The 65886-nt window shown below is 39.5% G+C and overlaps 1 protein-coding gene across 4 annotated transcripts; it reads left to right on the top strand.

Annotated features, from left to right (window-relative positions):
* The first annotated feature begins 8909 nt into the window (after nucleotides 1-8909).
* MTDH (metadherin) lies at nucleotides 8910-48517 on the top strand. Of its 4 annotated transcripts, none has more exons than XM_074885047.1 (13): nucleotides 8912-9607; nucleotides 15863-15967; nucleotides 20237-20318; nucleotides 20786-20965; nucleotides 22425-22493; nucleotides 25027-25278; nucleotides 27425-27511; nucleotides 29446-29544; nucleotides 31811-31935; nucleotides 32492-32611; nucleotides 35064-35183; nucleotides 44920-45076; nucleotides 46679-48517. In XM_074885047.1, exons 1-13 carry the CDS (start codon nucleotides 9203-9205, stop codon nucleotides 46747-46749), a joined length of 1872 nt encoding a protein of 623 aa, XP_074741148.1. In that variant the 5' UTR covers nucleotides 8912-9202; the 3' UTR covers nucleotides 46750-48517. The 4 variants fall into 4 exon arrangements, with proteins under 4 accessions (XP_074741174.1, XP_074741167.1, XP_074741148.1 ...); XM_074885056.1 differs by having other exon boundaries at nucleotides 8913-9607; nucleotides 25036-25278; XM_074885073.1 differs by lacking the exon at nucleotides 35064-35183 and having other exon boundaries at nucleotides 8910-9607.
* Nucleotides 48518-65886: the final 17369 nt, after the last annotated feature.

Here is a 65886-nt window from a genome sequence, read left to right on the forward strand (position 1 = left end):
AGAGAAGGCTCCAGGGAGACCTTATAGAGGCCTTCCAGTACTTAAAGGGGGCTACAGGAAAGATGGGGAGGGACTCTTTGTCAGGGAGTGTAGTGACAGGATGAGGGGTCATGGTTTTAAACTGAAAGAAGGTTGATTTAGATTAGATATTAGCAGGAAATTCTTCACTGTGAGGGTGGTGAGGCACTGGAACAGGTTGCCCAGAGAAGCTGTGGCTGCCCCCTCCCTGGCAGTGTTCAAGGCCAGGTTGGACAGGGCTTTGAGCAACCTGGTCTCGTGGAAGGTGTCCCTGCCCATGGCGGGGTCCTTTCCAACCCAAACTATTCCATGATTCTATGATTTATCCCAGAGCACTTTGGGAAAAATGGACACCATAAATAGAAATACTCTAAAAGATAATCCAGACATCAGCATTAGGAATTGCATGTAACCATTGGAGGCACTTTTGCATCTGCATAATTGTATCACCTGGATTTAATAGGAGTCCATTCTCTTGTAAAGATTTTTAAGTATGTTATTTCTTCCCTAATGCAGATGGACTGCTGATATCCTGAGAGTATTTTCTTATTATTGTTCAGTATAATTCCCCAAAGAATATCCCACACTTCATGAGAGGATTTGAGAGTATGATTTTAATGCAGGAAATAGAATGTCTATTTTAGACACAGTAAAAATGGAGCAGCAATTGTTGAATAGTCTCCAATTAACGACACATAATAAACCTAAGTATCATAAAAGTTAGTCCTTAGGTTAGAAGGTTAGAAGACTGCTTTTCTTTTTTTTTTTTTTTTTTTTTAATTCAAAGAGACTTTACAAATAAAATGGAAAAAAGACAGGGGACATGCAGAATTTTCTTAAAGTCAAAGGCCATAGGCCAGTAAGATGTGCTGATAGAACAGAGACAGCACAGCAGCAGGTAGAAAGCTGGGTTGCTGCTCAGGAAATACGGTGTGTAGTTTGCAGTGTTTGCATCATACTGGTTCATGATCATGAACATGCTTTGAAAAATATGTGGAATTAAACACCTGTGACTTTTTAGGTCTTCATTTTTTTAATGAAACATTTAGGCCTCTTCCCCTTTTGGAAGTTATAAAATGCTTCTTAAAGTCAAAAAATAAGGTAAAATGGAACTAAAGGGAAGTGTTCATGAATTTGAGTCAAACTGCTGACTAGCAGTTTTAGCTAGAAGACAGGGTGGAAAATCCATATAGGTTGAAATAGTTTAACATCTCTGCAATAAAGTATTTCTGTTCAGAAATGCCAAAAGCTTTAAAAGACAAACTTTTGTTTCAAAAGATCATTTTTTCATTTTAAAAATAGCCTGAGTTAAAAGAGAAAAAAGACTAAGCAAAAGAAATAACTCTAAATGAAACAGGAAAAAAGACATGGTTCACATTTTGATTTACCAAAATTGTTTCTGCCTTTTCAGAAATGAATTTTTGCCATTGTCCTCATTGTTCTGGTTTAGCTTTCAGTCCAAAATATGTTTACTTCCCAGCTTTCTTTCTATTTAGATACTGATTTTCAGGCTCTGTAATGTATTTTCTCAGTGTAAACTTCACTGTTTTCTCAGTATTTTTTCAATACTTAGAAGGCTGGAGCATATGACATAGAAGGAGAGTTGGTTTTGATAGCCTGGTGAAGAGAAGGCTAAGCGGAAATTAATTGTTGTCTTCAGCTGACTAAAGAAGAGTTAAAGAGAAAACAGGCCGAGACTCTTCTCAGATGTGTACACCAAAAAGACAAGAGGCAACGGCTACAAGCCACATCACAGGAAATTCCAGTTGGATATAAAAATAGTATTTTTCACAACAAGAGTGTGGACAAGCACTGAAACTTGAAACTAGAGAACCTGAAAAATCTCCATTCTTGGAGACTTTAAAAAACCTGACTCTACAAGGCTGAGCACCCTGATCAAACTTCAAAGTTAGCCCTGCTTTGTGCACGGGATGGGAATAGATGGGTCACTCCAACCTAAGTTACTCAGTAATTCTAAATGTGAAAGTTTTGCATAGTAGTGCTCTGGTTTAGATCAAAACCATACACGGAATGATTAAGTAACAACTACATGATTACCAGAGAGCATTGGTCTGGTAGCTAATGCACAAAACTTCCTATAAATCTAGGTGGTCTTTCAAGCTCTACTTTAGACTTTCAGGTTGAGCTTGCATAATGCCTAGGAGGAAATTTTCAAAAGCAAACACTTCTTTTCAGTACCTAAGTTAAACATTTTATATAAATCTATTTATGTAAATAAAAGAGGAGAAAGTAAATCTGAATCACTTACTTGGATCATTCACAGTCCTTAACCATTACTTTGCATCCTGGGTTTGTTTTGGACCACTCCGGCTAACTTTCCAACCAAAATTCAGGCAGAGTGCTCAGGATAGTTTACTGTAAGCACTGTTGACAAGGTTTGGCTTTGTCTGACCTCAGAGTCTTCGTGTGTTGAAACATTGTCACAGATCCTTATGGTGTACAGTAAAGCATACACCCCTCAATTTCATTCTATACAAACCTCACTCTGGCAAGCTGCAACACAGCCCTCACCGAAATAAAAAAAAAAAAAAAACACACTAAAAAAAAAATAGTAGCTATCTCTTAGAGTCATAGGAACATCACATGGCACCCAAATGAAACCCAGAGGCACAACCTATTCAGTACAGACACAGCCCATCAGCTATAGGAGAGTCTTAAGCAGCATGAGTAGGAGCTGGTGTGGGCCACCCCAGGGCCAGGGACTGAAACAATCTCTGGGATTATTTTAATGAGCACTATAGACATACATACTATAGACAGTGTGATCTTTCAGGGAGTCAGATTTCAACAAGTTTTAAATAAGACTCAGGTTTTTACTCTGTATAGGAATAATTTCAGTCTGAAGTAGATTTTAAAATCACAAAAACTTTTTTTCTTATTTGATCTTCTAAAAAGTCTAATTGGTATGTAAATTCTCACATTAACAATAACTAAGAATGCCAAATCAAGTACCCAAAAGTTAGGAAATTCCATCTCCAGTATTGATGGTGCAGACTGAATTCACATATGTTCTATGTATTATTCATACTTTCATGCCTGACTGGTTGGGGTTTTTTTTCTTCTCTCATGGGACTATACAGCTTTCTGTCTACTAAAAAATGGACTGAAAACCCATGATATGCTAGCTCAGGCAATGGTTTGGGTTTTCTGAGTTTCCAAGAGTATGGCTGCCTAGAACAGGTCTTCTCTGTGGTAGACCTCACAGCCAAGGCTTCACAATACCCTGCTCTATGAGTTATCAAGAGAACAGGCCCAGATTTGTCTGCCTGTGGGAGCCCCAGGTGTGCTGCACCAAAAGCTCAATGAAACGGAGACATTTCCCTCCATAACTGTCATTTCCCTGGAGTTTTCAGATAACTTGTGGTATTTAGGAATATTCCCACCTACCTCTAGGTCAGAATGACAGAAACCAGTCCAAGTCTGTAACAACATCATTTAGAGTAGAACATATAGAAACAACTAAAAGAGCCTGAATACACACATGCTGATGTCCCTGTTGCTTCTGCCACTAGCTAGCTCAGGTACTGACAGCATGGGAGAGTCAGCAATGTAGAGAGCAGTGCAAAAGGCTAAATGCATAAATGAGCCTGCACACGTGGATTCTGTAATTGTATTGTTAATAAATGAACCACATGGTTTCAAGTTCACTCGGTGCCATCTGTATGAACAGCAACCACCTCTTGATTAAAATGCTGTATTAGGAAAACTGCCTTGCCTATAAAATAAAGCAATGAAAACTCTCCAAAGATAAATGTTAGAAGACATATTACAGGAGATATTTAACATACACTTGAAAAAATACAGAAAACATTTTCGTATAACCAGTGATATGAGCTAATAGGCGTATAATTTGGTGTCTGCTCTCCGTTAATTCAAAGGGATTTTTTTCTCAGCTGGGTAGAAAATTCTTGCATATTTATTTTTCTCAGTGCTTAGGGTTGATAGAAATTTGAACGTGAACAGTCTGCCAAAGTGTTCTTCACCTCCCAAGACACTCATGAGATCTATCAGCCATAACAACAATTTAGCTTTGATGACTAAACACTATTTATGTCAAATAAACAGTGCTTAATAGTTTAATGAGAACAGACTGATCCTTCGTACAGGGAATTAAGTTTATGATTTTTGTCAGAATGTTTCTATACTTGAATTGATATGGTTAAGCACAAGAATGTGAACTATAATGAAAAATAATGTAAATTTTAAAAATATTTTCAACAACACTGTACTCCTTAAAAGTGAATTTTGATTTAGGATTCTGTGTCAGCTCAAAAATCTGATTGTGTCAACAGGAAAAACATAAGGTAGACTTCCAAGGTCAAAGTGGGACATGGATCACTGATCTAACTGAATTGTCCTCTTCCTCTCCCCTTAATTGGGAAAGAAAACCTTCCTGAAGCACTGCATCAGAAAAACTGAAATTGTTCAAAGACTTGCTGAAATCATTCTACTCTGAGAACACGCAGTCACTGAGTGTTAGCCCAGGTCCTCCAGACATAACCCAGATGAACAAGGTTTTTTTGCAACCTACACCTTCCATCACCAACCCCCTTCGAGCCTCTCTCCAAATGGAGCTCTGTGCTTTGTCTCCCTCCCAACCCCAAATTTATGTGTTGGAGACTTAGCCCCCAATACCCCAAATGTGTTGGATGAGATTTAAAATACCCTAGCCATGATTCAGATAAATATGTCCTCATGTCAGCTGAAGCCCAGCACAAGATCTCAGCCATGACCCAGGTAGAAAAGATCTCAGAATCCTTTTGACACTCCATTCTTTCCTTTGGCAGCCCCTTTCCAGACCACTAAACTGGAGCTCCCACTCTTTGTGTCTCTTCTAACCGTTACCCCAAACCTAGGTGTCAGGTGAGCTCTAGCCCAATATCCCCAGCCATAGCCCAGGTGAACATGTCCTTATCAGACAATTATTTTTGTCCCCTGTTCCTTCCTTTGGCAATCCCTTTCCAATTCCAGTCTAAAGGGAGCTCTAGGCTTTCTCTCTTCTTCAAAATCCGAACATAACTGGACCCCTAACTGTAGGTTTGGGCCGAGACTTAGTCCAAAATTCCCAACCAACAACCGGATGAGAAACTTCTCAGAGGGTAATTCTTTTTGCAACCCCTTTTCTGCCCCACTCTAAATGGGAATCCAAACTTTGTCTGTTCCTTGTCCCTAAGTCTAACTGCAGCATCAACTCTAGCACCTGGTATCGACAGAGACTAGCCCAAGACCCCAGGTCATAGCCACGATGATCAAGTTATCAGAAAATAATTCCTTCTTCAATGCTTTCTCAAGTTGACTCAAAGTGGAGCTCTAGGCTCTGCCTTGTTAAAACTCTAACTTAGTTTGAATGCAAAGTATGGGTTGAGCCTTAGCTCCAGACCCTGAGCTAACACCCAGGTTAAAAAGATCTCAGGGTACAATTACTTTTGCAGCCTACCCCTTACTCTGGTTGCTCCTTTTCTGCCCTACACCAACTATAGGTCTAGGCTTTATCTCTCTCCCAACCATGTAGGTAACAATAACACTAACCCTAACTCCAGACATCAGCTGAGCCTCCACCAACACGCCCAGCCAAGGCCTGGATGAAAAATGTCTCAGGGAAGAACTCTTTTCATGTCCTATCCCTCTTTGGTCACCCTTGGTAGCTCCACTCCAAGTGTATCTCTAGATGTGATGGCTCTCCTGCTCCTGACCCAATCCTTAATTCTAAGCTCAGTCCTTAGCCTGGGCTGAGTCTTAGCCCAAGCCACCCAGCCATGACCCAGATGAGTAATTTCTCAAGGAAAACTCTGTCTGCAAACTACTCATCCCTTTCCTGGGTATTTGTTAACATTGCCAAGGATGTTGATTGTTGGGTCAGGGATTTTTTGTTGTTGTTCCCTCCTTCAGGAGGGAGTAAAGAGATACATAAAGAGTATCTGTCTTAGTACTTTTAATGAATTATGTACTGAGTTCACCTTAAAGCAATCTGCAGTCATGATCTACGTGAGATAGCATAATTGCCTATTCAAGATTTTTTCAACTTCCTGACACACGAGAAACCTTGAATATGTTTTGTTGAGATTCTGATCTAAATGCTGAGAGGCTTAATTTGCTTCTGCTCTATCCATCTGACTTCCAGTCTAAAGAGTATCTAGAGCTACAAGACATATGGCTTCAATACTGTTTGAGACAACCATAACAAACGCATGGAACAGGTATTTTGAGATCTATGAAGCAATAGTTACTTTTTCCTCATGTCATGTCAAATGGCAGGTGCTGAGTTTTATATATGGTTGTGGAAAGCTATTATATAGGGTATATCTAAGAGCAGCTGTGGTAAAATAAGGAAAGTTTGCAGGGAGAGATTACATTAAAAAAAAAAAAAATAAGCTTTGTCTTCCTTCCTTTTGGTGGTGTTGTCATTATTTTCTCTTTTGGAATGTGTCTTTCAGCTTTCTGCTGTGATCCTTAGGACAATGACGTAAGAAAGATGTTTTATATTCAGGACTGTCAGAAAGAGTCCTTGGGGTAGCTGTGATCAAATCTATTAAGACCTTTGAAGCTTAATACTAGACTAAGTTAGTATGAAATAGAACATTTGCTTCGTTTGATGAGTACTGTCAGAGTAGCATGTTTGTTCCCACCATTTTTAAAGAGTCACACAAACTTTCTTCAAAATATTTCAATTTGGTACAAATTGTATCTCGATTTATGGCTATATCTCATTAGTTCGGAATAAAAAGATATTTAGTACGTTCAGCTTAATTTGCTTCACCAGCCAAATCAAACCGAAAGTGGCTACTTTCAAGAGAGGATCTTTTTTTTTTTTTTTTCCACATAAATCTGTTTCCTACGGCTGCTCGGCTATTCACGACACTGCCACTCGGTGGTGCCACGGTGCTGCATTTAGAAAGCTTCAACGGGTCTTAAACTCAATCACTTGTATTGTGGAATTCAACCCCACCAAGTTCCTCATGTTTTCTTTAAAATGAACAATATCTACTGTTCTATGGCCTCGGTTTAAAGAAAAAAAAAAAAAAAAAAAAACAACCAAACAAAAAACCCCACAACATCCACTGTAGCTGAATCATGCTTTCAAATGCGTTAGGCATATTTTTTCAGCTAATGTATTTAGAACCGAAACAATGTGACCACTGTTCCATCACCTCTATCTATATAGGGCAATATCTTAAACAAAGAAACTACTTACAGAATAATTTATTTGGCATGTTAGGGTGGCTGAATTGTGCAACAACCAGTACAATGATACTTAATATTTTCCAATAAATGTGTATGGTCTATGCTAAAGCACAAAACGCTTAAAAAAAAAAGAAAGTATTATGACTTTGAATTAAAAAAAAAAAAATCCTCTAAAAGCATATAAATGTCTACCAGTAAAATGCTCTGCCTGAGATGTTGCTACCACTACTTCCAGCAATATCCTTTGTTCCAACTGAAGTCAATTAGAAAAGCAGGATTTGACTGCCTGTTGGCATCATAAAAAACAATTTGGACTTAGAAGCAATTTGTGAGTACTTTACTAAAAAACTTTGAAAGCAGTAAAAACATAAAAATACTTGTATGTGATATATTGACTTTACAAAACAAAGTTATGCGCATATGAAGGCCATGTAAGCTACCACTGTGCTGTTTAGACAAATTTTATTTTACTACAATTTAAATTTCAAGTGTCCCATGCAGATTTCAATGCACTGAACCCAGATATTTTTCTATCAGGCTATGAGAGGGGTACATTTTTTGTAAGTAGAATTGCAAATTGAAAGAATGGGATTTCCAGCAACACACCACTGCAGAAGACTATAGTCAGTGTAAAGTCACTCGACATTGCCAGCTCTGAGGTTCTGACAGTTCAAATTCTGCAGAAACTCTGGATGCCATGAGACTGATTTCCGAAAAATTATTATGTATATTTGGGATCAAAATTTTAGGGCTTATTGTGGGGAAATGCAGTTTTGGAGTTCCTAATGACAAAACAATTCCCACTGTTATATACACAGCTGTATTTTTCACAAAGTTAATTTGATGCATTAAAGCCAGTTTGTGGGAGTTAAGATCTCAGAAAACATGGCTCGTTAAAAATATCTATGTTGTTATACTGCCTAGTATTTTTAGAAAGAACTAAAAGCACACTTTCTTGTTGTCGCAACATTTTGAAAGGCCTTCTCTGCAGGAGAGATGGCCTCTGCGGGGCCCTGATCCCGGCCTCTGAGGCCTGACAGGAAGGCGCCTCCACCTGCAAGTCCCAGAGGCCTCTGGCATGGCCCCAGGGCTGATCCTGGACTTACACCGGGGGTAACAGCACCCACAAACCGGCAGTTAACGCATCCGCACCGGAGCCGCGCCACCTCCTTGGGGCAACCGCAAACTAAAATAGAGCTGACCGGCGACCGATACGTGGAAATGCACCCACGTTGCCGCGGGTCTGGGAAGGCCCGGCCGGGGCTGGGACACGAGGGGGCGGCCCGCTCCGCGCAGCGCCGCACGTCCTGCAGCACGGGCATGTTTCTGTGGGGGGTGCCCACAGGGGAAGAGGCGCGGCCCGCCGAAGCGGCGGGAGAGACCGACAAGTGGCCGCTCCTCAGGCCGCCGTCCCCGGGCGCAGCCGCCCGCCCGCCCCACCATGGTGCGAGGAGCCGCGGGGTCTCCCGCCCCGGCCGCAGAGGCGGCGCCAAGCCGCCCCTCGGCCCCCCCGGCCCCCGCCCCTCTCGCTGGCTGCCACGTCGAGGTTGCTCCCCGCACCGCCCCTCGCCTTCCCTGCGGCCGGCACCGCCCTGGGCAGGGCGGGGCGGAGGAGGAGGAGGAGGAGGACGCGAACGCCAGGCGGCCGCTGAGGAGGCGGGAGAGCTCCGCCCAGCGCGCGGCGGTGATGGCGGCGGCGCGCTGCGGCAGCGGCGGGCGCTCGGCGGGGCGGTGACGTTTGCGCGTGAGGCGGAGGGCGGGGAGGAAGAGGAGGAGACCCGGGCGCCTCCGGGGCTGAGGCGGCTGCGTCCCGCCGAGGCTCCGCTCGTGTCCCGTCCTCCCCTCACCCCCCCCCCCCCCCACCCCCGGCGGTTCCGGCTCGGTCAGGCGAGCGCGGCTCTCCTGAGGCCGCGATGCGCTCGGCCTGAGCGCTCCCTCGCCGCCCCGCCCGGTCTGGGCCTCTGCGGGGCAGGGGGCCGCGATGGCTGCGGGGAGCTGGCAGGAGGCGGCGGCCCAGCAGGCCGAGGAGGCGGCGGCCCGGGTGCGGGACGTCCTGTCGGGCGGCCTGGGCCTGCTGCGCGCCGAGCTGGGCCTCGAGCTGGGCCTCGACCCGCAGGGCCTGCCCACCTGGCTCGCCCTGGTGGTCCCGGCCGCGCTGGGGCTGGGGCTGCTGGGGCTGCTGCTGGCCGTGGTCTGCGGAGGCGGCCTCCGTAAGAAGCCAACGCGGGGCGCGGCGGAGAGGAAGGGCGACGAGGCGGCCGGCGCGGGCCTGACAGCCGGCGGGGGCCAGGGCAAGGCGGCGGGCCCGGGCCCTGGGCAGCTGCACCTGAAAGGCGACGAGCAGAAGAAACGAAACAAGAAGAAGCTGCCGGAGAAAACGGCGCGGGTGAGAGGGGCTGCGAGGGCCGCGCCGCTCGGGAGGGGAAGGGGTGAGGACACGGTGGGGCGGCGGAGGCGGCTGGGCCCGGGCGGGGGAGGGGGGATGAAAGGCTCCTTGACAGCCTCTCGACGGGGACGGCGGCGGGGTTTGCAGTGGCACCCGGCCGGGCGCGGCGAGTCCCCTGCGGGAAGGTGCGGGGGGGCAGGTCGCGTCTGGCCAGCGGCCCCGAGCGCGGCTGCTTGTCCCCGGTGCCCCCCGCTCGGTGAAACGGCTGCCGGTCAGATAGGCACCGGTGAGAAGGGGGAGGACCGGCCGCAAGGCTCGGGGGCCATAGAGCTCCCCCCGGGCCGCCGTGCGATTCACCTGGGTGATACTTGCCTGTGGCAGGGACGCGGGCGTCCTGACTGTCTGCTCTGGAGCTGTCTCGTGTCGTCTGGGTTAGTCGGTTGCTTTGAAAACCTGGAGGAGCAGCGCGCACACACGGAAATTACACGTTTAGTAGTCCTGAGTGATGAGGAAAACGCTCGTTTCTTTTTAGAAGCTTTTTAATGGAAGCAAGAATTACAGGAAAGCGTTATTTTTTTATTATTTGAATGCTTGCAGGGTTAGGAAGCAGTAGTTGAGACTTAAAATTTCAAGCCATGGGTTGCAGTCCAGGCAGGTATAGACTGTTGGAAGCAGCATTGTAAGCCCCATAAATGCTGTGATGATTCAAACTTGAGTAAGGCTTTTTGTGTTGTTTTTTTGACAGAACATGTTAACTGCTCATGTGGTGAGCTTGCCTCAGTAGGAATATGTCTGATTTATTTGTTACAGTAAGGATCATCTCCTTTAGTAAGGAAATCTGTATCTTAGCAGCCCCTGAAAAACAGATCATTCCTGTCGTCTTTTTTTTTTTTTTTTTTAAATCCTCAGGATGTGGTGTGGGAACCTTCCATCTTCGACAGTATGCATGCACTTCATGAGAATATTAGTAGAATGCAGAAACTATCAACTGTCCTTTTAAAGCTTCCAGTTATCGTAGTTTTGGGGCTTGAAGGGATTGCTTCTATAGCTTTGATATTGTTAGTATGTTTGTAATCCTATTTATGTCCAAAAGGATTATAGGAATGAAAGTGAAGCAGATGTCCCCTGCCTGTTACAACTGTGTCTTTTAATTAAATCTTGATCTATAGTATCCTGAATTGTTTACCTAATGACCAGAAAAGGAGAGGAAAATGGGTTTGTACCTTCATTTGAGTCTGGCAGTACTGACTTGAGAAGTTTGGGTTGTTTGTTTGTTTTGTGGTTTGTTTGTTTGTTTGTTTTATGAGAAGTTAAGGCTAGAATATCTTAAAGGAAAAAAAAAAAAAAGTCTGCATATACCACCAACCTGTCTTTGAGCAGTGAACTACTGAAGTTGATTCTGGAAGTTGCAAGAGACTGAATGCTGAGCACCAAGAAGAGGAAGCATTGTGATTCAGAATCTTTCCAGTGTAGCTAGGTCTCCATTTTGGAGAAGACATGTTAAAGATGCTTTTTTTTTTTTGTCATCTTAAACAGCAAATCCTTCAAGATGTAGTAGATCTGTTATGCCTTCTTGAAAACAAAGACTAATCCTAGAAATAATTTAGGTTTTTCTTGGTTTATTTTCTTTAAACTCCAGTATAAAAACAAAGCATAAACTCTTGCAAGTCATCATTGAAGACATTAAAAAATGTCTCAACAGAAGATACAGTGAAGAGGTTAGATACACTGTTAACTTGACAAAGATCTGTAGTGCAGGGCTTCATAAAAGCAACTTTGTATTCATTTTATGTAAAAACTAACTGATATTTTTGGTGAATATAAATACTTGCACTGTTTCAAGCTTGGTTCACTCAGGCACAAAATAAAGTTAAGGCTATGTCAGAGCAAATATTTTCACAATTAAGAGTAAAATAGTTTTTCAGCTGTCATTCTGTATTGTTAAGATTTTTGAAGATTTTTTGTTATAGTACTTTGTATTCATTATTTCCAAGCAGAGGTGGAAGAAGAACCCTACCTTTTCCAAAAAGAAAATGCACAAACTGAAGCATTAACTGTAGTGCAAATAAGTTTATACCAGTGGCAAAGTTTAATACGCCTGCCTCATGCTCATTTTCCAAGATAAGCTCATAGAGACCTGTATTAGCATGTCCCAATATTTTCTGACTTTCACATGAAAAATTCTCAAAATAACATTGGAAATTTAAAGATGCAACAAAAATGTTTACTGTTTGCTGCCTAGTCATTTTTGTCTTGTGTTTTTGTACGCTGGGATACTAATGCTGAGGTCTGTGAAGGGAAAAGAGTAAGCCTATTACCAGTAGATTTACTACAGGATTTGCTGTGCCAGAGTCTAGATTTCCATTGCGGGCATTTCAGAAAGCTTAGAGCAACTGGTCTGTAGCATTAAAGAGCATGCTACAGATGTCTAATTAAAAGCTGTAGGGTTACTTTAATACAGAGTTACTGAGCTCATTGTATGGCAGATGATGCATAGCTCTCATCAGTCGGGATCAGAAACGTTCTTCACTGTACCCTTTCTGAGGAAGAGTAGTATTGCTTTGTTTCTTGCACATGGCTTTACTCAGTTCCTGTATATGTAGCGTACAACTTACCCGATATTTTTAGTAAAATAAGTTTAGTTGAATAGCACTGCATTGACTGGATACAGTAGCAACTATGACATTCTGTTTGTCTACTTGCTATGGGCAGACTGAGGAAAAAAAAATAAAGCTGAAACGATACAGCATTCATTAACACTATAGTTGACAGAGCCAGTTCTGGCTTTCTCCAGCTGCTTGGAGCAAGGTAGTATCATGGTATCCTTACTTTAGATTCTGTGCAGTAAACCTGAAGCCCTTTCTCCCATTTTTTTTTTTTTTCTTTTTTCCTTTTGTTTTTTAGCTCCTGGCAGGGGCAGAGCTCTTTGTCTCCTGTCAGAGTGTTCTTTGGCCCCTGTTAAGAATTTTTTTTCTTTCCAAAAATCTCTTGATCTTTAATTCCTTTCCCTTTTGAATAATCGTTGTGCCTCTCTTCTACTTCTTAAACCTTCAGCAGAAAAAGGTGAAACAGTTCTTATGTGGTTTCTCTACAATCTGCAAAACACTGTAGAAGTTTGAGAGTAATCATCCTCTACTCTGCTACAGTTTTAGAAAGCAATTCATACCATCTATTTGTAGATGCAGAAAATACCAAATTGACTATGTACTTCCTGTTGTTTGAAGTACACCTGGACAGTAAACTCTACACGTTTTAGTAAAAGCATTTGCATTCATTTGAGAGGGTTTCCTACTTGGTCCGCTTGAAAGAACTTTTCAGGCTATGGCTGTTTTATGCATATTGCACTTAGAGATAGATTGCATAAAGACTTTTTCATACTTTCAGCATACGTGTGTTTGTGTATATATCAATTGTCAAACTGCAGGAGAAGCAGGGCTGTAGGATTCTCCAGTGCTCAAAGAAAAAATTGCTTAGTTTCTTTCTTAAGAGAAACTTACAGAAAATAATATCAATAAACAGATTCTTTCATTGGGCAAAGATATTCTAAGTAGGCATATCTTTTATAATGTATAACTAAGGACTTTGGCTAATACAGCCCTGTAAGACTCAAATGACAGCAATTTCATTACTGCCATTTGAAGTGTGAAACTGAGTTATCTGTTGCACTGTACCATATTTAAAGAACAGTATTTTTCATTTTAAGTTTCAGCAAAACCTTTATTCTACTTTTGGATTATCTTAACGTTCTCAAATGACTGTGTGTGAAAAAGGTTTACTTAAATATTGGGATTTTAGGGTCAGCAGGCAAGAAATGCATTCAGAAGTCAGTAGTGTTATTGACAGTGCTATTTCTGCCTTGTTGCATCTTTCCTGTAGCTTTAGCTTTTAGCATGAGGGGAAAAAAAAGATGGCAAGTAATAAATTGCACAATTTGAATTAATTAATATTGTCAGTGGATGTTTAATATGTTACCATAAAGTTTTAAACTTGCTCTTTTTGGCTGTAGTTGTCTTTTAAAAGAAACACTTCTGAATACTATAGAAAAGCTTTTTTCTTTCCCGCGTCTGTTACTATCTTTGGTATATCCAAAAATGGTCACATGAATTTTGGTTAAAATTCTATGATTCATCTGTGGGCACAAAATAAATGTGGAAAGCTTCCACTAAAAAGGAGACTATTACAATTCAGCAATACATTCTGGGAGAAATGTATCAAAGTACAAGTTTTTAAACAGATTTCTAATGGCTGTTGTTTACATGATCAGATGATCAGACAGCATTTTAAACAGTCATGTGGATGAATTTTTCCAGAGGGTTCTTAATGGATATGAATTAGTTTATTCAGAGAAACAACTCGGGTTTTTTTTGAAGCTAAAGATAAAAGTTTTAGTGTATTGAATTTTTGAGGGATTAAGCAAGTGGCTTTCAATTGAAGGTATATATGCAATAGCAAAGAAGCAAAGCAAGGTACAGAATTTAAAAACTTAGCTGGCTGTAAACATTTTTGACACAAATCCAATACTAGATGCAGAAATCTGTTATCTAACTCTAGTACTAAATAACTTAGAAATAGGGATTTTTTTCTTCCAGTGTAAGATCCTAAACGTCATGAGTACTAACATGGATTGAAAGCCATCACACCACTAATAACATGGCTATACAGAATCTGGAGAAAATAGCAGGGTTCAAGAACTGATTTTTGGCAATGGGTTATTTTCAAGATTGAATATCAGGACTTCGGTATCCCTGTGGAATCAAGTACTGGGAGCTTTGTTGAGAGGGACTTTGAGAGAGTTTTGAGACAGAGATCTGTAAAATATACTTTATTTTCAGAATGCTGAGGGAAATGTACTACACTTCAGATATGAAAAGTCTAGTTTAAAGCTCGTTGTTTCAGGAGAAGAGGAGTTAGGTGACCTGATCTTTCAATTTCTATTAATAGTTACAAAATAAGAAGTTGGCATGCTGGCTAACTACAGTAAGCAATACTATGTTATGCACTGGTGAAATCATGCCAAGGGTGATTTGTAAGTATAATATAACATGGTGAGACTTAAAAACCTGAACCAGTTAAATTGAGGATCGGATCTGATATTTGAAGGAATGGGTCACAAGAAACTTGTAATGTGGCCTTTGTTTTACATTAAAGCAGTCAGGTTCATGTGATGCAGTGTTAAAATAGCCTTTGTTTTTTTTTAATAACAAGAATAAAAAAAGATAACATAGTTTGAACTTTACTTAAAAAGAAATTGTTGAAATTAGAGCAACTATGAAGTACTTATTTATGCTTAATGTCTTATTTAATTTTCAGTCTTTAATTTTGAATGTGAATAAGTATGAAATTTGTATGGACTCAGTATCAATTACTACTCTTGACAATTGTTTTCCACTCAATGAAATGAATGGCTAACAGTAGTATAATGCTTTGCTTATTTTCATCTTTTCTGCAGTTAAGCACAGCAACTTCAGTCACAGCTTTTTGTTAACAATAAGCAGGACTTTAAAAATGCATTTTTGCATAGGGAATATATAGGCTAAAGTGTATGCCTTTGACAGCAAAGGTAATGATAGAGACTAATTTAATGACTGTTCAGAGTTTTAACTTTATATGTTAATTAATATATGCAAATTTTCTTTCCTTTATTATTTGAGGGGGAAATGGTAGACTAATGTAATGCCTATAATCAAGTCTGTCTGAAAAGAACAATGAGATGTCATGCTTAGTCATGCTTAGTCATGCTTTGACTTCTAATTTCTCTTCTACTATGAAGTTTAACTTGTGAAGGAAATAAGCTGTGAGGGGTATGCATAGGTAGAAGTTGCAGAAATTTGGTCAAGGTGGAAATTATTTTAAAAATTCAGCCAGTTGCTGAGCTGCTACAAAGTGGTAAATTTAACTAGATAATTTATGGCACATACAACTGTATGTTCCGAACTGGTTTTCAGAACAGCAGCAGAGAACTGTAGCTGTTCTGAAAGGTAGTAATTTTCAGAAATTTACCTTTTGATAAGCAATTCCTGTATTGAGTAGGATTGAGATGAAATGGAGACCTGTTTTCTTTCCTTTCTTATTTCTGTGTTTGTTAAATACAGAATTGCAGTAGATATTTTGAGCACCAATCCACAATTCTGTCTGCTTAATCTTGTGAGCATTCTTCAGTCAACAAATAGTTGCATTTCAGTAATAGTGTAATTTGAGCTTTGCTTCATCTACTTTCTCCAAATTTTTTAGTATTCACCCTTATTGTTTACACAGCCTAATGGACGGTCTTTCCTTGATGTATCTGAGGATGAAGTAGTACAAACTGTTCGTAAAGAAAATATAAAGCAGCCTGTGGACACAGAAAAGAAGAATGAAAAGGTCAGTTATGGATACGAAATTACAATGTCAAAATTTAGTGCACATTATTTCAATATCTAATAACTCTATTTGTGATTTGAAATCCTGTTACTTACATGAGTGAAGAAGCACATTTCTTACTATGAAAAGTACTAATCTAATTTGGTGTTGGAAAGAGCTAAAGTAGTATTTTTTTAACTTCTAAGATCATGCCTTATCATGGAATGTCTGCATCTAGCAAATCTCCCTCCCTGGCCCGCACCCCACCCCCGCCCCAAACACTGATACTTCTGTTCACCACGTGAAAATGTTAAGCCTACAGAAGTTAAGTTTGTGTTTGATCTTTGCTGGCTTCTTTGGAGATGCAACATAATGATAGTATTGTTAAGTGGCCTGTAAATGGTCTTATCAATTGGGGGACTACAATTCAAAGGGTTAAGATGATGTGCCTGCTTACTTTTGTCAGATGTATCCGTTAGTGATTAGAGTTCTTAATTTCTGATGACAAATATGGGCTTTGAAGTTTGGTGTGAGCTTTTTGTTGTGCAAATTGAACATTAAGACTTATTTTTAAAACTTGGTCTGTAGCTTTATTTAAAAGGTAACCATACTCATGTCAGTGTTATTTCTTGCACTGTGAGGTCTAATATCTTCTAGTCTTATTGTAAATGCGAATTGTAGGCAAATGCATTTGTAGGCAAAATGGATATATTTATGATAGGCCTTTGATGATAAATTTTGGCTTGGTTCTTTTGCTAACACTGTGCATGAAATTTTCCTGCTGTCATGGATTTCTGATTTGTTTTCTTCAACAAAATGCGTTTGTTCTAACTATACTGAGGAGTATTGGAAAAATAAATGATTATGCATAAACAGTCAGAAACCAGTATGATTATTGTAATTTAGCTTGTTCAAGCTTTAATTAACTTTACCATCCTCTTAACTACTTATTTTGCAGTTAGTATGTTGACTAAAAGATTGTATCCTGTTAATTGGCTTTAGAGCTCTGAAAGTTTTTAGCATTGGCAAATAGAAAAACTTTTCTGTGAAATGGACTTGCCTTAAGATTTCATGCTGCGTACTTCTTCCTCTTCTCCATGTGTCGTGTATCAGATTGACTCTGTGGTTGTTTTCAAGAACATAATAAAATTTGATCCTGAAGGAATAACTGTTTTTCTTCTCAACTTTCACTTTATCTCAAGCAGGTTTCCAAGTAGGTACTGTGTTTAAATGCTAAACTCGAGCTTTACCTTAAAATTGCAAACCTAGTGATCTGAATTTTAAAATCTTAATTTGAAACTGCAGCTCCAGGAAATCAGTACCACTATACAGATATGGATGCTTATTCAACTAATTATGTTTTTCTATCACTTTGGGGAACCCTGGGCAAAGCATGATTGCCTCAGGAGTTGATTGTTACCCTTCAATTAAAAACATACCCAAGAACTTTCTTGAAACTACAGGTAACTTTACAGGCATCTAATTATTTGGTTAAACCTCTCAGGGTATCTATTATATTTGTAATGTTATAAATCTGCTAAGAAGATTTCAGAGATCCCATGTATGTGTGTCTGTATAGCTTTGGATGGGTGGTATAAGTCAATGAATGGGTGGGATTTAAGTAGTATGTGCATGTGTGTAGATACATGAATATATATAATCTATGACCTGAAGGGTATGATTTTTTTTATGCTTGAATATATACTTTCAGTGAAAATCACACTATTTTGTGTTTCTGTATTTCTTAGCTGCTCCAGGGTTGTGAATTTCATGTGTGTTTTTTCAGGATAGTCATTTAAGTTATATCCTCTTGTTCCGCTTTGTGTGATGTCTGGATTGTGGCTGTTCATAGGGTTTATGACTTGCTTGACACTTTGAATAGTTTCCTCCGTGTTTTTCCATTTTAGTGACTTGCACAGTACAGGGGTTTTTTAGTTTTTAGTGTAAGGGACTGTGTCTAAGAAGAGACTCTGTGGATGAGATTGTAGGATGTTAAAACTTCATTGCCTGTTCTGTTTGCAAAAACACAACTGCTTTGTCTTGAATAGTAGAAATAAACAGACCATTAGGGATGAAGAAGAAAGGTTTGTTTTTCTATTATTCTTGCATGGGGGACAGGGCATCTTAAAGACTAAAAAATTTTGGCAGGTGCAGCTGCTGAATTCCTCATGTGCTCTTTGGCTGGTGGCAGAGCCAAACTGGCAGCTTTCGATGTTGCAGAAGGTGACACTTTGAATCAATAGTCTTCTGCAAAGCTAGCTTGCTCAGTAACTTTCAACATCTCTTGCTGTTCCAGTCAGTTTGTTACTGAGATAGTGACTGTTACAGCACTGTTTGACAGGTGGTAAATTGGATACCTAATTACGGTTCTGGTTTCTCAGATCAGGTTCTAGTAACTCAGGTTAGGAAAGTAAATCTATTTTCAAGATTTGAATTCTTGATCTTTTTAAAAACAATGTTTGTTAGTAGCAAACTTATTTTTAAAACTGTTAGACTTTGGTGTTATCATGAGAAGTGTAAAATTTAATGTTGATATCGCTGTAGGAGCTAGTTATTTAAGAAACCAGAGTTACAACTTGGAGCAGTCATCTTAAACTGCTGTCTGGAAGACTTCTGAAGTCATTTCATGTGTTTTCTTAGTGCCAGAGGACAGTCGGGTAGTTACAGCTTTGTGGGTGTGACATTCTAAGACCTCAACTTCCATTCTCAATGTAGCTGAAAATGAGAGATGTAGGTACAAAATTACTAATCATTCTCTGCTTGAACTCCAAGAAGCAATTCATAACTGTTTTTTCATGCTGTCTTTCACTTTTTAATTCTTTCCTTATAAGGGGCTCTGGCAAATAATTTTCCTTGTTCATATTTTTAGACCCAGTTCTCCTCAGGTTGCTTTTGAAACCAGCCCTTCTCTTTTGGAGACTTTTCAAGAAAAGTTAGCTAGCTGGTATGCAGCAAATAAGAGATAATTCAGTTTGGTGCATCTGTATTGTGGGTCCCCTAGTGCAGTAAACCATGAGTTAACTGTTCAAGTCAGTTCTCTAAGTGCTATAAGTGTGTTGGCATAGCATTGCCAGTGAAATTTTTATTCTTTCTGGTGCTGCACTAACAAGCTATAATGCCTTCAGTACCTATAGTGAGGTTACATGATACTTTTTGGGCATGCTAACTGAAAGGCATGTGAACTGCATGTCATTGTGGGCCCGTAGGATATCTGCTGCATCTGTGGTGATAATTTAGCTGTTACTAATTCTGAATGCTAGAGAGATTGTTACACTCTTCTTGGACATCTAAGACTAGAAAATCATATAGTTTGAACTCGGGTATAAAGCTAGCAATTACTAGTCTTACTCTGGCAGAATCATGTATTCCAGAAAGACATTCAGCATTCTTAGAATATCCTTATTCGAATGTTCCAGAGACAGTGAATCGGTGAATAGTTCCCCTTATGATATTTGAGTGGATAACCATCTTTCTTTAAAAAGTCTGGGGTTTTTTACATTCAGGTTTATCTGGTAGTTCTTACACCTTTCTTCACTAGATCATAAAAGCTTTTCAGTACTGTATTTTCTTTCTAAGAAGGTAGTCAAGTCAATTTGCCATCACTTCAGCTTATCAAAAGATTTAACTCCAAGGCTTTCTGCAGTATACTTTCTCCCAATATCTTGGGTCATTTTTCATCTTTTTTTTTTTTCCTCAATACTATCTTTTTAATGCTTTATGTTGCTACCTTTTGCACCAAAGCTGCTTGCAGAAGTAGTCATCAGTTTCTCTTTGTTTATCTCTACCTGTATATCCAAGAAGCCATAACTGGTGAAACCTTGGGGACTCTAATCATAGTTCCTGTTTTGATGTCATTTTCTAAGCTGGAATTCTCTTACACTTTTTAAAGGAGTCACTGGCATTATTTATTTCTCCATGTATAACTTTATACTTGCTTCTGCACAAAACAGATTTTGCCAGAGTGAGTTTCGCTTGCCAAGTGTTTCATTACTCCTCTGACTGTGATGCCATCAGCATAGCTTCTTCCACCAGGCTTTGTGCTCTGTAGCATAAGTAATCATCCCCCCCACCTGCCATTTGTCTACTGTATAAGACTACTGAAGTAACATGAAAGACTTATGTTTAGAAGTTGATATTGTTTAGTACTCTATTCAAGGGACTGTCCATACAGAAGGTTGTTCAGGAAAATGTTTCAAATTTTGTCCTGTATTTTGCAGGGGGAAAATTCTAAATCGCTATGACAAGTGATCACTAAGTAATTATTATGATAATGTTTTATTTTTGTTCTAGTCAAAGAAAAAAAAGAAATCAAAGGGAGATGCTAAAACAGTTCAGGATGTGTCACGTCTAGATGGAAAGGAAGCTGATGAAGGTACTGAACACAAACGCATACAAAATTTGCAATTAGACATATTTTGGCTTAAATGCCATTTAAGATTTACTTGTTTGTGCTTCATAGAGAAACATAAGAAACTCATTCTATCATAACTCCACATACTATATCTGGAAATCTGATCTTTGAAACAACGGTATTTAATAACTTCAACTGATTTTTTTTTTGAAGTTAAACATACAAAAACTGAGAAGTCATGACTAGTAGGGCCATTATATTGTTCATGTTTTGCTCTGTGAAGCAAAGTATTAGCACAGTGCATCCAGAAAAACTTAACTTTGGCCAGTTGTTTGTGTTTTCAAACTAATGTTGAAGCTGACTGCCGTGTCTGTGGTTTTTAAACTGAACCTGTACTTGGACTTCAGCTTGATGTGAAATAAGCTAAAACTCTTTCCTTTTTGTGCTCTAACTTATTTAGTGATGTTTTCGTTTGGGGTATGTTTTAGGAACCTGGGAAACAAAAATCAGTAACAGAGAGAAGCGACAGCAGCGTAAGCGAGACAAGGGGTTGACCGATGGTGGCTCAGGAGAATCAAATCTCCAAGGGGTGGAAAATACAGTTACTGTATCCATTGAACAACTGATGCCTACACAATCACTCCCTGTTGGTCTCAGAAAAAATAAAGGTATGTTGGTCTATAGGCTTGTGAACATTTTGTAGAAAGATAACTTGAATTCTTAAATAGTGACTTTGTTTTGGATGTATGATAGGTATATTTGGAGGTGTAACTCTTGAGGAAATTATTTCAAGCTCTGTAAAGGTACTTTTCATTGTGCAAAACTCCCCTTTTTTTTGAGCCACACTTTTGGGGAAGCTCAGGGGAGAATGTTCTGGAGTAACTGGCTGAGACACTGGCCTCCACACTGGTGCTCTGTCAGTAGCTGCACAGCTGCATAGGCGTATGTTACCATTCCTTCACTTGTGCTCTGCTGACTCTGCCCTTTATGTTTCTGGAAGCTTCGAAGTCACCCTCAGCACTGCTGCTGGCAGCACCAACTCCTCAAGTTGAACGTTTCCTTGTGGAAAGGTTATGCCCATGAGTTTTCTTTACGTACAGACATTTTTTCCAACATAGATTTAGTAGTACCTGTACAAAAGCTGTTCATAATGGTGGGGCCCATGTGGCTGAGATTTAGTAATTAATTATTATAGCTAAGGATTTGATAAGGAAATTCAGGCTTTAGCTTCTATGCCTGCTACTGTTTCAGAAAAAGTTGCATGGGCTGGTTTAAACTGTGTGTAGGCACAGGAATTCATATTTGGCTGCAACTGAGAAATGGTTTAAGCTAAAAGAATCTGAAGACACACACAGTTTAGCTTTCTAACATACTTCCACTGATAGGTGCTTTAATTAGATGAAACTTCACGTTCTAGCAAAGTGACAAAAAGACTGAGCCTAGCAACTGTCTAGTACCTTGTAACAATTTATTGAATTTTACATGCCTTACCCTGTGTTTTTATTGACGCTTGTTTGCATCTTGACTGAGTGCATGATTCTTGTCAGTGAGGATTAGATCACTTGTTCCCTGTTTTCTGTTCGTTTACACACAAACAGCTTTAAGAAATTTTAATTCCAACTGTCCATATACTCTGTATAGCCATAACTACTATAGCCAGAGTCCTTTATGAAGTGTATGTTCTTATGTACCACCTTGTACCAGACTAATCTGAAGAGAATTCAGCTGTACCTAGTGTTTTCATGGTAAGGTAGAAGTTAGAAATAGCTATGTATTTCTGAAATTCTTAGAGCTGCTCCCTGCTTGAAAATGACAGCCTCTGTTTCAGATTTCTGCTCTCCATTCTTGGGGAAACTAGATAGAGTTCTTTGAAATCTGCAGTTACTTGGTTTATAGGCCCAAATCAGTTTTGTGTTCATTCTGTCTGCAAAAGAAATGCCAATAATAAAAAATAGAGCATTTGAATTTTATTCTTAAGTTTTCTGGAAATGTCTTCATTTACTTTGAGGTATTGATTTATTTTTTTTCTTAAATTATCAGTAATGGATACTCCTTTAGAAGACTTTTTTCAAATAGCAACACCTGTAAAACTTACTCTAGCTCTGTTTCCTCTTGCTTCTTAATCAGGTGATGCACTTCTGAATGCACAAGTTAGCAGCTCTAAACCTGCAAAGGGGGAGTCATCAATTCCACAAGGTAAAAGACTTTCATTAGTAGGCATCCTGAGTAATTAGAAAAGTGGTTTAGGGAAGTGAAAACACAAATTGACAGTGCAGGATTTTGTGCAGTTACTGATCTGGAACTTTATTATGCAGCTGGCTTTTTTGGCTATGCAAATGTTATACTTCTGAGATGCAGTTACTTTTTAACAGGTTGAGAACAGTCTCTGTTAGGTGTAGAAAGGATTCAGTACCTAGAACTTTCAGAGAGATTACCTACTATACAAATAGTTACTTACAGAACAGGTAAAGCTTATTCTCAAGCTTCGCTTAAAAATTCTTTATGCTAGCTTTTCAAACTTACTCACTTTTTTGTGTTAATGAATTGATTATTTGCTCAAAGAAAAACTTAATATAGATAACTGCAAAGAGCTCAAAGGTACCAGTCCTGATTATTGCAAAGTTTGCACTTGTTTCAGATTGTATACTTATAAGTTACTCAGTTCTTTATATACTCCTTAGAAGCATACTTTAAATGCATTCATTTTGGAAGTACTTAAATACAAAATGTATGTTCATAAATAAATATACATGACACTGTCATACACATAGTTGTTAAAATTTGGCTATATTTAGACTGTGATCAACTAGTGAATCTTAGCAGTTTTCTAATAAGGCACACTGCTGTAGTAATACATGAAGTGAATTAGTTTGGCATAATGAAATCAAATGGTTGTTTCTTACTCATAGCAAACATTAGTGGTGTTGCTTTAACGAAAAGTAGTTAGTGTAATTAAGCAAGTCAACAGATGAGTTATTAAAAGCACCCAGATCCAGAACGTGAATCACTTCCTGCTAGTTTTTGAGAGCTTTGCTTTACATGCAAGCTTCCTGGACCATGGCACAGAAGGAAGGAGCTGTATTCTTCAGAGATGCATAATGGGACAACAGGGGGCAATAATCAGGTTGCAGCAAGGGACGTTCTGACAGGCCATGAGGAAGAAAGCTCTTCATAAGATTGCCCAGAGATGCTTTGAACTATCAGCCTTTATGATTTCCAGAACTTGAATAATGTGCTATAATTTTGAAGTTAGCTGTGCTTTGAGCAGAAGGTGGAAACTAGGTGACTTCCAATCCTAAGTTTTTGGTGATTCTGTGAAAACTTGCTGGTCATATAGAAGGTAAGTGTTTGTGGCAGGATAATAGCATGATAAATACAGAATAATAAAGCTCCTGCTTCAGGACTTCAGCTGTCTTTTTTGTAAGGTTGCAAGAGAGGTTTTTCTGCCAACTACAGTTTGGTTTCTCTCTCTGCTATTTTTGTGGTTGCCTTCTCTTAACATGTTGTATTACCCTTAGAGGATGTTGACTGGTAGAAACAATGTTAGTGCTGTGGAGAACAGTCAGTGTTTTTATGTACACTAGTGGTGACCTTACACATGTCTGTGTTTGGAAGTGATTTGTCTGAGAAAATCTAGGCATATCTCACCTAATTAATTCCTTGCCAGTGGGGCCACCTTGAATGTGGCATGTTCATGCTGCCTGAGCTATGAATTCATTTGAGGAATAAAATATTTGGTCTGCAGGTGTTGACATACAGTTTTGGCTGACTATTTAAGTGTTACGCTTGTGATATGCAGATATTTTGTAACTGTTTGTAAATCAGCAGTATTCCTGTTGTTTACACTGCATCTATAAAAAGAGAGAGAGAGGATTTGATATACAGAGCCCTTTGAGAAGGGTTTGTGATATATAATAGGAGGTCAGGCTGGGTGCACCACATGACCATTAGTCTTTATGTTCTATAGGGACATAAATTTTTAAAAAAAGTAGTTTTATAATGATCCTTACGTCAGTGTACTACTGACTCATCTCAAAGTATACATTAAACTTGCTCTGGCTAGTAATTTCTCATCAGGGTAGGCTGTTGCAGTCCTGTGGTCTTTTACCTTACTTTTATGTAAAATATATTGCTTATAAATTATTTTGAGAGTATTACGATGATTTTTTTCCTCCAACCTTGATGGACACAATGGTCCATACAGTATCTATGCTCTTTGTAAATCCTGTGTAGTGTTTGGGAAGCATTTTCTAATCCTTGGTCATTTCTTCTACTTCCTGCTTAGACAACTGCTGTATGCAGTTATGAAACAAATTATTCTTCATCTAGTGCATGGGGTTTTCCACAAATCCACCATACCTCTAAGAGAAATTACCTGGCAGTGTTGGAAGCACCTCCACACCCCCTTTTTTTTTTTTTTTGAGCAAGAGGCACTGGTTCACCAAGACAGCAGCCCTATAAAGAAAGAGACACAGGAAGGAGGAGAGTGCAGTTTGGCACTGTTTTTTCCTCACTCTTCAAGTTAGTAGACAGATGGTGCATATCATCTGAACTGGAAAATCAGCTGAGACAGAGCAGCAGCTCATCTGTATCACACTGGTGTAGTAAAGCTGCCATTCATTTGTACTTTCTTTTTTTATTGTTAAATGTATGTGTGCACGCAAGTAATACTTTAATTCTTCATCCAGTTCTTATTTAGAATAATGTTTTCGTTATGCTTGTGTTTAAGTTTCTCCAGGATTGAGTGAAAGCCATACAGTAAATGGAGGAAGCTGGAATGAGAAGTCTGTAAAAATCTCCTCACAGATTGGTGTAGGGGAGGAGAAATGGACATCTGTTCCTTCAGCTACAGCTGGGAAGAGGAAGACCGAGACATCGGCTTGGGGCCAGGACACTGGAGATGCTAATGGAAATGGAAAGGACTGGGGTGTAACCCTGGTGGGCAGACCCTGGAAAGAGCGTTCTTTGTTCACTCCTATTGGTAAGCTGATCCAAAGAAAACTTGTTTCACTGAAGCATTTTTACATAGGTATATTTTTTAGTAGCGAATCTCTTAGCCTTATGTTTATATATCAAGAAAATCTTGGAGTGGTCTAGTGAAATGTGAACTAAGCAGTTTCTGTTTACTGTAAGTTCTGATGGCTTCACATCTATGTCCGCTTATGGTTTAACTGGGTTTTTGGAGTTTATCTGAAATAAAATTATTTCTGCAAAGAAATCAAATTTTTTTTATATCACTTTCCTAAAATTCTGAAAGTGATTACTAAGTCATTTTGAAGTTTAACTTCTTCATTTTAATGAATTCTTAACAGCCAGGTCATAAGTCTATTTTGTTGATCCAACATGATCAAAACAACTGTGTGTTTGGCAGATGTTTGTTTAGGCTCCAGGCATAAAGATTATTCAGCTCTCATAACATTTAGTGTTATGCTGTTTTTCCCATTAGAAATTGTTTTTAGTCTTCTCCAGTACAATTTTTTTGCCTTTATCACTTGTACTGTCCGTAATAATAACGAAGAAGAGAATTCTTCATTTCTCTCTGGGCAACGATCTTCAACTTGTTAGCAGATACTGTAATATGGTTCTTCCTGCTGTTCAGTCTAAGTGATCCTAGTCTTTTCTGGAAAGCAGTGTTCTTTTGTAGGCAGCGACACTGCTTTTGTCTAGACCTCTTCTATTTGTCTTGCATATCTTGAAATGTGGTTCCTGAGGCTGGACCTGCTATACCATTGGAAGCTTTACTATTGCCAAGTAGAGGCAAAGGAGTGTTTTTCATATTCCAGTTAGCTGTATTCTGCTGTATATTCTAATAAGGTAGTTTTTAGTGACTGTGACCACCTTGTTATTGTTTTTGTTACCAGCCTGACCAGGCTGATTTGCTTCTAGTAAAATGACTAGTTTTGTGGATGAGAGGAGACCAGTGGACATCTTTTATGATGACTTTAGTAATGCTTTCAACAGTCTCTCGCAGTATAATTGAATCCAAGTTAGGATAGTTGAAAAACTGGTCGGGCTCAAAGGTAGTGGTTAGTGAGTCATACTCTACCTGGAGGCTGGTAACAAGGGGGGTTGTCACAGGGCTCCGTACTTAGAGCTGTCCTGTTTATCATCTTTATAAACAACATGGAGGAGGCAACAGAATCATTCACATCAGATTGCCAGCTTACACCAAACTTGAGTGGGGAGGCAGGGAACCAGTTGATACAGTCCAGATTAGGGGTGCCATCCAGAGGGACCTAAACCAGCTGCAGGAATGGGTCAATGGGAACCTGAGGAAGTCGAATGAGGACAAATGTGACGTGCTGCACCTGGGTAGGAAGCACCCCTGGCTGGAAACTGACTGTCTCAAGAGCAGCTCTGTGGATAGGGGGTCCTGGTGGACACCAGGCTGGACGTGAGTCAGCCATAGGCCCCAGCAGCAAAGGACACCAACAGTATTCTGGGCTGTTATTAACAGGAGTCAGTAGATTTGGCATAGTGATTATCCCCTTCTTGGACCACATCTGGAATATTCTGTCCAGTTTTTAGTGCCTGCCACTCAAGTTAAATGAATGTAATTCTAAATAAAAGCTACTAGTAGTTTTCATTTAGAATCACGTTCTAATCAGAAGTTTCTTTTGACACAGTAGTGCCACTAATTATTTCTGCTTATTTTCTACCTTACACTTAACAGTCAAGTATATCTTAATTTTTAAGTAATAGCTCCTATTTGTAAAAAATTGTTCTGAACTCAGTTCTGTTCTGTAACCTATATATGATATGCTCCAAGCTAGGTTTCATCTACAAAGTTAATAAATAATGCTTTTCAATAACTTAAATCATTGCAATAATGAGAAGAATAATAATAGTATGGGGCTCAACACAATTTACTTTCCCTTTGAGAAGTTTATGGATACAAAAGGCTGCAGAGAGAAGATTGCAGAAAGCTTGAAAATTGTTTCAGGCTGAATGTTCATATTGTCACATCTCTACCAGCACTGATTGTCTGATGTAATAAGCAAAATAATGCCCTCAGATGGTGAAATGTTAACATAGCTGGAATTTTTTCAACATTGCCAGCAGTGTGAAGATCTCTTTTTTTTTTTTTATCTTTTAATTTTTTTTTTATTCCCTCCCTTCCTCCACAGCTGCTTGGAATGTGGATGCAAGGATTAATACCTCTGAACAGAATTCTACTTCTTTCTCTTCATTTGGATTGACTCCTGGAGTTTCTGGTATGTATGCCCTTCCAAAGTAGAATTTGCCAAGAGTTATTAATATGCATCTTTCTCACTGTTCTTTGAAAATAGTCCTGGTAACTGGAAACAGGTGGAAGATATGTTCTAAGAAAGCCTGGAAAGCTTTCTGTTACACTGAGATTCTGCAATAAAGTAACTGTTTTAAACTGATAATCAAAATCTGTATCAATAAGAAGGTGATATTTCTTATTTAGCTTTCCTGTTTGTGTGTCAAGTTTAAATAATGGGCATAAGAGATTGCTCAGTGTTGCTACGTTTCAAGTTGGAGATCTGAAGATTGCTTTCTAGGAAAGTCTGTTTACCCTGATCTTCTGGGGGATTTGTTATTTGATGGTTGGGTTTTTCCCCCCCAAGGAACTGAAGCACTACTTTCAAAATATGTTCCATAGGCAGGATTTGAAGTCTTGAGTCTTTCTCTGTATGATGGGTGGGAAAGCTGAGCTCTGAGTTTTTCTTGTTTTGAAGGGTGAAATTGCTATAGAGTACAAACCTGGCTTCATAACAAATCTTGTGTTTTAAACTACTGACATAAGTGCTATAGTGATTTACTATACAATAAAGGGATCATATGTCAGGTTTTCTGCTCTTGTTTGCTTACTCCAGTTATTTAACGAGCTTGGCATGGCTATTTTCTATTAGGAAGTAGCTGGCCAAGTGCTTATGTACTTAGGCTGTGTTTACCAGTATTGCAGTTAACAGTCTTTTAACTGTAGAACTCAAGTTCAGTGTCCTACAGCTCAAAAGTGCTTCATTCTATGTGCACATCTGAACCCAGATAACAAAGAGGTTATAAATGCCAAGGTCTAATTTATCAGACTTTCCAAAAAACAGTTCACTTAAAAACTTACAGAAACCTTGTCTTGAAGAAGAAACAGTCTTAATTGTACAGAGAGTTCTAACAACATTTGAACATTTCCCAGGGAGCCACTTGAATTCAAGTTCAGTCGCTAGGCTAAAACTTAAAAAAGTTTACTTAGTAAAGTGGAATGACAGACTGATCTGCGACTCATCTGCAATACCACCATTCCAACTTAAATTGAAAGAGAAGTGTGAAGACAGTGAAGTATATTCATCATCTTTGATGCACCTTAGCCAACAATGTTGTAAGGCAAAGCAACTACATGAATAAATATTTACTTCTTAGTTGTGATTGGCTATCAAAAAATGAGAATGTGTCAAGGTTCCTGTCATCTGAGGTATCTTTTGCAGAGTTGTTTATAAAAATAGAGACACCCAGGTAGCTACAGTCCTATTTAAACTTCGTTTCAAAAGTAAGTCTCATAAAGTAGTATATTAATTTCAGTCTCACAATCAAGATTTTTTGGGTTTTTTTAATATGGTTTCTGTTTGCTGATGCCTTATTTTTCTTAAAATAATGCAGTTAGATGTCTGACACTTTGTTGTCATGACTGATATTTGACTTACTGTTGTTTATCATGATGCTTTTATGTTCCTGAAACATTTTACTTGAAATGAGAATTGGATTCTTAGTAATCAATAATTTAATTGCTATATCTGTAATGTAATTGATGAGGTTTCTTTCTAGTACTCTTTTCTTTTAAGCTCCCTGTAAGAGTTCTTACTGATAGAGGGTAATAATTTTACTGCCCATAAAATTTCATTGTATTTTTCAGTTTGAGGGGACTGCTCTAAGCCTTGTAGACAGTTGTTAATCACCCTTCTTATCTCTTTTTTTCTGTATTCTTCCCCTGACTTAATTCTGTCTTTCTTCAGTTCCCTTGTTTTCTGAATATATCTCATTTTCAGGAGCCTTGTAGTTTTCCTGCATGTGCAGTCTTTTTTGTTCGAGCTTTCTGTCTTCCTTCCCTACTTTTCTTGGGTAAAGAAATTCCAATCAAACTCGGGAAGCTTGTTAACTTACAAGTACAATTTTATTTATTCCCTTTCAGGATCCAACAGTGAGTCGGTTTCTCAGGCTGGTACTTCTGATTTTCAGTGGGATTTAAGTCATGCTCAACCCGCTGTTGATGACGAATGGTCTGGGTTAAGTATGTTCCTCTAAAATGTTCATTAACAAAATGTTGTTAATTACTGTTACTTTGAAGTGTAATTACTTATATTAGCTAGTTGTGAGCATCTGAAGAAAAACCTAGAATGTATCACTGCTGTAAGACTAATTGACAATTTGAAGAAAGCAGGAAGAAGTACTTTGACAAATGATAATAGAAAATGGTTATTTTTTTAAGAAAAATACTTGGATATTGAAACTCAGAAGTGAAAGACAGCTCATGCATTTTAGAGTAGTTCTGGCTTTTGCTAGAAAATCTTGGCAATCAATTAAAACAGTCTTACTGCAAATGATGAGAAAAATCTACTGCAAGTCTGCAAAGGACATATTTAGCAGATAGTATTTGAGTCACAGAGTTTGCTTTTACATGTTTGTACCTTACTGAAAACTTAATGTGACATAAGACTCCTGTATTTAGTCTTACTTACTTTCTCATTTAGCAAACCTTAGGAAGTTCTTATGTGTATAGGAAGCATATGCAGGATAGAAATCACTGAAATTACTTGGGAGTTTACTCTCCCTTTTCCCCTCCCTGCCAATTTTAAAATATTGTTGTAGTTCTTACCACAGTCTCCCCTTAAACAGAGCTGTAGTATAATAAAGTTATATTTACTAGTGAAACTGTACCTGTGAAGAAAGCTTTCAGCCTTAAATTCACTTTTTGATCTGCCTTGTAATTGATGGCTTTATTCAGTCAGATCTAAGAATGTTTAAGGAAAACAGTTTAGTGCTTCTCATTAGGTCACTGGCTTGAAAAATTGATCAAGAGGTTGACCAGAAGAGCTGCCTTGCATGTTACCTTCTCTCTTAAGAACAGCTTCTAGTTTAATGACTGCAAAAGTGAACTGGATTGGTGAAGTCCTTGATTCCACTAGTTTTGGCACGGCTGCTCTCATACCAGATAATTTTGAAACTCATCGTTAAACCGGATAAAAGACAAGAGATAAGGGAAGCACATTTGAGTTATCATTTAAAAGTAATCAGTTTTACATATTATCAAAAGTATAATTTCTTCACACTTCTGAGCATAGAATGTTTATGGCTGTAGCTTCTGTTAATAGAGTAATTCAGTCATAGATGGCAACTAATTGAAGTGTACACTAATAGAAGTGGGGAAATGATGAAAGTTTAGGCCAGTATGATACACAGATACACCTTACTGCTTCATCTGGTTCAGGACAAGGAAATTAACTGTATGTACAAATACTACTAATTTTTATTATTAATAAAAAATAATGGATTTTTTCTTTAAATAAATAGTGAGAGGGCAGTAGATAAACTGTAGTGTGTCATGTTGGGCAGTAATTGTTTTTTCAAATCAGTAAATTTTAGTGTCAAAAGTAAGTGTAATTAAGGTAATTTTTTTTATATGAAAGCAAGAGGTGGAAGAATGTTATAAGTAATCTTAAGATTTCTTAATGTATTTTTGGTTTTATAATGCTTGCCAGTAAATTTAATTTGGTTTATTACTGCTTTTTATTTTGGCTTCAGATGTTTAAACTGAATCCTGCTGTAATTGATGGACCAAGTTTGCCTCTTTTCTTTCAATTTGACATAGACTGAGGGCAAGAAACTTGTGATCGGCTTGCTGTTAACTTTCTACTAAACAGACAGTCTAAGGCTTAGTTCTTCCCTTCAGATACTTTTAATTTTTATATAACTAACCCTTTAAATGTGTCATTCCAGTGTGACAACATAAATATGTACCATTATAAATGAACAATAGCAAAATGGCATAGGAACTTAGAGTCTTAGAAAAAATAAGTTTATTTAAAAATGTTGATGTTACAAGATGACTTCTGGCTCAGTAAGACTTATGCTTTCAGATATATCACTTATAAAGGATTCTTACTAAGGTAAGATTGATCAGTGTTACAGTTCATCTTAATTTTTTCACAAGGTAGGAAGAAGGTTTAAAATAGAGAACAACTTAAATTTGTCCCTCTTCACATAGTCTAGAAAAGTATCTCAAAGCAATTGGATCTAGGTAGCTGCTGCTGTGACTAGTCTGTAATCCAATTGCTCTGTAAAATAACCAAGTCTTACTGGGTCACTTACTCATTACTTACAGCAGTCTTCCACTATTAGTATAATCTTTACTTTTTTTTCAGAAATACAGGAAATGAATATTTGTATCTTGATATCAAGAAGTGGGCTTATGCATAGATTTTTTTTTTTTCTCCAAACTGTTAAAGAGCACCTGTAAAGTAAGGAGACATTCCTGAAAATCATTTTAATCTTTGTAGATGGACTTTCTTCAGCTGATCCCAGCTCTGATTGGAATGCACCAGCAGAGGAGTGGGGAAACTGGGTAGATGAAGAAAAAGTTGCTTCTGTTCCTCAACCTGAAGAGATATCTGATGTTCAAAAGGTAAAAGGTGATATTTTCTCCTTAGCTCCAAGACTTTGCCCTTACCACTGCTGTTTCTTAAAGTAATTTAAGGGTGATGGTAAAGGTAATCTCTCATCTCTTTTACACTGATAAGAATAGCACAATTGTGTTTAATGCGTACACAGAGAAGGAAAATTATGATTATTGTTGTTGAAAAAGTAGGAGCCACTTAGCTCCATATCAGGTCTTACTGTCTCATCATACTATAATGATTACGTTATTGTTGTAGACCAAGAGAGGATTTAGATCTGTTTTCATAAATAACAACGGTATTTAATTCTCTGTATGAAAACCAGCATCTCCATACCAGCAATACATGGTGCTCTGTTGCCTTTTTCGTTCCTAACTCCTGTACCTATATTACCAGATAGCATGTAAAGAATGTCATTTTCCTAAAATGAACTGAACAGATAAGATTGTGTTCATTTATACTTTCATATGCAATTAAATTCCTTATAGCTATTAATTTGTGTTTAGTCTACAGAAGGCTGTTTCATTGTAATTTAAATGCTAAATACTTTATTCCTGTATGAAGGCTTCAGATAATGAAAGAGAAAAAGCAGAGCAAAATCTTCAGAGTTCTACAAGTGGCAAATCCAAGAAAAAGAAGAAGAAAAAGAAGAAGCAGGGTGAAGACACTAACTCTCCTGCACAGGTAAATGGAACAAAATCTGGATAGTCTGAGAGGCAATTGTGAGGAAGTCACAAAACCACCTTTATTTTTGTATATTAGTGTCTTAAGCAAAAATTATTTTGGGGAAATAATTTCCTTATGATGTTGGATTGTCTACTATTGTTTAAGCGTTAAAGTAATCCTTACTAGTATTTTCTTTAATTTGAATTATTCTGTTTGACTTGTGAATACAATGTAGTTTTGCTGGATTTGTGGAAAGCATGAAATATGTGTAAAGGATTTATCCCGAATTATTTATTTTCTGTCAAATGAGGATTCTGTACTGTAGGGATGCTTCCGGGAGGAACTTCCCTCTGCATGGGAAGCCTTCTCCTCCTGTCCTTTGAAAGATAGCTGCCTTGGTGGGGGTCATAGCTAACTAGTAGAATGAGAGAAGCTGAAGTTTTCTCTTAGGCTATCTTACAGTACAATTCTGCGAGAACGTAGTCGTTTTCTGTCACAGCTTAATTTTTGTGAAATGGTAAGTATCAACGCCTTGAACTCAGTAGGTGGAGCTACTCTGAGTCAGATTTGAATTAAATAGTATTTGCAAACTGGGCATGGTTGGAGTTTTCAGTGTTACTCAGATAGCTTTACAAGAATTACATTGAAACAGATTTGTTGTAAAAATAGCAAAAGCAGATTGCACTTCACTTGGCAATTGAATCATATTTGAATAGATGAAAACAAGTACTTTCCTAATAGGAAAAAGCTTTTAATAGCTCATGCTAGAATACATCCTGCTTCTGCTTGTAGTGACAGCCATTCATAATTTACATTCTTTACAAAATGTTAAATGCTCAGTTGAATCTGACTAGGTGAATTGGAGAGAGGAGGGGAAAGTATTACATTAGTCATTCTTGCTTTGGATTTTTTTGTGATTATCATGTTTTCAGTCTGAGACTTTATTAAACCATTTTAAAAGATTAAATTCCTATTACCTAGAATTCTTTCAGAGTTGTCTGTGTGGAAGTGGATGCTCGTGTCAATTTGCAGTGTTTCTTTTGAGGCAAAGTCAAACTGAGTGTACTAAGACTGCAGCTTTTTTGTAATTAAAATCTGTCGTGTTCTGGTATCTGCAATGACTCTTAATGTAAGTCAAGACTAATAGGTTATGGTTAACAGGTGTTTGAGGATGTCTTGCATGGATCTTAAGGTCAGTGAGTGCATTCTGAAGCTATTTTTTTTATCTGCCCGTGAGCTGCCTTTTAAGTTGTATATGTCAAATGTCCTACTGTCCATGTTAACATAAACAGATTCATTTATTCTACCCATTGGTCTCCAACCATTCTGATTTTGTTGCTTTTCCTTTCAATCCATCGGTCTATGAAATCATCAGTTTAAAGATGAGAATTTCTCTGTATTAAATTTCTGTGGAAAATTGGGGGGTGTTGCTTGATAGACACAGACAGAACTGCTAATACATCACAGATGAGTTATCCTTGTTATAGCAGTTTAGCAATTTAACTTGCCAGTCCTACTTCAAACTCACTTAAAATTTGTATATTTATCCTCTGAAAATTGAACATTTTCATTTGAACAGCATCACCTTTCTCATTGATTATACTTAAGTGTTAATACATTTGTTGACTTCAGTGTTAAGGCAGTGGAAGCTCCTGTCAGAGCTAGATGTAAGGCAATATATATTCTTTCCTGTCAAGAATCAACAGACTTAGACTGTGACTGTGTTTTCATGAGGTTCTAGGGAAGATAAGTGAAGGAACAATGTTCCAAGAGGTACTTCCAGCTTAAAACCAGACACCTGCATTCTGTTTACGGTTCACAGCCACAGGATTCTTCTGTTCAATATCTTTGTTATACTTCTGCTGTAAACAAATGTAACTACTCTAATTCCTCATGTAAAATCAAAACTTTCCACTGTTACAGTGTTTAAGGAGTAAACGTTGAGATTCTTGGATACTTTGGATAAATTTTCAGTTTCTGTACTGAGATGTTTGTTTTCCAGGCATCATGGCAGACTAAATTGGGTTGCATAAATATTGTTAAAGCTTAATATATGATAGAAAACTGTGCAGGTTAATATGCAGAGCTTGCATTTAAAACATTTTACTTGTAACAAAGGACAGAATTGAGAGCACTCAAGTCTCATTGTGATGCTTCTGCAAAGTTTTTAGAGTAACTGTAGGAGTATGAAGTACACTTCATTCAAAGATTGGGGTTTTTGTTAGTAAATTGCATGAAGAGTACTGCTTTCTGGGCTTTATTGGGTTCTATGGGTATTTTTGTATTATGTTGTTCTAAATTTTGAGTGTTAGCATAGGCTAATAGTAGCTCATTAATTTTTTTAGATAGATTTTCTTAGTTATAGAAACTGATTATGGCAACAAAACTGATGTGCAGGGAAGAAGAGTCAGAACTTCACTGCAAACACAGACTCTTTTTTTTTCCTCCCACTGCCCCACCCCTTTTGTAGGACACTGAAGAACTGGATAGAGAAGCTGGAGAGGAATTTCAGGAGGATACCTCAAAAGTTCAACCACAGCAGGAAATAGCTTTTTCTCTGAAGACCATAAGTACTAGTGAACCAGCTAAGGTAGGGATACAAAAGTGGGTTTGTGTTACAATTTTTGATTTAGAAGTGCTCAGAGTCTATTGAAACATCAATTTGTGTAGGTAAGGTTACAGTAAGAGTACTGCTTCAAGCTATATGTTTATGAATATAAAGGTGATTGGGAGGTTGAATCTTAGATACAGGTCAGTTATGTGTTTTAAAAAGGATGTCTACTCTGAAAAGCAGTATCTTTTAAATCAGCAGTCACTTTTATGACTGTCAAGTTATTTTTCTTGTTTGAATATTCAAGTAATAGTTTAAAACTTTGAAGTCTGGAAACCTAAGAACTAATAGATCTGAGTGCAAATGTAATAGCATATTTTACTGTTCCATTGCAACAGAATGAAGTGTTACTAACTTACTATATTCTGACTTAAATGCAGTCTAAATTTGATTTTAATGGCTGTGCTGAGCTTAATGTTAATGACTGAATAAGAAAAGTTTTTATTTGAACCAATTCACAAATTGACTGCTTCAGCTCACAGTTGAAACATACTCTAGAGAATACAAGTTCTCTTTAATCTTTCTCCAACTAGCAGCTTTTTTAGATACTGTTACCCTACAAGCATCACATTTTAAGAAGTAGTTAAGTATTTAATATTTCTAGTGGTTTTTGGTTTTGTGTTCCATAAAGAGTGAACATTGCCAGTGAGACAGCAATTTGGTACAACAGAGTATCTGTCAGAATATTGAGTTTTAATTGTTAAGCATTTGTTTTATAAAGACAACAACATCTTAAGATTCAGATGAAAATATTAGAATGGAATCTTTTCTGAGAGGCTGCAGGTCACCAAAGAAAAAGTATAAAAAGTGTTTATTGAGAACATGTGCCTTGAAAAACACATTCAGACATACTTTTAGCTTATTCTAAAAATCCTACATTGAAGTAGAGCTTTTATTATAATTATTTAGTTTGGGTTTGGTTCAACCTTTATTCAGGGTTAGCACTAGCTACCTATTCTATCTGACTAGTGAGAAGTTGGGTTTTGTGGGGTTTTTTGAAGCTGTATCTGAAAAAAAGATATCTGCCTATGTGTGCAGTTGGCTTTCTTCCTGGCAGGGTGTGTGTTTTAAAAAACTTAAAAGCAAATACATTGTTCTGTGTTGGAGGCCATAGTTGAAAGTGTGTAGACAGAAAACTCCTATTTGGATTGTGACATCAAGGTGGGTTTTTTGACATTTAGGAAGAGGTATGCAGGTGCATCTCAAAAGGCTAGATTTTGCTGTTTAGAAATCTAAATTGATTTGAGAAATACCTTGTAGCTACATGTAATGACTCTGATCTGCAGTTAGATATTTTTTCTTATGAGGTGTCAGCACTGCCAAAATATCAGCCCAATTTCGAGAGACTTTGCTCAATTGTTTAGTGTTTAAAACCATACCCAGCATCCTAGGTGATTTGATGGCATCAACTATGATGTAGACCTACACTTGTGCACTATTCTCTAGGGGTTGAGTGCTCCTCTTACCCTTGAGTCTTAAATTCAGTCTGTTCATACATGTGCCTATGTATAGCTGTCTTAGCAGCAGTTTTGTGAAACAAGATATAGTCTGTATTAAACTTGGTGTGAGGGCAAAGGACAAACAAAACTATAACAACATCTCTGGAAGTTAGCCTGAGTTCATCAAATCATAGAATGGTTTGGGTTGGAAGGGATCTTTAAAGATCATCTAGTTCCAACCCCCCTGCCATGGGCAGGGACACCTTCCACCAGACCAGGTTGCTCAAAGCCCCGTCCAACCTGGCCTTGAACACTGCCAGGGAGGGGGCAGCCACAGCTTCTCTGGGCAACCTGTTCCAGTGCCTCACCACCCTCACAGTGAAGAATTTCCTGCTAATATCTAATCTAAATCAACCTTCTTTCAGTTTAAAACCATTACACCTCATCCTATCACTACACTCCCTGACAAAGAGTCCCTCCCCATCTTTCCTGTAGACCCCCTTTAGGTACTGGAAGGCCTCCCCTGAGCCTTCTCTTCTCCAGTCTGAACAACCCCAACACTCTCAGCCTGTCCTCATAGGGGAGGTGCTCCAGTCCCCTGATCATCCTTGTGGCCTCCTCTGGACCTGCTCAAGCAGGTCCATGTCTTTCTAATGCTGGGGACACCAGAGCTTGGTGCAGTACTCCAGATGGGGTCTCACAAGAGCAGAGTAGAGGGGGAGAATCACCTCCCACAACCTGCTGGCCACAGTGCTCTTGATGCAGCCCAGGATGTGGTTGGCTTTGTGGGCTGCGAGTGCACATTGCTGGCTCATAGTCAGTTTTCCATTCACTGATACCCCCAAGTCCTTCTCTGCAGGGCTGATCTCAACCCACTTGCTGCCCAGCCTGTATTTGTGCTTGGGATTGCCCTGACCCATGTGCAGGACCTTGCACTTGGCCTTGTTGAACTTCATGAGGTTTGCACAGGCCCACCTCTTGAGCCTGTCAGGGTCCCTCTGGATGGCACATCCCTTCCCTCCAGCGTGTTGACTGCACCACACAGTTTATTGTCATCGACAAACTTGCTGAGGGTGCACTCAATCCCACTGTCCATGTTGCCAACAAAGATGTTAAACAGCGCCGGTCCCAAGACTGACCCCTGAGGAATGCCACTCGTCACTGCTCTCCACTTGGACATCGAGCCCTTGACTGCAACTCTTTGAGTGTGAGCATCCAGCCAATTCCTTTTCCACTGAGTGGTCCATCCATCAAATCCATGTGTCTCCAATTTAGAGACAAGGATGTTGTGTGGGATGGTGTCAAATGCTTTGCACAAGTCCAGGTAGATGACGACAGTTGCTCTTCCCTCGTCCACCAAAGCTGTAACCCAATTGTAGAAGGCCACCAAATTCGTCAGGCACCATTCACCCTTAGTGAAGCCATGTTGGTTGTCACCAGTCACCTCCTTACTTTCCATGTGCCCTAAAATAGTTTCCAGGAGTATCTGCTCCATGATCTTGCTGGGCACAGAGTTGAGACTGGCTGGTCTGTAGTTCCCTGGGTCATCTTTTTTTCCCCTTATTTAAAATGGGGGTTATGTTTCCCCTATTCCAGTCGGTGGGAACTTCACTGAACTGCCGTGCCTTCTCAGATATCATGGATAGTGCCTTAGTCACTTGATTCGCCAGTTCCCTCAGGACTTGTGGTTTAAACCAGGCCAACAGCCAAATGCCATGCAATTGCTTGCTCACCCTCCCCTGGCCAGGGGATGGAAGAGGGAATTAGAGGAGTAAAGGTAAGGAGACTCATAGGGTGAGATAAAAACAATTTAATAATTGAAGTAAAATAAACATAATAGTAATAATAGAAAATACAAATGAGTAACACACAATGCGATTGCTTGCCACCTGCTGACCAATGCCCAGCCTATTCCTGGCTAGCGATCCCAGAGAGGAGCAGATCCCAAAAGCGCAATCTCAGAAGAGATTGAGCTTTCCAGCCAACTGTCATCTATATACTGAACATGACACTGTATGATATGGAATATTCCATTGGCCAGTTTGGGTCCATTGCTCTGGCTGTACTGCCTCCTAGCTTACTGTGTACCTGCATACTAGTAGGACATGGGAAGTCAAAAAGTCCTTGAGATCTTGGTAACAGCTGAAAACATCAGTGTATTATCAACATTCTTCTCATAAATCCCATACTGAATCCAAAGCACATAACTACTAAGAAGAAAAATTAGCTCTATCCCACCTGAAACCAGGACAGTATCCACCCCTTATTCCGTACCATTTATGTTATACTTCGGTTCCATGTTTTTCCATACATTTTAATTAATCACCATCCCTTGTCCTGTTATTTGATGTATACACACAGATATCATTCTCTTAGTCTATGGGACATCCCTCCAAAATGTGTAGTGAGTTCATTTAGTCCATAACTGGACTGTCATGACAGTCTTTCAAGACAGAAGGGATGATGCAGAGTTGGCTCAGTCAGTGGAGTGGGTGATGTTGGATGCAGCAGGAGGATGGCATGTAGTCTCTGCTACATCTGGAGCTTGTAGCTGATGTATCTGGAGTGGTCCATGCTCACGGTCTGTGGGCTGAAGACATCAAGCTCAAGGAAGCTGCTGGGCAGTTGTTGGGAAGTTGTTGAAATTAGTCCTGACTTCATCAAAGTTCATTTTTCATTAACCTGCGTGATTCTTAATGTGATGCCATAGTATAATAGATATCAACCATAGTGATGATGATATGCAATGACAGGGTTGTTTAGCAATTAACGTCCTGCAATTCAATTCATTGGCTATTTTCACCCAAAATCACATCCCCTTGAGGTACACATTGGACTTCCCCATCCTTCTGCATTACCCACCAAGTGCACCCAGGTCCTTGGGCAAAAGTAATCCCACAAATGGGTTTACCTTACCCGAGGCAAGAATAACCCAAACTGTCTTCCCCAGCATATTTTTAATGTGTACTACAGGGACTTTATCCCCATCTACAGTACATAGAAGGTTTGATTGGGCAGGGCTGGCTTGACTGGCAGATCCTCTAGTGTTGACTAACCAGGTGGCTTTTGCTAAACGTGTATCCCAGTGTTCTACCACCCATTGCTCGCAATATAGTTTTTAGCAATCCATTGTACTGCTCAATTTTCCCAGAGGCTCGTGTGTGATAGGGCATGGGATATACCCACTCAATGCTGGGTTCTTTGGCCCAGGTGTTTGTGAGATTATTTCAGAAATGAGTCCTGTTATCTGACTCAGTTCTATCTGGGGTGTCATGCTGCCACAAGACTTGCTTTTCAGTGTTCTGGGCAGTGGCATGGGGCATGGTATATGTTTCCAGCCATCTGGTGGTTGCTTCCACCATTGTGAACACATAGTCTTTGCTGTGCTGGGTTTGTGGGAGCATGATATAATCAATCTGCTAGGCCTCCCCATATCTGTGTTTCAACCGTCATCCTCTATACTAAAGAGGTTTTAACTGTTTGGCTTGCTTGATCGCATTGCATCAAGCACATTTAACCACACAGCTACTTGCTCACTCCCCCTGTGGTGGGATGGTGTGTGAGCCAGCACCAGCAGGATGCAGGAATGACAAAACCACAGATGAAATGCAAAGAGTAAATTTATTCTCGTTTCTTGTGATGGGGGGGGGGGGGGGGGGGGGAGATCTCCTCTGCAACACCCAGGCAGAGGCACACAAGCAAGGATCGCAGGCATCACAGAGGAGAAGAAAAGATGTCGAGCCTGCTGCTTTTGCCTGTATATATCGGGGATTTTCACAGGCATAGTTTTCCACTGTGCTTTGATTTCTCCGACAGCAGGGCAGGAATCTCAAGGATGTTTAATAAGGTGCCTCTGAGTCTGTCTAGGCCTGTGTTATCTAAATGCAGTTGAGCACACAAAGCTAAACAACACTTAACATGATACATGTTTTTCGACACTCCAGCTGCAAGTCACTTGAGCATGTTTACAATCCTCCTCACCAATGTTCCATTATATTCCCACAGATGGGAAAGAGAATCGGAAGGCTAAAAGTGAGAAAAGTTGTGGGTTGAGATAAAGACAGTTTAATTGGTAAAGCAAAAGCCCTGTGTGCAAGCAGAATAAAAATAAAGACTTAAATTCACCACTTCCTATCAGCAGGCAGGTGTTCAGCTGTATCCAGGAAAGCTGCATCCCACATACCGGTTACTTGGGAAGACAAACACCATCACTCTGAACATACACAGACACACACACACACACACACCTTCCCCCAGCTTTAAATGCTCAGCATGACATCATACAGTCTGGGGTATCCCTTTGGTCAGTTGGGATCAGCTGTCCCAGCTGTGTCCTCTCCCAACTTCTTGTGTACCCTTAGCCTACTCGCTGGTGGTGTGGGGAGAGAAGCAGAACATGCCTTGACTCTGTGTAAGCACTGCTCAGCAATAATGAAAACATACCTGTATTATCAACACTGTTTAACACAAATCCAAAACTTAGCCCCATACTAGCTACTGTGAAGAAAATTAACTGTATCCCAGCCAAAACCAGCACAGCATGTTTCACATTCATGGATAGCTTGTGCAGTAGTGTCCATGTAACCATGTCCACCCCTTGATCACAAGCCCATGTATGTGTTACAACCCTTCCTTGATGGCCTGAGGAGTCATGGGCCCAGCAAGCCATAAATTTTTCACCCTTAAACATTGCCAGTGCAGATCCATTTGAGCCATCTTAATCTTAGCAGCTTGATCCACCTGTTGGTTGTTTTGATGTTCTTCGGTGCCCTGACTCTTGGGTACATGAGGATCTATGTGATGTACTTTCACAACCAGTTTCTCTACCCAAGCAGCAATATCTTGCCATAATTCAGCAGCCCAGATGGGTTTGCCTCTGTGCTACCAGTTGCTCGGTTTCCACTGCTGTAATCATCCCCACAGGGTGTTTGCTGCCATCAATGAGTCAGTATAGAGATAGAGCACTGGCCACCTTTCTCACTCAGCAATATCTAAAGACAGCTGGATGGCTTTCACATCTGCAAACTGACTCGATTCACCTCCTTCAGCAGCTTCTGCAGCTCATCATGTGGGACTCCACACAGCAGCCTTCCACCTTTGATGTTTTTCTACAATATGACAGGACTCATCAGTAAACAGGGGCATATTGCTTCTCATTATCTGGTAGTTTATTATATGGTGGGGCCTCTTCAGCACATCTGTTCCTCTGGTGACATTCCAAAATCTTTGCCTTCTGGCCAATTTGTGATCAATTCCAATATTCTTGGGCAGCTGGGACTCCTGTTTGAGCCCACTGTAGTCGGTGCAATCCCCTTACTCCACGTGGCATCAGTTGCATGGTGTGTGGGGAGGACCCTCTCCCTTTGCACATCCAGCCCAGCACCAGCAGTTGGGGTGCCAGGAGGAGCTGTGCTTCAGTACCAATCACTTCCAAAAGCAGCTCAAACTCCTTCATACTCTGCCAATATCTCTTTTTCAGTTGGAGTATAGAAGGCTTCAGATCCTCTAGATCGTCAACTCCAAAACCCCAGGGGTCAGCCTCGGGTGTCCCCTGGTGCTCTCTGCCAGACTCCAGGTAGGGCCATTCTCCCCGGCTGCAGTGTAGAGCACGTTTTTTAACATCTTGTCCTGTCCCGACTGTCCCAAGAGCTACTGCATGAACTATTTCCTGTTTAATTTGTTCAAAGGCTTGTCATTGCTCAGGGCCCCATGTCAGATCATTCTTTTTCTGGGTCACTTGATAGAGATCTTGATACAATCTGACTGTAATTTGGAATACGCATTCTGCAGAAAGCTATAATGCCTAAGAAAATTTGTGTTTCTTTTTTGCTAGTTGGTGAGGACATAGACGTAATTTTATTAATCACATCCATATTAATGACCTCCATCTTCCGATTTGATTCCTAAAAACTGAATCTCCTGTGCAGGTCCCTTGACCTTACTTTGCTCTATGATGAAACCAGTTCTCAGAAGGATTTGTATTTTTTGATAAAGGACAATTTGTGAATTGTTGTATCTGACAACACAGATGATCTTATCAGTCTTTATCAGGTCTCCTTACCATCCTTACCATCAGATTTGGCTTCATTGTAATTTCACACATGCAAAGATGCCTTCTGATATTGTTTGACTTGGCTGTTCCAAAAAGTTTTAGGAACAGTCTGTGGCTGATGCATGAAATGGATTACTTAAGTTTCCAGTATAGGTAATCTACTCTTGAGTAAATGCTCCAAAACATGAGGAAAAATAAACTGAGTACAAATAAGTTATTATCCAGGATATCCTCATAAAGACCAGAAACAGCTGAAGTTGAACACTTCTGGTTTTTTTCTGGTGATTATATTTTTCCCACATTATGCATTGGGCTGTGTAGAAACCTTTGGCATTTTCTCAGCAGGCACAGGTTTGAAATGGAAGATATCTTTGTAAATCTTTCATTTGTAACAGTTCCACAAGTCACTACTTCATTAATAAATTGTATAATTATGCATATAACTATATTATCAAATGGGCTTTATTAATTGTTTCAGGTTTCCTTTTGGTGGAGCTGATCTGTTAACACAGAATATCCTAGTGAAGAGTAGTACCCAGTCCTTAATGTTTGATATCACTATCCCCTTCCCCTCATCCAAAACTCAGACAGAAGTATGGTATTTGGAAAAATGTCCAGGTAATGCTGTATGTACCTGTATCATTCCATTTGCTGTAATACCACATGCTGTAACACTGAAGTTGCAACATGCTCGTTAGTCAACCTGAGATAGCTGTATTCCATTTAAATCTTGAGTTGCTTTACTTGCAGGTGGAGAGTGACTCTGTCCTAACAAACTATGATACCAGTGACCTGAATCAGTTACCTTTCATTAGAAGCTTTAAGTCCTCCTTCTGTTTTAGAGGCCACATCCATTTTGTTAGAGTTTACATGTTTATGTAGCTGATGGTTGCTAACCATGAGGCAACATTAGTATTGGCTAAGCTTGAAAATCCTGTGGGATGAGAGTCCGTTTTATCAGCATGGTTGATATTAAAAAATTCAAGATCACCATATTTTCAGTCAATTAAGAAAAATATTGCAATTATAATTATTAAAAAACTTGCTTCAGTTGATATGTAAGGGCATAGCAAACTCCTGTTCATAAAAGGTTAGAGAACTACTACCCTCTAAATGTATGTGGCTTTTTTTAATGAAAGCTGTTTAACTTCTTGCTCCGTATGATATGATTAAAAAGAAAAGTTAAAAAGTGTATCTTTTTGCTCTTTCGTACGTTCTGACTAAATTTTTGAGATGCTTATATTACAGTGATGGAAACAGTACAAACTGGTAACTATCATGTAGGATCTGTGTACGTCCACGTCAAGGGCTGGATGTAGACTTCACTGTTTTGTTGTGATAGTTCTAGGTCCTGGCTGTTGTGGTACAACTAGAGCCATGATTTCTTAATAACATTGTAAAGTTTGGGGTTTATTGCTTGACTGAGACACTGTTTTCTGATACACTCTTATTTGAAGCCTTTTGTCAGTGGGATCATACGTTTTTTATGTTCTGACTTTCCTGTTGGAATGTCAAAATTGTTTTGTGCATTTTGACTTCTGGTTTACCATACTTTAATTCCAGTAGGTGCTACACAGTAAGCTACAGTTACATCTTGTCTCTCTAGTGGGAACCTTCAAAATTAACTGGATAATTGGAAAATACTAGGAGTATCTTTTACTTTGCAGTTATTCCTACTCTAGTTTCCACTGAAATACTTTCTGACTGCCCTCACAAATATCTGTTATTCCAGTATAAGCATACAGAGTGTTTTGAGCAGTTGATGGGAATGACTGCAAATGCTTTCTAAATACTGGAAAATTTTGATTTATTTTGGGTTTTGAGTTGCATATTTGGACCTATAGAGCTTGCCTGTTTGCCTTGCAACCAAATGCATACATATCACCATCGTGCATCTCTTCTGAATACATACTCTGGAATCTTTTTAGGATCTTACTGATTTTTAGATTGTTTTTCCTTTCTTTGCATGTCATATATTTTAAGAAGAATTCATTTCTGTGGTTTATCTTTGCTTGTAAGCAACTAAAAGTTTTGGCACTAGATGGCAGACATAGTATTGCAGCCTTGATTCAAAATTTTGAAGGATTTTAATATTGGCTTAATTTTTCAATGCCATCTTTCCAGCAGCTGCTAAGTATACTGCCAAAATAACACCGTATAAGAATGGTTTACTATTGTATGACTTAACAAACTTTTGGAAACTTTTTTTCTGTTTTTCAAATAGCCTGAGGAGGCTCCTTCGCTTGCTCTTTCTACTGAGCCATCTGTAATTGTATCAGAGAGCGATTCTGACAAGGTCGCTTCCCAAGTGCCACAGATGCTGCAAGAGACAGATGTTTCTAGTCCCAATATTAAGCAAAACAGTGTGCCTCCTCCACAGAGTAAGTACCTCTCAGTCCAATTCATTTGTAAATTCAGGGTGTATTTTTTCCTATAGAACATATATAGTCAGAATGCTTTGCCCTGAGGTTTGGCTTTAGAGTGCCATATCAGGTCCTTATGCATTTCATTTATATATCTTGCCATATTTTAGCTTTCATTGAAGTACTTTGACAAATGTGCTTTCACTGTGAGGAAAAACTGACTTCATGTGCTTGAATGACTGAAAATGTCTGTTGGCCTTGTCCAGTCCTTAACAGACATTTGGACGTACTCTTCACCATCAGGACTGGAGCTCCATACTGTGACTAAGTAGTTCTGCCAACACTGTTTCAAAGGCCAGCTTGCGAGTCTTCAGTGGAACAGATGGGTACTAACATAGCAGTTGACAGGATCTTTAGCTACCAGAAATTTGGAAAAAAATGCAAGCAATTCAATTTTCAACATACTGGGGTTTTTTTGACTTCTCAACTTAGCTCATTAACATCTGTTTCCATATGCTTCTATGAAATGTAGTAATCATGGAGAAAAACAGTTGCTGATGTGGGAGTAGAAAGTTATTGGGTAATGCACTTATTTTTGTTGTAGCCTCACAGCACATACATCAGGCTGAACTACTGCAGGTATATTGCTTTTTAAAAATACGCTGTGCCCAGAGGTGTCAAATGAATCCTCTATTGTACTCGTCAAAAGTGCTTACACTGAAGTACTCACACAGTAAGACAGAAAAATTAGAAGGGAAGTCAGGATGTGAAAGGCATTACTTTTTTTAAAAAAAAAAAAAAAGTTGTTTCAGTTAGACTTTTTAATGAGATTAATAAATACTGACATTTTGTAAGAAGTTCCTGGCTAAGTGTTGAAATACTAAACCAGTTTTTAATGACTGCAGAAGAAACCAGATGATTTCATAATATGTCTCATTTAACTCCACTAATTGGCTTTTTGGTTTTGAATGTATTAAACAATGGAATCTTTTGAGTCAATATGTCAACTTACAACTTTTTGTTCTGATTCTAAAATATGAAGACTTCTGTGACTGATTCATGCCTCAGCAATTGAAAGAACATCTCTTATGTTCAGCATATAAAATATTGACTTGATTTACCACTTTTGGCAGCCAGCATGTTCTAAGGCAATCTGTTTTAATAAAATGACATAGTGCTTCTTTATTTGATTATGGATTCCATGTAACCACATGCTTATGTAATTCATTGTTCTTAAAAATACCTCTGACATGTCACATTTAGTAGTTAAAAACAGTGTAATCTGATAAAAGTGAACATTTAATGTCAGTTGTGTACATGTACATTAATTCCACTTAGCCAAAAAATAATAATGACTCTACTGTAAATAACACATTTACAAAATGAATGACCTTCATTGTGTATCACTTTGTATTTGTGGTGTAAAAAAGTAGGTTGAAATTAGCAAATGTTGGTTTAGATGCACTTCAAATTAGACTGTTTGGGAGAAAATCAAAAATCATGCTAGCTTATTGTTCTGAATTACATTGTAATAATATGGTGTGTACTGTCCAGGATTTTAAAAGTCAATTCTGTGTAAACTTTCTCAGTCCTAACACTGTAGTTATGTTTTGTTTTTAGCAAAGTCTGAAGAAAGCTGGGAATCCCCCAAACAAGTCAAAAAGAAGAAAAAAGCAAGAAGGGAAACGTGAACTTCCTGAGATGGACATGTGTTGCTGAATATTGTCATGAAGATTATGCTGTTTATGCAATAATTTGTGAACATGTACAGAATTTTATATAAATTTCAAACAATTTTTAAAAACAGAACTGCTGTGAACACAAACATCTTTAAAAAGGAATCAAAGGAAAGTAACTTTATGATATAGCAAACATGCTACATTTGAAAGACATTCTGAAGAGTCTGTTTTTCCAACTTTTGGAGAGAGATCTTAATTTAAAAAAAACTGGTTTTACAACACAGTGCCCTGTTTACAACAGATTATGCTCTCATCTACAGCTGCGGATAAAAGATTAATTTCAAGAAAGGGTTTTCTGTAAAAATAATTGTCTGTACAATAGTGGGTGTTTCTTGCCTCTCTTATGAGGGATGCATTAGAAGCACAGAATGTCAACCATTTGAATTTGTTTCATGCCTAAATCAAAGTGCTTTGATTAAATACATAATCTGCCATATCTTTACAGTAAGCTGGTTAGCAAGTCTGCTAGCTATTACAGGAATCACAAGTGCAAATCATTAACCATTTGTACAGTCAGACCTTCATGGTTTATTATATGAAGTTAACACAATAAAACTGCTTTGGGTTAAAAGTTTGAGAATGTGATTTGAAACTTGAGTATGGTTCATGAAGTTATTTTTGATAATGTCTATTACCTTACTTGAATTATTGAAGATAACAGTATATTTTTAAGAATGCAGTAATGTGCATAAAATTGGTTTTCTCCTTCATTTCCTATAGTTCTTGGTTGATTCAGACTCCCATCTAAAACTGTATTCTTTCAACTTTTAAACTCATGGAATGAATTGAAATCAAATGTTCCCTTCCTTAACCCTTTTTAACTTACCATACCTGATTCTGTTCTACCATACCCAATTCTGTTCTGTTCTCTATTGCTAAAAACTCTGAAGAAAGAAAAGTGAATTTTTTTTTTCAATCACAAATTATTTGGGATTTCAGAGATCTGTTGGAGAACTGGAGTGGCTTCAGACAGCTTTAATTGACATTGTCAAGACCAGTTATCAGGAACACATTTTTTTACTGCCTTAACCTGTAGTATGTAGAATGTGTCTAGACTTCTGGACAGGAGTTAGTGTTTTTATATAAAAAAAATAAAAATTCATGCAAGTATAGCAGTTGTAAAATAAAGACCATTTCCCGCTTGAAACTGTTAATTAAAATGGTGTTTAAGATGTGTTGTCATTTTCAGGCACTGTGTAATTACATGGTATCAAACTGGCAGATGTGTTTGTGTCTGTAAGGTGCATGCTCAGCCATGTACACTGTAAATAGCCTTTACAAAAATTTGTTTGATAAGGATGGTAATTAACATCACCTGCTAAATTCAGTTAAAGAAGAGCCAAGAATTTTTTTAAATGATTGACTTCTGGTTTTGTGGCACAAACAGAATTGTTAACAGCTGTAACACATGGTACTGATCAACAATCCTGTACTTTTACTGTACTTGACTGCAGTTCAGCAGTATTGCAAGACAAGAATAGTTAATGCAGCAAGCTGGTTTTAATTGTACTGAAAGTGCACCTTGCTAATGGAGAGCTTTCCTAATAAATGGATACTAACTTGCACAGGTATTAACCCCTGTATATCAGGAACATGTGACACTAAATTGATTTGTTAAAATAAATTGAGCATATTGACAGTATTGATTTATTTACTGGGAAGGAGTAATGCCTGAGACTGATACCTGTCAAGATTCATGTAAAATAAATTTCGAACTGAAGTACAGCTTTTCAAGGAGTATCTTAAGTCAAACAAAAATCGGGTGTAATAAAAATCATGCAGAGTCCTTTGCATGTGAATAATGTTATAATTTTACTTGTCTTGGTCATAGTAAAGGTTAAAAAGAATACCCTTTGAGTTCAGGTTGGTAATGTATGTCCGAAATGTCTGTTTCCAATCTGTATGTTGTGCTATGAACCTCTTCTGTAGAAAATAAGATTTTATGTAATGAGAGAGACTGCCCCTAAGGACTTTCACTACATAAATTCTTTTTTTTCCTCTTGAAGATAAAATTTGGTGATCATTTCTGGGTTAGTAAGCTCTAGCTCTTGAATAGCTTGTCATTCTGGAAAAAAGAAACAAACTAGCTAACAACATAGTTAATGCTAATCAACTGTTACTACTAAGCAGAATCATACAAATACATAGCCTTCCTTTCAAAATTTGTTACCAATCTAGCAGCACCTCTTACTGTTTTCTTAATGTGCAGTTTCAACGTCTTAGAAAGCAAAACTTGCTTTATTTGACATTCATTAAAGAGGTAGTAACTGTATAGCATATTGTCTATAAATAGAAACTTGGTTATCTATGTACTGTCATGTTTCTATGACTCAAGCCGTGGTTAGTCTTAATGATACACTGAATCCAGACTTTGGTACTTGGATAGAAAGAGAAGACACCATTTAAAAAACTTAATCATCTTTTCTTTTTTCCTTTTTTTTTTTTTTTTTGAATGCATGGAATGGTTTCATAAATCCAGTATGTTGGGTTTTTCTAAATACTCTGGAATTATTTGTATGCGTAATTTAAACTTGTTGTGATGATTGTAATTGAATAGTCATGGCATATTTTTATTTCTTTTGTGGGGAGGGAAAGGTGTACAGAATTCATATGTGCTTGTTACAAAGGTAACAACTGTGCATTGGTTTGGAGGGGGGTGAAAACTGTATTTCTGATGCCCTTTTAGAAGTCTAAAGAAAAAAGTGCAAGAGAAAAGCACTACTTTAATATTTACTAAGAAAGAATGTACATATTAAAAACATTTCAAACTTTATAGAAATACTTCTAGTACTGTTGTGTTGTAACTCAGTTGTATCTCATTGGAAACTGCCTTATTAATAGTTCCTAGGCATGGGATTGTCCTGTGAATAAGGCTTTTGAAAAGTGCAGACATCAAAATACATGGTTTAAGCATACTTTCAGCTATTATTAATCATAGTTGTTTTGCGTTTAAATGACCCAAGTTGGTTGCTAGTCAAGATTTCAGTTGTTAAAAAAATACAAGTCTCTTGCAGCCACTTGTACCTGTGCATCTCATTCTAGTGACTGCTGACTACCAGTGAAGGACAGAGTTTCAGTTTTCCAGGCCAGTACTGAAAGATTTCTTCATTGTTCTGCTGTAAATGAATATGAGCCAGCAATGTGTGCTCACAGCCCAGAAAGCCAACCATATCCTGGGCTGCATCAAGAGAAGTGTGGCCAGCAGGTCAAAGGAGGTGATTCTCCCCCTCTGCTCCACTCTCATGAGACCCCACCTGGAGTACTGTGTCCAGCTCGGGGCCCCCAACATAAAGAGGACACGGACCTGTTGGAGCGAGTCCAGAGGAGGCCACAAAAATGATCAGAGGGATGGAACAGCTCTCCTATGAGGACAGGCTGAGAGAGTTGGGGTTGTTCAGACTGGAGAAGAGAAGGCTCAGGGGAGACCTTATAGCGGCCTTCCTGTACTTAAAGGGGGCTACAGGAAAGATGGGGAGGGACTCTTTGTCAGGGAGTGTAGTGATAGGATGAGGTGTAATGGTTTTAAACTGAAAGAAGGTTGATTTAGATTAGATATTAGCAGGAAATTCTTCACTGTGAGGGTGGTGAGGCACTGGAACAGGTTGCCCAGAGAAGCTGTGGCTGCCCCCTCCCTGGCAGTGTTCAAGGCCAGGTTGGACGGGGCTTTGAGCAACCTGGTCTAGTGGAAGGTGTCCCTGCCCGTGGCAGGGGGGTGGAACTAGATGATCTTTAAGGGCCCTTCCAACCCAAACCATTCTATGATACTATGAAATGGAAGAAAAAAACTAAAAAATTGGATTACTTCTTAAAAGATAGTGCTAAAATTATTTTACTATTAAAATTCCAATTGAATTGCTTCATTTAAGAACTGAGAGCATCAGTTGAGTCAATTTGGGTGGGGGGAAGGACCAGGAAGGACTGTGTGACCAATAGTTCTTCACCTGAGAGTAGTGTGGTGTCACCACGGATGTTATTCCCTGCAGGACAAACAGAGCTGCTGTTAGTTGGGATGGATGTTGGGAGCAAAGTGGGAGAACTTGTATTTTGTCAGACGGGTGGAGGGGAGGGGTGGTGAAATTACTGTTTCCTGTACTCTGTAGCATGTTGCTATTAATGGTTCACAGACTGTTCCTACTGAAACTTGGCTGAATTGCTAAAATTGTCTCCATATTAGGTCCCTTCAGTTTACGAAACTATTGAACTTCTATTCTTTTAAATATCTGGTTAGTTGTACCAAGCTGAAGGTTTCTGGTTCACTGAAAATCAGTTTCTTTACTGAAACTATGATGTCTTTAATTTTGGTGTATTCTGGAAAGGAAAATTGCATTTAAAACTGTTAACATGAAACTACTGGTTTCAGGGTTTCATACAATGCTTTAAAAAAAACATGCTTAGGAACATCTGCAGCTCAAAGCAAGTATATTTTCTATCCTAACTGTAGCATCAAGTGACCTCTTAACTTGGCTCAGTATTTTTAATTCAGTCCACGGCAGAGGGTGAGTCATGGACCACTCAGAACTGGATCACCACAATGAACTCATAAAACTGACTAGTTCAAGATGGTTCCCTGTTTTCTCAGGGTCAGCAAATCTTTTACACACACAGGGTTTCCACTTAGCTGTTCAATAGACTCTGACTTGGAGTTAAGTAATTCCTTATTTCAAATATCTAACGAAGTATAAACCAAATACTTGGTTACTGAGAGCTTTGTTTTCAGAGGCCATTCTGACTAAGGCTGCCACAGCTTGTTTTTCAGGACCATACTATTTCCTTGACCATCATTATCTATGTAGCTAATGAGCAAAGTCGTGCCTTGAGCTACATCTGCCTGTGAACCTCAGGATGGGAGAGAGCTCCTCTCTGATGTGGTACTGTGACTTGGACTCACAAATTACTACAGAATGAGTTTTCTCAAGAAGTTGCCATCATTGGAAGTTCAGATCTGACCCAAATGCAGTCATGAGCAGAGTACAATTGTATGTGAAATCAATTTGATGACCCCTTCTGGTTTGTAATCTCTAGTTACTAAAAAGTAGGTATCATCTTTCTGATGGAGAGACAATCCTGAAGCTGTCATTACAAATTATGAAGACTGGGTTCTAGATTGACTGCAAGAGTTAAATCATCCTGATTTAAAGTTTTCTTATTTATAGCTCAAATTAATTAATTTTCCACTTTTAGCTAGTTTGCTAATGAACAGCTATGTTGAATTTCCTATATGTATATACTGTGATTAGGTATTTCCTTAAACTTTTCTTCATTGCCTTGAAAACTGAAAGAATTGCCTTACCAAAGGCTGAGAGGAGCTCAGGCTGTTTAATTTTCTCTTCCTTCTCTGAGACCTCTCACATTTTTTGTCATTTGACCTGCACACATACAACTGAAAGGCTCCCAAATGTGGTTGTACCGATGTCAACTGCTTGTGCTTGCCTAGGAAAAGAAGGGCTGCTTGAAAAGGTGATGCTCCATGTATCCATAATAATCCATGCCTTGGGAGCTGAGGTATTTTGGGAATCTAGAATGTGCTGGAACTCTTGTTTTCTTCATTCTTGATTCAGGTTTTAGTTCCTCATCTTCCTTATTCAAACCTGACAGGCAAGCTATGACTGGTAAGATAATGTCTTCCTGATTATAAGCTTGAAGTATCCCAAGATCAAAACGTAATTGGCAAAACTGTTTTTGCAGCCAGAATGTTTTCCTTAAAGCTTCCCTTCCAGATCTTTATCCAATCTCAGGGAGGAGGAAAAAAAAAAAAAAAAAGCTTTTAAGATAACTTTGTGGATCTCTCATCCAGAAGAGTTGGAAGACCTGTTTTGCCAGGTAACCCAGTGATGAGTCCAGTGAAGCTGTATGTTGTGCTTTAACTGAGGGACTGTGAAATCTCTAGAAGGTATCTTGGATTAAACATTTAAAAATTATTTACATTTGAATGAAGAGAGATTTCCTTTAAAAAAAAAAAAAAAGAAAAACATAGTTAAGCTGGCTGGTTATGCTTCTTTATTGTTTGAATATAGTAGAATTATGAACAGAAAGCACAGACTACTAAGTCTACTATAAAATTCCACACAGCTGCTACCTGACTTTCCATATGCATTTGGGTTTTTTTACTCTGGTATACGTAAAACACATCTCAATAGCTGTATTTCTGTCAGTCAAATCCTGCATGGTCTTTTCAAGGTGGTTTTCTCCAGAGGTTTGGTTGAGTTTGGGAGGTCCATGTGTTCTCCTTCAAGGACTGTACTGTTTTAGACTAATGCAGTGTTAAACAGTGTCTTTTTCATAACCACCCACAGTTTGGATGCTTGTGAATTACAAAAGAATGTAATCCATCATTATTTACTTTTCTGAGGCGGGGGAGGGGAACCTATAAATTCAGTGAAACACAGGCTGTAGCCTTGGCCCAGCTGAGTTTTGCCAGAGACAGTTAAGGACAGGGCAGCTACCTCAGGTGCCTATTTCAAGTGTCCTGTTCCAAGTAACCCTGCCGTGCCAGCATCATCTTTCATTTGACTCTTGAAATATTTTGTTCCAGTTTTGTGTCTTAGTTACACCAGCCTTTAGCTTGGCTGGAAAACTAGAGTCTTTCAAGGTCTTTGAAACTTTTTCAGATAAATCTCTTTTTCTGTGCTTGCCATCACAGTCTGAGTAGCCACTTCAAGAACCAAATCTGAGATTGTACAGTGACTTGTGTGCTCTTGCAGACCAACCAGACAACACCCTACAGCAGCAGTGCCAGTTCACCCACACCCGCACCTACCCTGCCTGTTTGACTTGCCTCCAGAAGGTGCAAGAGTAGCTGTTAAATAAGGCTGCAGTGGTACTCAAGTGGTATTCTCGCTTCAGCTGGCTCTCCAGTATTTCTGCTGTAAGTTGTGTCTGTGGACTGTGTAGAGTAGAGTTAATACTGTGTTACTTTTGAGACTTTCACAGTTGATTTTTAACATGGGTTTTCCCCCCCCCCTCATAGATGACTTTTTTTTCTGTCAGGTCATGCTTGGCTGATTATATTTAAAAGTTTTAAAGGTCTTAATCATAATAGAGATTTGAAATATTTTCTTCCTTTTCAGTGGAATTCTTTTCTGTAGGTTCCAGGGACAGAAGTTCAAAGAGCTGTCTGCTCTGAATTTATATGATAATTTAATTCAAAAAAAAAAAAAATAAACTTGTGTTTTTAATAAACAGAAATAATGTTACGCAGATTTGACCTAGGGATTGAACACTTTTGAACAGTAGTAGTAGTAAAATGTATTTAAGTGCTTTTCTGGAGTGGACTCAGGATGCTCAGCACTTGATAGAACAGAGCTGGAAGATCAATACTGTGCTATTTTATATTCATATACTCCAGAAATGCAGTTCAAAGTCATCCAAGTCATGCAGCCTGCTGTTAACCATGGAACTTCTATATGGTGTTTTCAGAGTGTCTCTTTTACTGCAAGTCCTTAGTAAGCATACAGAACAGCAGATTTAGTGATTGGTTTTGTAATGATTAAAGGACTTTAGCTTTTACTGCCTTGAATATAAAAAATACTTTGTAGACTGTGACAGAGACACATAATTGAAGGGTTCCAGGATCTGGCATGTTGGTGGCTGAGAGGGGCAGCTTTTACATACCCAAGAATTGCCATGTGTTCTGGATTGCTGTAGTCACATCATCTGAATCCTACGCTATGGAAACCTGAGGTCAGAAGTCATGTGTGTCACTCAGAAAACAGAAAACAGCTTTTTGCCTGCTCACTTCCAGGCAGGATATCTGTCATACAGCACAAGGTGAACATGTGGAAGCAGGATTTCAAGTGCTTCACTTTGCATTAATAATTCCATCACTAAAATATCTTGACTTTGCGCTAGTATGCCACTGGGATTCATAACTCTGTGCTGCCAGAGAACATAGTGCTGAAACACATTTTCTTATGTAAAGACTTAATGTAATGCTAACATCTCTTGAGAGCACCACACATTGTCTTTCAAAGTATTTTACTTCTGCTTCATGTTGCTACTGTATGGAGGACATGATACAGTTAGAGGTTTTAAACTCTTTAGACTTTCCAAATTTTTTTTGAGCAGTCCACCTCAAAGAAGGTATTTTGACAGGTTAACTGGGGGAAGAATTTGTAACTGCAAATTGTGTTCTTTATGTATGGCAAACCAGTGGCCCAGCCCTGCTCCAAATGATGTGAGCTATCAGCAGGGTGTTCTTCCAGGGCTTTAAGGATGTCTTCCTCAGCATGGTAGAAACTCTCAGCAAGGGGTGCCAACTAGCTTGTAAATATTAAGGTGCCCTATGTGGCAGTTAAGTGGTTTAAGGGCTCATATACACTACACATCAAAAGGGAAGGGGAAAACTGCAGGTTTGCATTTTCAAAGGAAGTTTGGTTTTGAAGAATGTCATGTTGGTGATCAGGTTTTTCTACATTAGAGCTGAAAAGAAAGTTGGATGCGAAGAATCTGCGCAAACAGTGTTAGGTACTTCAGTACAAAAGTGTGCAATAAGGAGGCTGCAGGTTGTGTAGTAATGGCATTGTACTGTTACATATCTACCAACTCGCCCCAACAAGTTTGGCTTAATTTCAGAGCACTTTCATATTCAGAATTGGTTTAAACATTGTCCAAGTGTTCATCGGTTCACAAATTGGGAGTGCACTGTTGTACCCTCATAATAAACCTCAGACTGAATTTAGCACTTGAAATCCCAAGTCAGCGCATGTTATCTGAGCTCTGTCAGGAAGACAGCATAAATCACGACTGAATGAGATGCTGAGTTAGTACAAAATAGGACATGCTGCTCTCCAAAGTGACAAATGTATATCATTCTGATCTGTAGAGATGGGGTCTTCATAAGCCATGCCTAAGCCGTTTGTATTGCAAAGGTTTGTACATAGAGGTTTGACACTAAGTGAGTTGCAATAGAGATGATGCATTAGAATTGTGTGTTATTGCTGTACCCCCTCCCAACTTCTTGTGCACCCCCAGCCTCCTCACTGGTGGGGTGATATGAGAGGCAGAAAAGGCCTTGATGCTTTGTAAGCACTGCTCCGTGATAACAAAAACATCTCTGTATTATCAACACTATTTTCATCACAAATACAAAACAAAGCGCCATACTAGTTACTGTGAAGAAAATGAACTCTATCCCAGTCAAAACCCGCACACAAGTCCATTACTGAATACCAGCATGAGTTGGGAGATCTCTGCAGTGTTGGCTCAGTCAGGATTTCCCAAAGTTGCTTCAGGCTATAATCAGACATGTTCAGATATGCATGACTATAAAATGTTTTATAGTCACAATACAGTAATATACTTTGTACTGATAACCTATATAGAGACACACAGCAGAAAGCAGTGTGAGTGCGAGACATGATTTTTGAAGTGATGTTTACACTGCACTTGAGGGTCAGTTGCCAAATAATGCTATTTCAGTAGAATTATATTGGTATTTGTGCTGCTATTTGCTATAAAGTGGAGGATTAAAGATTAGGCTTATTATTTATACTATCAATCTTACTTCTGGCATGAGGGATCCTAAAAGGACATTTTGGACGTTTGGAGGAACCTGTGATGAAGAGAAGCCAAGAGTATCTTTGTTTTCTACAATTAGACATTAACAGCCTTGATCTGTCTCTCTTTAGAAGAGATAATATAAAATATACAGTACTAGACAGCTTCAGTCCCAAACACACATATGACCGGTACTGGTGGCTCCATCTCATGTAGCTTTTAATCTAATTTTCCTAGGTGCATTTCCCAATACATACAAAAGATTTATGAAGTGGGACAAACTTCATCCAATTAAACTTTCTGCACTACCAGCACCCGAAAGAAGTGTTTTCCTTGCTCATGAAGTAACAAATCCATCTGTGCTGTGTCTCTATACTTCGTGAGGGACATACCATGGACCTGTAATATACACAGTGTGTATGAAAGGTGTTACACTGCATGCACAGTACTTGCAGTTTGCCTCTGCATGGGCTGCAGAAAAAGGCAAATATTGGCTGTGTTTGAATCCCTATCGTGTGCTCAGCAAGTCAACCATCAAGGGGATTCAGGACAGACTGCTGAAGGGGGCAAACCCAGCTGACATTTTCACAGTATAAATCCACCAGCTACTGTGGCATGTTCTTCAGTCTTGGCTGGCAAGCAAGTAATCCCCATTGGTGTCTCCATATTAAGCAGTAGATGGGTAAATTGGCAGAGGATGTGAGACTAAGGGAAAGTTGAGTGCCTTTCTTAGCATAGAAAAAAAGAATATGGGTGAGACTGGAAGTTTCTGTAAAGGTCCATGGTAAACCTCTGCTTGTGATGAACACCAGTGAGAAGAACTGAATAGCATGCCCTGGAGTTCTTTCAAGAGTCCAGCAAACTTGGAAGAGAGCAAGAAAAGAGGAATAACTCCATAGATACTCAAAGTAATAATGGTGATGCTATTCACTTGCTTTAAAGTTGGTGATAACTCAAAGCTCAGGTTTTTGGTGCTTAATGTGCTAAACAGACCAGGGGAAAATCTAAGCAGGCTCCCAAGTAAAGTGGTGAGTTACTGCTTAAAACCTGACTAGCATCTAAAAAGAGGAAGCTGGGAAGTGTTTGCTGTGTAACTTACAGGCAGTAATAAATTACAGCTATGGAAGATGTGTTTTAATTCCTCTTGACTGTACTTAAAAATCAGTGTTGGTTCTCATTAGGATGGAAGAAAATGATTTATCACTAGACAGAGATTGTTAATAAAAGGCAAAATTATCATGACTTCTCCTAGATATAAGTAAAAAAAAATCCAAACAAATATGTGAATGGAACGGGCTTGATGAGCAGAACTGGGGGAAATACCTAAATTCTTCTACATTAAAAAAAAAAAAAACAAAAAAAAAACCCAACAAACCAACAAAAAATGCCACCACAAACAGCAGTGAGCTTCTTAACAAAAGGGGGAAAAAAATGTAATTGCATAATGAAAAAGGGAATAAAATCTGGCAACTTTCCCAGTGTTGAGCCATACTCAGATGAATCCATAAATTAAACATTAACTAATCTGACTAATGGAACTAAAAGGAAGTAAATACTATTTGATGTATATTAGCTTTTCTTAGAAGGTCTCCCTCTCCTATCAATCAAAGACCTGTGACCTCTCTGACCACAAATTCAACACAGCATTAAAAACTGAGATTTCCTTTGCTCAAGCAATCTGGCAAGCAGGAAGACACTGATGGCAACACAACCACTTCTTTATCCAACAGCTCTATCTCTTCCTCATATGCTGTATTTCGTGTTCTATATAAAATGTACCCACCTGTACCAATCAGTTTAACACTGCATCCAGCATAAGCATTCAGGCCAAAAGGCCAAAAATACTCCAAGCATGATCCAAGCTGGGCTGCTGTAGTAAAATGTCAGGTGTAAATTTTGGGATGTTTGAATCTGAATAGTGAAGAAGAATGGGGGATACAATCCCAACACAGTGTTCATCAATTAAATAAATACTGTCATGTCTAATGCCTGCACTTTTAAAAGCTTTTACAAAACTGTTTAGATCACCACACTAGTGAGAGAAGCAGTAAACATACTTAAAGAACTGGAAGCAGTATCTGATGAGTAGAGAATTAGTTTATCAAAAATACTTGGAGAAAACTGTTGTAGAGAAGTTACTAGGATACGAGGGTCTAAAGGGCTCATTAGCCTGATGGAGGAAGAGATGATGAGTTCAAGTTGGATACAAGACACCTGTGCTTACTAGTTTGGTTGATAAGGGTTGGCACCAAGCTGCCAAGGCTAGTGGTGGTGTCTCCACTTTCCAGTGTCTTCAGGCACACTGACACAGCAGAGGGGAAAAGACAAAGCTCTTCCACCCCTCTGGGCATAAGGTGGGGCACAAGGTTCACTAGCTCTGTTTAGCTGGGAGAACTAAAGTTATTACAGAAATTCACAGACTTCCCAAGGCGAGAGGAGAGAGAACTGATGTTCTTTATTTATTGCTAAGGTACTGGTTAGTGGTATAGAAACGCTGTGGGGTAGAAAGTTTCAAAGGATAAACACGGTTTTAACACATCATACTGCATCTTTAGATGTACTTTTCAGACTCTGTTTGACTTTATATGTTTTATTTTCATGTATTCATCTTGTAAGCATTTCACTAACAGCAGTTATCTTCAGTCAAACTTGCATTAGCACTTTTAAGATTTCCACTGGACTTGCAAATTATTACTAATCAAAAATTATTCTAGTGAGTAATCCAAATGCTCAAAATTAGTAAACTTGTTGTGCCTTTATTCTTCTTTTAATCAGTATCTAGATCAGTCCAACCTACTTCCGTAACAAAATAGTTCTTGTGTACCACCACGCTAAGGTTCACTTATGCCACATGAATTTCTTTGGTCTATACTTTCTGTGTTTGGATGTTTAAGAAGGAACAAACATGTATGTGTCTCCCTATGATGAACACCAGAGCCAGACAACTATAAGACACTTGAAATTTTCAGATCCACCATGTCGTCTGGTTTGGCAATGTCACTACGCAGCAGATGAGACTTGTGATAGTTCCTGTCTAAACCTGAGCGAGAAAATAGCCATTATGAGCCACAGCCAGGGTTTCTGGTGGATAGTTACTGCAGAGCCTGCTATCTACGGACACTCTTGTGTGGTGGCTGGCTGACTAATTAGTACCCCTCAGTTTTGTTCTAAGTAGTTGCTTCAGGGGAAGGCATTGTGTACTGTTTTCCCTGGTACCCCTGTGTGCTTTTATTAGAAACTACCCAGTGAGTTGAGCAGGTGACCCACACAGAGCTGAGGAACATGCGTAAGAAGGAAGGGGTGGTCAAAGGAGGCAGTTGCACACCAACCTCAAACCTCTGGTGCTGCTGTGAAACTCCAGATCAGTGTACTGTGCTGCCATGTGGGGCCCAGGGCTTGCTGTGTGCTCCCAGTGTGGTTCTGGAGGGACCGAGACCCATTGGTAACATGGGGGAGCTGGGCCGATGGCCACCTAATGCGTGGTGACTCAAAAAAGAAGGGCTCAGGGGAGGCCAGGGCCTATGCCACTTCTAAATACTGCCCTGCACAAGGGAGGAGGACTTCGGGGTTTGCTGATGGAGAGGAATGTGGAGAAATGGTCCAACTCTGCCAATCCCACAAATGAGATCCCCCAGTGAAGGGGTTGGGTTGCAGTTGCAGTTGCTTTGACTGTTAGAGGTTCCCTTACAGATAAGGGATCCTGAAACAGTGGTGAACACTAATGCAATAGCCCAAAAGTCTTGACAGCTAGACACAGCTACAAACACTCTTGGGCTACCTGATGAGCTGGAGGGGCATCCTGTTGGTCAAGGTGAGATTCATACATATCACACTGGGGGAGCACGCAGGAAGAACAACAACAGCAGCAGCATGGCCAAGACTAATACAGAAAATCCTACAGTGTGGTTGACCTTGAAAAAAGTGTCAAGAAAGGCTGAAAACTCTCCATGATCTCACCTTACAGTCTGGGACTTACAGATCTTCCAGAAAGACAAGGAAGAGGCCATGGCAGAATAGAGTGGAAAGTCCTTTAGTGGTGTGGTAGCATGAGCTAAAGACTTGCACAGGGGAAAGGTCAGAGCTCAGCTGATGCTGTTGGAGGAATTGGAGCAAGACATCAGATCTGTCTGATGCATTTTACTCCCCAAAGAAGGAAATGCCCATACTCTGTCAAACGAACACTGTTCACTGCTCTCTTCAGGTCTGGATGAAGCCCACAGCTATAAGATTCATGAGCCTATTGGTACCTTCAGCAGTGGTTTTAATTGTTGCTTATACCATATGAATCATTTGCTTGTGTTCTAAATATAGTAGATTACTAAACCAGCCATTATATTCTTGGTTTTGTGTTTTGCAGGGGAAAGAGGTCAAGCTTGTAATAGATACTTGTTCAGTCTGTTAGGGTGTTAAACCCCATAGCCCAGTCAGCACGGAGGAGGGATGGACTCTGTGGTAAGCATACATTCAATTTGTAATAGTGCTGACCCCAGCATCTAGTTCTAGGGGTGGAACGTATTGGGCATATATTGCAGATTTTTCGTAGCTGGGGGCTGCAGGGGTGCCCTGTGTGGGAGGATGCCATGCCCTGTGCTGGTCACAGACAGTGCCAGATGACTTTAACTCCAGTGTAAATATCTTTGCATGCCAAAACTTCAGTGAGGGGAGCCTGTGGCTACCCTGTGCAAACGTGCTTAAAGAAAGAACAACAGGAACAAAGAAGAGGAGAAAGGGAGGGGACACAAAAAAGCCGCCTAAGGAGAAATGGAAATGATACGTGGAAGGAGACATTGTTGGGGACATGATGAGGCATGTACTTTTGGAAGAAGGTGCTCCGTGCTGGAGCAGGTATGCCTCTGAGGAGACTGCAGCCCGTGGATAGCATATGGTATGTGACACTGAAGAAAGACTTAGAGTTACCAAATTGCAGATCTGCTACCAGGAGAATAATTAGATAATTGCCTAACCTATTTTTGAGGTTCCTGGTGAATGTAGCACAGATACTTTCTTCTCATCCAAAATTTTAAAATTAATCTGTGAGACTAGCATGAATAGGAAGACCGGAAGAAAAAAGAAAGAGTTGGATCTCAGTGTACTCCAGAGCTCACCAGCCTTCTTTTGAGTTCTATAACTTCACAGCAAAACTGAGGGGTTTTCAAGTCAGAAATGGGGAAAATGAAGGAGGCAGTAAGGTGAAATTTTTCTTGGAGAACATTTGAGCTCTTGGCTTTTGATTCACGATGGTAACATATCAAAATATTTTAATGATACGTTTTTTAAAATCAGCAAATTTAAAACAGAATTATGAAGCTGTGATCCAAGGGAGCTAGAGTTGCAAATGCAGTTTACCTTCATGAAAGAAAATTTGTAAGTGTATCACTTGTCTAAGTGATTAGAACCACTATTTTCTATAAGGTATATTATGACAAAATATCCCAGAAGTGAGCTAAAAAGGTCCAGGCAAAATATCCCAGAAGTGAGCTAAAAAGGTCCAGGCATTTCTTTCAACAATTTTGTAAAGGTCAAGAGAGAACTTAAAAAGAAAGAAAAGCAAAAAAAGAAAATAATTTGTTGTCCATTGTTTGGTAGTGAAACATAAGAATTTGACTAACTCTCGGCAAGCGGTTGGACACCAAGCTGTGTCATTGAGATGGCTCTCTTACAGGCTTCTAAGATGTATTCTGAGTGGTAACATGCTGGAGAAACATACTGTTCTCACTCTGATCTTTTTTTACACAAACCAGGAGAATGGATGATTTCTTGAATCCATTTTGAATTGTGGCAGCAGTCCTACTTTATTGCATGTTGGCCAGTCTTTGTGACAGAGAGATAGTGTCAGACATTTATTGGAGGGTTACTTTTTTTAGACAGCATGGGCGTTTTTTAAACTTTGCTGCATTAAACATTGAATCATTTGCAGCTCTGAAGCAATCTGAATAACTGGGACCCTTAAAATGACCCTCTACTACAATCACAGTTAATTTCAATGTTGTCACCACCTTCTGCCCAAGGAAAATACCCAGACCTTGGTTTCTGGACAATGTTCAACCCTCTTCTTATCTTGTCTTAACCTAGCCAAATACAAAACGATTAACTTCTTTGCTCACTCTGGAGCACATGGCTAATCCTACAAGCAGAAGATGTGGTTCCCTTGAGCTGCCCTTTTGTGTATGTGCTGTAGGCAATGCTGGGCAACAGTATAATTGAATTATTCAAGGCCAATTGAACTATGCTTCACCATCTCTGTGGACTGTGAGTACAGACAGAAGGTGGGAATGATAGGCAGCTTCCAAGCCACCTGTCCTCTTCAAGCAATCTTGTTCAGATAAGCACTTAAAAGGTTGGGAAGAGGACTACCAGTAACCAATTTCAGTGAGCACTAGAAAGCACAAGAAAATGCCAAATGGATCAGAGCATCCTCTGGCAGGAAGGAGAAGTTGTCCCCTGGAGTGAGAAGATCACGAGGGACACGTGGGAGTACAGAGCAGAAGCAGGACAGAATATGATGGATTTTTTTAACAGCTTGCAGCACAGAGAAGAATTGTCAATGAACTGAAGTTGGGCTGGGTCCTTCCACAGCTGGCTAGCATAGCTCTCATGGTGTGCTGCAGGGAACAAGGTTCGTGTAACAATTGCAGTGAGTGGATTTCCTTCTGCTAAGCGGTGGCTGCTGAAGGCCATTCGGTGTCACTGCTAGCAGATGGGGCTAACGGCAGCGGGGGGGTGTGAGTGTTGGGGGTCAGGCCTGGAAGGAGGAGACCAACGTGGTGCCAGTGACTGCCTCTGACAGAAACGCTGCCTGGTGCCAATGTCCTGCCAGCAAACCCTCCTTCCAAAGAGCTCACTCAGAGCTGAGGCAGAAAAGCAAATTCTCCTCTGGATGAGGTTTTGCAGAGAAAGCTGCACACTTGACTTGCAGCAACCAAAGACTTCTCAAAATCCATTGCAAGAAAAATGGACTGGTGTGCGTTGGAGCCCAGGGACCCCCATGGTGTAATCTGTGGTGTGACCATGCCCCCACCCCCCCTTTTACTGTCTTCTTGGTGTAATTCAATTTGCAGCTATGTCTTTGCCTCCACAGCTGGTAGCAAGGGCAGTGAGCTGGGATCAGTGGGGGGTATCTCCAGAGCCGGTGGGGCTCCATGCAAGTCCACAGCAGCACTTGTGCCTGTGCAGTCAGTTGCTGATGAGAACTGAAGACTATAATTGCTGCAAGGCAGGGACTAGGTCTTCCATCTGCAAAGCACGTAGTATGCCACAGAAATAAAAATAGAAAGGAGCAGATTGTACTTCATCATTTCTCTAACTCTGCCTTTATATTTCTCTGGACTTCTAGAGTTGATTATAAATCAGGAATGTGATGTGAAGCCTGATGTTTCCTGATCATTCCCATCAGGCTTTTTGAAAGGAAATTAATAACTACACAGGAAACTGCTCTGAAGTAATTAGTGTTCACCTTCTCATTCTTCCTTCCTTTTTCTTCTGAGGATATCCAGGTTAAAGCCATTGATGGGAAACCATAAGCAAAAGAAGACATGCAGTTCATTTCTCCTCACAGAGATGAGAGCTGTGCTGGGGGATGTTACAAGCAGCTACTGCCTCCAGCAGCTCCAGGGCCTGGGGTTCCTCCTGCCCGGCTGCTGGAGTCCAGCCCAGCTTGTTGTGCCCACCCCAGGCCGATGGATGTGGCTGCTGCTTTCCTGTTTGCAGGCACAGGACACCAATGGGGACAGCTATGCAGATAGCCACAGACAAGGTGCTGCCTTCAGCTGTGCCTCCTACATGTAGGATTTGCATGGTCCAGCTGGTCCAACTTGATGTTTGCAAGAGAATAACACACACCCCTGGTTTGGGGCAGATACAGACTCTTCCCCTGCCTCGCAGCCAGCCTCAGACACACAAGCTGTGACCCAGGGTCCTGCTCCAGCTGCTGGCTCTGAGCCCCTCGCTCACTTCACTCCCAGTGATCCCCCCAGTAGCTGGCACTTACTCCTTTCAGCCCCCCCCCCCCCCCCCCCCCCCCCCCCCACTGTGTGGAGAGTGAGACAACACAGAGAGACAGTTAAGAAAGGTTTTATAAGAAGAGAAAGTGATCAGATACAGGGCTCAGTCAGACAAATGTACTTTACACAGGTGTACTCCTTTACACAAGCGTACCCCTTTCTGTCTGATCCTCCACTTTCCTCCTTCCCAATTCCCTTCCTCTAGTCATTCCTCCCTAGGTTTTGCAAAGTCCCCCTCAAATATCCCAAATCCTCATGTTCTTCTTGTTTGTCCCTTCTTATCAGATACAAAGTCCAGGTGACCCTCTCCAAAGCTGGCTTGGAGCTCTTCAATGACCCATCAATCAGTAACTGGAGACTTTTGGTCTCTGTCATTGTCTCCGTTGTCCCTTGTCCACCAGGTTTGCCTCTGTGTGTCCTTGTTTATTGCATCTCCCTTTACTTATTATCCCCTTTGTTTTGAAAAGGTGGGGTCCTTGGTCAGATAACTTTCATGAAGCAGATGCACTTACCTTCCATATACACTTATAACTAGTACATACAAGGGCTTAGTCTCTAACTTGCTTACTTTCTGGTATTAAAGGACAAGGTTTCTCAAGGTTACCAGTGAGAGATAGTCGAGACAACATTGTTTGGGATTTTTTTCTGGTCTCTCGAATATTTGTTTTGTCAATATGGATGTTTCATTTTACTAGAATTTTAGTGTCATTTTTGAATATGAATCTTGAAAATACAACATTTGGCTTGTGCATATAATCTAGTCAAAATTATAAATTCCATGCCAAGTGGCTTTTCTCTTTATGTGCACCCCTCCCCCCCAGTTATAAAACTGAAAGTTTTATAAGTACAAGCTAAGAACAGAGTTTATGTAAAGTTCCTACTTTAAGTATTTTTAATTTAATTTACTATAGTGGCTTCACAAGTAGGGATAAGGCATAGTTAGAAATGTTCCTCCTTGCCAAGTTAGCTTTTATCTTGGAGTTCCTGTTCTGTGCAGATGTATGTATGGAATAAAGAAGAGCCCCAAAGCAACCATATAGGGAAACATCTGAGTACTTTTCAGCGTTATATTTTGATGATAAATCGTGGGATTTGTAGGAAGCCAAGATAGATGGCAGTGAATAAATTATTCTTAGTGTCAGGCTAGGCATACAGACCTCCTGGTAGAATTTTCTTCATTATTTCCTCTAGAGAACGATACAAGCCTCAAATAACAACATATGAAAAAGTCGGCTGCTTGGTAAGAAGTTTAGCTTCTGCCTGCATCAGTGCTTGAATATGCAGCATCGGGTCCTTCCTCCTAATGCCGCTTCTTCCACCACCATCGGGGCATTAACTATAGGTAGTGACAATGAGGTTAATGTTAACTTGTGAACGTTACACCAGGCAGTTCCAGACTCCTTAATAGCAGCAGCTTTGGGAGTGGATTAGGAGGGCACTGTGAAGGAAACTAAGTGCTCATGGCTTCAGAATTCGGGGCAGATCCAAGGCGTTCCACGATCTCCCCCGATATTGTCTTTCTTTGTAGTGAAACGGGAATTTTAGTTCTACTGGTTTGCCAGTCAAGAACTGCTAGAGGAGCTACAAGCTTTGC

This window comes from Strix uralensis, chromosome 1 (genome assembly GCF_047716275.1).
Source record: "Strix uralensis isolate ZFMK-TIS-50842 chromosome 1, bStrUra1, whole genome shotgun sequence".
Taxonomy (NCBI): domain Eukaryota; kingdom Metazoa; phylum Chordata; class Aves; order Strigiformes; family Strigidae; genus Strix; species Strix uralensis.

Bases quoted from the DNA above. Each gene is read 5' to 3' on its own strand.
- MTDH (XM_074885047.1), top strand. From the start codon at position 9,203: ATGGCTGCGGGGAGCTGGCAGGAGGCGGCGGCCCAGCAGGCCGAGGAG. The intron at 20,319-20,785 runs GTACTGAACACA...GGTATGTTTTAG, and splicing joins TGGAAAGGAAGCTGATGAAG to GAACCTGGGAAACAAAAATC. The intron at 29,545-31,810 runs GTATGTTCCTCT...TAATCTTTGTAG, and splicing joins TGACGAATGGTCTGGGTTAA to ATGGACTTTCTTCAGCTGAT.